Source organism: Procambarus clarkii, chromosome 87 (genome assembly GCF_040958095.1).
Source record: "Procambarus clarkii isolate CNS0578487 chromosome 87, FALCON_Pclarkii_2.0, whole genome shotgun sequence".
In the NCBI taxonomy this organism is placed as follows: domain Eukaryota; kingdom Metazoa; phylum Arthropoda; class Malacostraca; order Decapoda; family Cambaridae; genus Procambarus; species Procambarus clarkii.
In genome coordinates, this window is record NC_091236.1 from 14,426,761 (window position 1) to 14,498,849 (window position 72,089).

Consider the following 72,089-nt stretch of genomic DNA (forward strand, 5'->3'; position numbering starts at 1 on the left):
GAATGGGGTGAGAATAGCTTGAGCTACCTCATCCCTTTGTGTGTATTTTACCTCAATAAACTTATTTCAATTTCAATTTCCACATATGTCAGTTGCTTAATTTAGAACCTGTACTTGAGGTCGATCTCGAACCCATTGTTGATGTGATGACTTATATTGAATTTTGTAACTAGCTCATCAAGATTGTAACTTGCTTAGCTAAATGAATTGTGGGGTTCAGTCCCTGAGCCCATTATGTGCCTCTGTAACCCTTTCCACAACCGCCCACAAGATGGGTATGGGGTGCATAATGGGGTGGGGTATCTTGGCCAAACGTGCCACATCAAAACCACAAGTTGACATTGAATGTGAATTAACAATGAGACAAGTAAGATTTATACTAATACATTTATACTAACTCTGTTGAGCGTTGACCATTTATACATCAAATCTGTTGATGTGAGCACTTTAGTTTAGTCTGCCGTTTAAAGAAAAAAAGAGCATATCAATGGTATATCACAGAAAACGAATTTATCATAAACTCATGTATTTGTCTTATCATATTGAACTGCATTCATATTTTTAATATATAACAATGTGAATATACAAATTTCTGTAAATCCCCTACCATGTTGGAATCTGTGGAAATGAATGAGCAAATGTGCTGGCTGAAGGCGCTGAAGGAAACCACATTGGTTTCATTTTGGATACAAATGTCCATGGAGATTCAAAATGGAAACTAATTATATAGTTGAACCTGCAGAGAGGAGTTTAAGAATCTGTGTTGAGAGTGATGGACACAGCCTTCACAATTATACTTCAGAGAATGTAAACATCTAAGAGTCATTAGAAATATGTGTAGAATAATAAACCCTACATTGTTTGAGTTAGGGAAAACACCATTTGTGATATATAGATACTATAGCTGTTCCTAAAGATTCACCCATTTTGCACCAGCAAGATAACATATAAGATTTTAAGAGTTGACGAATGTTAATATTCTTGTTTGATAAACTGTGAACTTGAGACATAGTTAATAAGAACATTCCAATTATAACACAACAAAAAGTTTTCAGAATCTTTAACACCACTTTCCAGCAACTTATATAATTTATATAAATTATTTTAGGGAATAATACATAAATTATATATTTAAACATGATATAGTGTTTAGTGGAATGCATAAGGAGTCAAATTGTGTTAAAAAGAGCGATTTTTAGAAAATTTGGAAAACTACTTTTTTCTGTTCAAATTATAACTAAATGGATTTTAAAGGTTTCACTCAGCCAATATATATCATTCACAATTTATTAATGAATTTTACAAAAAAACACCATAAATTTTATATTTAAACATGTAAAAACTATTTGTTTTACATTTGGAAGAAAATAATTGTAGAAAAACAATTTATAATTAAACCTTTGTGTTTGGATTTTTTGAGTAAAAGTTTCTCAAAGGCTCTCCTGCACCATTCTCAATGCAAATCATTCCCACACCTTTGGGAAGAGATAGGCGAACGTTGTGTAGATGATTTGTGTTTGCTGGGTACAGCACTTTGCTCCATACCTACAAGGTGCTAGGTCTACCACCATCTACTCAGACCACAATCCTCTCCGCTTCTTACATCAAGCCCAATTCAATAACCAGCGTCTTCTACAATGGGCTTTATATCTGCAAGATTTCAACCTGGAGATCTGCTATATCAAGGGTTCTTACAACATCATAGCCGACGCCCTCTCCAGAGTCTATGAAGTAGAGGCAACTCCAACTATCACTCTACCACATGAAGACGTAACTTCTTCCAGAACCACAGGCTTCGGGGGAGAGTTGTGACGATAATCTCTTTCAAGAGAGATTGAGCCTGCTCTTCCCTACATAATTCACGTCATTCAAGTACAAGATACTATATTGAAGATACGTCCACCAGTATCGCCAAACGTTTTGCCCAGGAAGCAAAGCGTACCTTGCACCACCAGACAAACAGGCAAGCAGAAGGTTTTTTTTTATGTAAATGTGACGTGGCATTTCCCCCTGCCATTGAACCTGCCGAACATCAACACTCCAACACTTTACCGTCACAATATATATATATATATATATATATATATATATATATATATATATATATATATATATATATATATATATATATATATATATATATATATGTCGTACCTAGTAGCCAGAACGCACTTCAAAGCCTACTATGCAAGGCCCGAATTGCCTAATAAGCCAAGTTTTCCTGAATTAATATATTTTCTCTAATTTTTTTCTTATGAAATGATAAAGCTACCCATTTCATTATGTATGAGGTCAATTTTTTTTAATTGGAGTTAAAATTAACGTAGATATATGACCGAACCTAACCAACCCTACCTAACCTTACCTAACCTATCTTCATAGGTTAGGTTCGGTTAGGCAACCGAAAAAGTTTGGTTAGGTTAGGTTAGGTAGGTTAGGTAGTCGAAAAATAATTAATTCATGAAAATGTGGCTTATTAGGCAAATCGGGCCTTGCATAGTAAGCCAAGAAGTGCGTTCTGGCTACTAGGTACGACATTATATATATATATATATATATATATATATATATATATATATATATATATATATATATATATATATATATATATATATATATATGTCGTACCTAGTAGCCAGAACGCACTTCTTGGCTTACTATGCAAGGCCCGATTTGCCTAATAAGCCACATTTTCATGAATTAATTATTTTTCGACTACCTAACCTACCTAACCTAACCTAACCAAACTTTTTCGGTTGCCTAACCGAACCTAACCTATGAAGATAGGTTAGGTAAGGTTAGGTAGGGTTGGTTAGGTTCGGTCATATATCTACGTTAATTTTAACTCCAATTAAAAAAAATTGACCTCATACATAATGAAATGGGTAGCTTTATCATTTCATAAGAAAAAAATTAGAGAAAATATATTAATTCAGGAAAACTTGGCTTATTAGGCAAATCGGGCCTTGCATAGTAAGCCAAGAAGTGCGTTCTGGCTACTAGGTACGACATATATATATATATATATATATATATATATATATATATATATATATATATATATATATATATATATATATATATATATATATATATTATTTTTTTGAAAGGAACAAGCCTGAACGGTCTCCAGGCATATATGCAACTGAAAACTCACACCCCAGAAGTGACTCGAACCCATACTGCCAGGAGCACTCTGCATCTGGCGTACAGGACACCTTAATCACTCGACCAACACGACCGGACAAAAGAGGATGGTAGCCGATGCTAATTCATCATCACCCCGCCACCACTCTGATGGTAATCTTGGGCATGGTATTTTATCAATTCACCTCATTCTTTGGGGCACACGTGACGAACACAAATGCAAACAAGCCTGAACAGTCTCCAGATTTGATTTGTAGTCTAATGTTTGTGCAATAGTTAGATTACATCTGCTGTGTCATCCAACATGTAATTATTGTCATTCTTTTTTCGTCTGTTTCAGTTCAATTCAAGCCTTTGATCTCAATTAGTCTTAAGTTTTAGTTTTTAAGTTTTTTAACCCTTCATCTTGCTCGAAACGCTGTGCGTATTAGTTGCTTTAGGCATAGTATACTAGGCTCTGTCTTCAAAGCCAACATTCTGCTTGTCACTCATTTTCAATGTATGTATTTTTACCTGAATAAACGTTATTATTTACAATTATTTTCTGTTTGTCCGTGAATTAGGTTTGGACAGTGAAATTATCTAAACTCTATGTAACCTGATTTTATTAGATTAAGTTGTACAGAGAAGTTATACATTGAAGTTCATGATTTGTAGCAATATGTTTGGGAAATATTTTGCTGCGTAAGTGTCTATCTTTCTGTAACTGTGAGGTGTACTGTTGCAGAGTAATGATAAGTTGAAAGGAAACTAGTTCCTTGCTATGTAAGTAGACATATTTATTTTTTACTTGATAGAAGAACAGATGTTATAAAACTGACTTTTATACGATAGAGGTCTTTCAATTACTTCTTTTGAATATAGATACAGTTGCACAATATTTTATACAGTACTGCAGGATTTGTAACATTGCTGCAAGTAGGCCTGGTCAGGTACGGGCCGCGCGGACGTTGAGCCCCGAAATCATAGGAAAGTAACCACAAGGAAGGTCCCAGACCTACGCATTATCATCCCCTATGAATACATGCAGGAATCCACTTTGGTTCAAGCAATTGCTGGACTAAAGCACTTACAGCAAGTCCTAAAGTTTTTCATCAACAATTTAAGGATTCTTCCTGTATTTGTGAGAGCTCCATATTTTTTCCTTTTTCATTCTTGATTCCATTGTTGATATAACAATATACATTAAACTGTGCAACTAGCTTATTAGAACTAACTTGCTTAGCTAAATGAATTGTGGGGCTGCGCCTCTGTAACCTTTGCTAATACTGCCCACAGGATGGGTATGGGGTCCACTACCGTCCACAGGATGGGAATGGGGTCCACTACCGTCCGCAGGATGGGTATTAGGTCCACTACCGTTCACAGGATGGGTATGGGGTCCACTACCGTCCGCAGGATGGGTGTTAGGTCCACTACCGCCCACATGATGGGTATGGGGTCCACTACCGTCCCCAGGATGGGTATGGGGTGCACTACCGTCCACAGGATGGGTATGGGGTTCACTACCGTCCACAGCATGGGTATGGGGTCCACTACCGCCCACAGGATGGGTATGGGGTCCACTACCGCCCACAGGATGGGTATGGGGTCCACTACCGCCCACAGGATGGGTATGGGGTTCACTACCGCCCACAGGATGGGTATGGGGTCCACTATCGCCCACAGGATGGGTATGGGGTCCACTACCGCCCTCAGGATGGGTATGGGGTCACTACTGCCCACAGGATGGGTATGGGGTCACTACTAACCACAGGATGGGTATGGGGTCCACTACCGACCACAGGATGGGTATGGGGTCCACTACCGCCCACATGATGGGTATGGGGTCCACTACCGTCCACAGGATGGATATGGGGTCCACTACCGACCACAGGATGGGTATGGGGTCCACTACAGTCCACAGGATGGGTATGGGGTCCACTACCGACCACAGGATGGGTATGGGGACCACTACCGTCCACAGGATGGGTATGGGGACCACTACCGTCCACAGGATGGGTATGGGGTCCACTACCCCTCACAGGATGGGTATGGGGTCCACTACCGTCCACAGGATGGGTATGGGGTCCACTACCGACCACAGGATGGGTATGGGGTCCACTACCGTCCACAGGATGGGTATGGGGTCCACTACCGACCACAGGATGGGTATGGGGACCACTACCGTCCACAGGATGGGTATGGGGTCCACTACCGTCCACAGGATGGGTATGGGGTCCACTACCGTCCACAGGATGGGTATGGGGTCCACTACCGACCACAGGATGGGTATGGGGTCCACTACCGTCCACAGGATGGGTATGGGGTCCACTACCGTCCACAGGATGGGTATAGGGTCCACTACCGACCACAGGATGGGTATGGGGTCCACTACCGTCCACAGGATGGGTATGGGGTCCACTACCGTCCACAGGATGGGTATGGGGTCCACTACCGTCCACAGGATGGGTATGGGGTCCACTACCGTCCACAGGATGGGTATGGGGACCACTACCGTCCACAGGATGGGTATGGGGTCCACTACCGTCCACAGGATGGGTATGGGGTCCACTACCGTCCACAGGATGGGTATGGGGTCCACTACCGTCCACAGGATGGGTATGGGGTCCACTACCGTCCACAGGATGGGTATGGGGTCCACTACCGTCCACAGGATGGGTATGGGGTCCACTACCGTCCACAGGATGGGTATGGGGTCCACTACCACCCACAGGATGGGTATGGGGTCCACTACCGCCCACAGAATGGGTATGGGGTCCACTACCGTCCACAGGATGGGTATGGGGTCCACTACCGCCCACATGATGGGTGTTAGGTCCACTACCGCCCACATGATGGGTATGGGGTCCACTACCGTCCACAGGATGGGTATGGGGTCCACTACCGCCCACATGATGGGTATGGGGTCCACTACCATCCACAGGATGGGTATGGGGTCCGCTACCGTCCACAGGATGGGTATGGGGTCCACTACTGACCACAGAATGGGTATGGGGTGCATAATAAATGAACTAAACTAAAGCTCACTCCGGCGCAACAATAGAACTCCCCAAATTTTACCGTCTGGACAATGGTATTAGAGAGAAAGAGGCGAGTACTTAAAACATTAATTAGCTAGGCAATTGGTCTTTCCACAAATCCAGGCATTATGTCTCTCAATTCATCGGTTTTAACTGATTTCGTCTTTATGTAAGGGTGGAAATTTGTAGATTTTGGAACGTATTGGTCCTTGGTTTGAGTCCCATAAATTCTTGAGTCCCATTGAGTCTTATCAATTATATTTATTTGATGTCTTTGTGAACTTCATTGTAGTCAATAGTTTGTTAACAAATACAGCCATTTTCTTATCTATATTTTTCCTATTTAAACTAAATGTTTCAGATTTTTTAAAATACAGTATTTTTTATCTTGAAGTTTGGAATATTATTGGTAAATGTGATGTTCAGAGGAGCTTGGGAGGCATTAATGAACACATTCGAATGATAGAAAACAGTCAGGACATTTTTGGGGGGGTCAATGGATTCATAGTATATATTTTAATAGAGTGGCGTTTACCATTTATTTATGGAAGTTCTCGTGTTTGCCAAGGCTCTTGTGAATGTTCTTTTTGTGCACCTTCTTGACCATCAGCTCTCTGGTTGCTGCGTGTGCCTCCTTGTCCATTTCTGCCTGGTCAGCCATCTTTAGTACCAGAAGAGGCTTGCTTGTTGGTGCTTCCGTTCCTCCGGTTGTTTCTCCTCTGGCTCCGCGACACAACGTCGGGTATGCGTCGGGATCTGGCCCGAACATAGACTCTTTGTAGCCGACGTTCCAGCCGACCAGTCGGTTTGAAGAGCCTCATTAGTGCTGACTGACTAATTCGTTGATAGCGCTGACTTCGGGCGCCGACAAGACGCACCTCATACTCAGCGGGACTGTGAAGACATTATGAATGATTATAAAATGTTTGAAACCAAACTATCATATTATAATTTTGAATTTAAGACAAACAATCCGTACACATTTTAGTATAATTTATGAACCACTTCTCTCTTGCCTTAATGTAAGTAGTATTAACTGTACTGTACTGATAGTACAGAGGCAGTACTGATAGTACAGAGGCAGTACTGATAGAACAGAGGCAGTACTGATAGTACAGCCTCTGCTCTTGACCACAACATCTCTAACATAACCTCTCCGCTTACTTCAGGGATAATCAGTGATAAGACCACAGACCATTACCCATCATTTCTCCTAACCAACATTAATAAACCCCCTCAAGATACTAGGAAGATAAGCTTTAGGCTGCACAATGAAACTTCTATAAGCAACTTTATTGCTGCTGCTGCTAATATCAACTGGGAGGCTGAATTAGGTAACATAGTGAACATCAACCTAGCGTTGCAAACATTTCTTCAGAAAACTCTGAACCATTATAACTCCCACTGTCCAATGCTAACGAAACAAGTTACAAATATAAGGTTAAACACTCCATGGCTTACAAAGGGTATACTTAAATCTATTGATAAAAAACATGACCTTGAAAAGAAGTATAGGTTAGGAGTCGTCTCCAAAGAATTTTCAAAGATATACTCATCCATACTGTCTAAAATAATTAGAATAGCTAAAATAAAATACTACGAAAATAAATTTACCTAAATTAAGAGCAACATTAAGAAAACATGGAGCACTATCTCCCAAATATTAGGATCAAAAGAGATTTTGAATAAAAAAAAACAATTCTCCTATCCAATGACGATGGTGTGCTTTCGGCAACCCGTTCTCGCACTTTCTTTAAGTCAATATTGACTTATTGAGTAAGTGCATATGTGACATACTAATTTATTGTGAATATTTTAGTTTACCTTGAAAAGCTTCATAGAAAACACCGACCTTACCTAACCTTCTTAGTATGTTAAGATTAGCATCTTATTGCTTCGTAATTACAATTATTACTTAACCTAGTATAGGTATTGGTTAAGTAATAATTGTAATTACGAAGCAATAAGATGCTTATCTTAACATACTAAGAAGGTTAGGTAAGGTCGGTGTTTTTTATGAAGCCTTTCAAGGTAAACTAAAATATTTACAATAAATTATTATATCACATATGCACGTATTTAATAAGTCAATATTGACTATAAGAAAGTGCGAGAACGGGTTGGCTTTCGGCCTCAGACACTGCTATTGAATTCAATAGGTTCTTTTCATCCATTGGTACATCCCTTGCTCATGATATTCCATCCTCACTCACTAATATTACAGACTACCTTACAGGTAACTATCCAGAGTCTCTGTACCTAACTCCCGCTACTTCCACTGATGTTAATGAGGTAATCCTTTTCCTTAAAACTAAGTCAAGTGCCCTTGATGAGATACCATCTCTAATTTACAAAAAAGCCTCCAGATTTCTAGCTCCTGCCTAGAGCTAGAAATCCGATTGATTTCTAGTTCTAGGAAATTACTCAAGGAAAAATAGGAAAAATTACTCCTCCCGAGAAAAAAAGGACATTAATGAGATATAAACAAATAATACAATATTTACAGAGAAAAACTGTACAAATCCCTGTGCCCTCCCAATCTCAAGAAGAGATTGGGAGGGCACAGGCTGTAAAGACATGAGTGTGAATGTTATACACAGTAACACAATTAGATGTATATGTATTACAAATTGTGTGTTGACTGGTTCGGGTATATAAACCAGTCAGTGTAGAGATTTTCCATATAAATGTTATTTTGATCTGACGATTCAATATATATCGTTCAGAGTTAAGATTCATGTCATGTTGCCAAGTATATCATCTCAGAGGAGAGCTGGTGCGCGGCCAGAGTAATAGGGTTGGTCAGGTGACACACTGAGTTCTGAAATAATTGTGCTAATTTCTCTAGTGATTATATGTGATTTAGTCATGAGGGGTAATGTGTATGATTTTAATTATCATGCTAGGTGAACCATTTCCCTGAGTGTTTCATTGCAGGTCCAGTAATTTGTCAGACCAAGGTCATGGGTGTTCGGTTGACACCCGGGTGTCTGTAATTACTGTGTCGTGTGGGGCGTCAGTAATTGGGAGCGATGACTTATTGTGTTGTGATGTCATTAGCATATGGTGTATGTTAATTACTTCTATGTTGTGTGTGTTTGGGCAGTGTTCAATGTACATGTTTATATTACTGCCCTGGGAGCTGTGTTGCCTGGTGGAAATTTTAATCACGGAATTAGGGTTTTTAGAGTTAATTAAGGGGGGTCTTTAATTAGGGGATTCACAGTGTTTAATGAGGGAGCAAACAATTGATTGGTTATTCTGGCTAATTAGATAATTAGTGCCAGCTGTCGATGGAGCGATGGTGTTTTGAGTTAACGCATTTTCATTGCTGAAGTAATTATCTGTCCCTGGGACAGTAATTACTTACTCAGACTAATTAGGATAATTACCATTCAAAGTGATTCCACTCAGTAAGGTAAGGTAATTATCAAAAGAAGGCACCAGACCGGGAAGGCTATGTAGCACCATCAAAGTGCGAAATAATCAGAAGGCGCTAAATATTACCAAGAATGCCAATACGAGAACAAAAACGCATAAGGCAAACGATTTCAAAAGCATCCGATTCACCTAGAATTCTATCGAAGGACAAGAGACCGCGAGGAACGGTCGGAAAGCAAGACACATGCTCGTCCTGGAAGTCAGGACATTCAACAAGGATATGCACAACTGTAAGAGGGACAATGCAATTCGGACAATAAGGAGCAGGGCTGTGCTCCATTAAGTGACTGTGAGTTAAGCGAGTATGACCAACCCGCAGCCGTGCCAAAGCAGTTTCCCACCGCCGGTTACGGTGGTAGGAGGAAGGCCACGGGGACACACTACGTTTGAGAGTACGCAGCTTGGTACCAACCACAGAGGACCAACAACCCTGCCAACGGGCAAGAATGGAAGAATGAATAACAGGATAAAAGTCGGAATAAGGAAGACCTTTATGGGAGATGGGACAAGAACGGATAGCTTCCTTAGCGGCAGCATCCGCACGCTCATTGAAAGAAACACCAATATGGCTGGGAACCCAGCAAAACTCTACTGATTTAAATTTACTAGCAATAAGAAACAGCCAATGTTGATTCTCGATGATCACCGGATGGACAGGATTAAAGGACCCTAGAGCCATGAGGGCACTACGAGAATCAACTACAACCACAAAGGAGGAATGATAATGAGAAAGCAAGAGACGGAGAGCATAGAGAATAGCATAACGTTCTGCCGTAAAGACGCTAGCCTCCGAGGGGAGGCGACACATATAAGTACGATCAGGAAAAACAACAGAGTTGCCCACACCGTCCGCAGACTTAGACCCATCGGTGAAGATGGAAATAGAGTGGAAGTGCAAAGAAAAGTGCTCAAGGAAGAGGCTTTTCAGAATTGTAGGAGGAGTAAAGGCTTTAGTAATACAAGTCAAGGACGTACAAAACTTGGGAAGGGGGAGATTCCACTCAGTTGTTCCTTGCAGCTTGTGGCAAGAATAGGGGGGGGGGCAGTGATGTAGGGGTATACATTTGGATTGTTGCCAAATCGTGTGTCATTACTGTGGGTACGCAGTAATTAACGTGTTGCAAGCGTATGGGGCCGTGACATTTATTTGTTATGTCACTGAGAGTGTGACCTATGTAACCTGAGGTTACTTTGTGTTTTCTTTAGTTGTGTTGATGATTAAAGATTCAATGAGTTAATTAAGGGGTAATTAACTTCATAAGGGGTTGCATATTACTTAATGAGGGAGCTGTTAAGGGAAACAGTGCTGAGCGTGTTGAGATACGTTTCAGGTGCAACTAATTGTCCGTGTGACAACTAATTGCCCACTTTAGCTAATTGTGCAGTTAGCATTCTCATCATGAATTCACATAATGGTAAGGAACTGTCAAGGTTGACAGTATTTGTGTTAGTCTAATTTGCTCGTGACTAATTATCTGTCTGTGGGATGGCAATTTGTGGCTCATGTTAATTAGTGGAATAATTAACATCAAAGGTCTTGACTGTCGTAGGGCCAAGTCATTGGGATAGCATACCCCGATGGATTAATCATATCTGTCTGTGGGGGGCAGATGATTAAGCTCATGTAAATTAGGGTAATTAACACCTTGTCCAAGAATTCACAATGTTTGACGAGACCTGCTTAGGCAGTGGCTACCAACAGAGTGGTAAGCTTAGTTAACAGAACTCGATTGGGTTTTAATTAGTTATCCGTTTGACAATAATTAGGAATTACTCACTGAATGCTTGATGGGGTCAAGTGTGATGTAATTAAGAGTTAACAAGTTATTGTTTAACAGTTTGAATTCTTGTAGGAAACAAGCGTTTGTGATTAATGTAGAATACTGTATTGCTGAATGGTGTTGACAGTCAATTATGTATTAATCGCAATCAATTTAGTAATTGATTAAGGCAATTTGTTTAATTATCGTCTCTGGAGACGAGAGTAAAGTAACTTGGGGGTTACTGGAGAAGTGTCTCAGGACCCTATCTTGCCTAGCTTTGTTTACATTTTGCAACTTCATTGCAGGGAGATGCAAAAAGTGTTAACGTAACAGAAAGGTTATTGCAGACTCGTCTTAGAACCTGCCTTGATGCTGTTTACAATAGTTACTGTATTGTAGGATACTGCAGGGGTTTCTTTATTGCAATCTCTTGTCAGTGGGCACACCATTGTTCAGTTAGTTCATTTAGTCAACCCGAAGTGACAGCAAGATGGAGACTTATTTCTCGATGGGCTGTTGAATAGCTGTCTTACAATGTGCCACTGGCTGGACATTAACGTAATGTAATGCTCACTGTTGTGTAAACTTAGTCTTGTGAATTATTTGATTGCAATATTGCGTCGTCAGTGGGCACACCTGTGTTCAGGTTAGTTCAGAATTCAGTCGTGCAGCAATTGACGGGAGTCGTTGCTATATCGTGGTTGTTAAGTAGCTGTCGTTAAAGTGCCACTGAGTAGACATTAACGTAACAAACTCAATGTTGTAGTAGTTAAGTCTTTGTTAATAAACTTGTTATTGTTATAGAAAACAGTCTTTGATGTCAACCCTTCAACCATTCTTGTTCCACCCATGTTCTGCTTTGTACGACTGTCTAGTAATGTGGTCTTTTTAAATGAAGGCTGCTCTTGGGAATTCTAAACTCAATTCATAGCACCACACATCAAATTAAATTTTGATGTTAGATTCTGTGGGTTACCCTTAATTGTGCTACAGCACTGGAGGAACCAGAGGGCCTAGTGGATAGGGATTTCACCCTCAGTGAATCCTGGCAGTTGCTCCCGCCTTCCTATAGTCTCAAGCTTAAAGTACAAGCTGCTCGTAAGCAGTCCTATTTGTTTGAGATCCATCTCCTAAGGAAGGTAAGCATAGGAAAAATCTCACACACACAGTATCCACTGGAACAAGTCATGAGTTCAGGATTGCCATGGGGAAACTGACTATTGTTGACCAAGGTTCCCTCCACATTACTTCTGAGGAGTAAAATTTTATAGTAAGAAGGAAACTACACAGGTGTCAGTAAGGTCACACCCTTCCATCGGGGAACAGAAAATGGGGTCGGCTGCGCTCAATAGATGTCGTTGACATCGTCACATGTACGAAATCAATGTATAAAATCCTGGCAACACTTGTTAAACAATTACATAATATTCTTAAATTTCTACCGAAATTTATTTTATCTATGTTATTGCTAAACACGAAGCAATATTTTTTATTATATCTGACAGAGACGGTTAGTTTATTGTGCACCCCATACTCATCCTGTGAGCGCTAGTTTATTGTGCACCCCATACTCATCCTGTGAGCGCTAGTTTATTGTGCACCCCATGCTCATCCTGTGAGCGCTAGTTTATTGTGCACCCCCATACTCATCCTGTGAGCAGCAGTTTAATGTGCACCCCATACTCATCCTGTGAGCGGCAGTTTAATGTGCACCCCATACTCAGCCTGTGAGCGGCAGTTTAATGTGCACCCCATACTCAGCCTGTGAGCGGCAGTTTAATGTGCACCCCATATTCATCCTGTGAGCTGTATACACAGTTAAATTTGTTATCCCTACTCCCTCCGGGAGAGAGGAACAGGTAATTTTAAGGTGAAGGTGTGTTTACTTTAACCCCTGAACTGCGCAACGCACCTGCAGGCCCGCGTCTGGTTTGCGCAATGCGCCCCCGGGTACTTGTATTTTTCACGTTCCATTCGAAACTGGCATGCAGAACCCGGGTACGAAATGGATGCCTTGGGGCCCCATTGATCATTCGCCATCTTGAAAAAAATTGCCAGCATGTCCCACGGCAGTGGGGAGCCTTAGTTTCAAAGCAGCAACCATGTCTGACACATCGTCTATGAGCTCCCACTCCATGGTGACCCTCGGTCATGGAAAATGACTCTCTGAGGAGGAGATACGCAACATTTTGTGTGATGACGGTGCTATGGATGATGACCTAGACTATGATCCAGAGAAAGACCTTACGCAGAGGTCTGATATGAGTAAGGGAGAGACTGAGGTGGACGATGTGGCTAGCGTGTATGGTACACACTCCTCGCCGTCCTGGGGTCAACACCGTTATCGTCACCACCACCATGTATGTCCCCAGACGCAAGTATATTTAGTGACAGTACATACGATGAATCGTTCTCGGGCTCCAGTGACATAGGCTCCGATACAAGTAGTGTGGATGACCTGAGTACGAGCAGCGAGGGTGTTACCAGGCGGGGTTTTGCTGCCTCGGCAACACGTCGCGGCAGGCGGCAGCGTGTCTCGCAACAACAGGACAATGACGACAGTGGCCCCTTAACATCAGGTATTTGTGGTAGGCCTACGGTACGTGAATCTGCCTCATCGCCTAGCATACCCTCACACAGCTCCAGCAGCAGACGACGTAGCCGTGTTTTTGGTGCTCGTGGTGGAGTTGGCCGTGGTGGAGTTGGCCATGGTGTTGGCGCCAGCACCAAACCCCCGGGAGTACTTGTGTGGGAGGATTGTGCCACATTTGTCCCTCACATACCAACGTTTGATGCTAGCGATTTTGGTGTTATACCATTATTCCCATATACCGGTGATTATATGGCAGAAATGGAATATTTCAAGGAGTATTTCGACAATGAATTCATGACACATCTTGTGACAGAGACAAACAGGTTTGCACACAGTCTCATACACGCCGACATTTTACCTGCCTCATACCTCAAGAGATGGAAGGACACGACAGTTGACGAAATGAATGTGTTTCTGGCACTCAGCATGATGATGAAGCACTCCGAGAAAGCTGTCATCCAGGATTATTGGAGCAAAGACAGTCTAGTTCCATCCCCCGTGTTCATCCGGTATATGTCGCGTGATAGGTTCCTCGTGATTCTCAGGTGCCTGCATTTCGAGAATAATGCAAATGAGGACAGAAACGACAGACTGTGGAAGGTACGGAAGGTGTTCAGTGACATGAAAGGGAAGTTCAGGGATTATTTTGTACCTGCACAGAATGTGGTTATCAACGAATCACTAGTACAGTTCAAGGGGGGACTGGCATTCAAGCAGTACATCCCATCAAAGCGGCACCGTTTTGGACTGAAGTGTTTCGTGCTGTGCGACTGTGAGACTGGTATGGTGTTGGATATGATATTATATTCTGATACAGACGTCGACATACCAGCTCAAGATGAAGATGGGTTCTCCAGCAGTGTCGTAAAAATCCTGATGGAACCGTTGCTGAACAAGGGGCTGAACAAGGGGCATATACTGTGCACCGACAACTATTACACCAGCCCCTTGTTGACCAGATACCTCCTTGCTCACAACACCGGCGTATGTGGCACTGTGAAGGCCCACAGGAAGGAAATGCCAGTGTTTGGTATTGGTGTAGCAGTGGGTGATTGCCAGCTGCGCAAGAGTGACAATATGCTGTCAGTGCGATGGAAGAACAGACGCGAGGTGAGTATGCTGACTACGATTCACACCAGTGCCATGTTGGACAGTGGCAAAGTCCACTTTCAGACGCTCTTCCCCATGTATAAACCAGACTGTGTCATAGACTATAACGTGAACATGCTCCTTGTCGATAAATGTGACATGATGTTTGGTGGAGTGGAGCGCGTGAGCAAGTCTGTGAAATAGACGAAAAAGTTCTTCTTCCACCTAATAAATGTTGCTGAGCTCAACTGCATAAATATGTACCTGGTAAAATCTAGCAGGAAACCGTCAATACGTACATTCAGTGCAGGTGTTGTATCACAGCCGCTGGTAAAGTATGGCAAGAAGGGCTACGTTGCACAGAGCGGGGTGCAAGCAACAATGCCACACGCAGCTCCAGACAGACTGAAGGGTAACGAGAACTTCAGAACTTCGGAGTACACATGCTCGAATATATGCCAGGCACAGCATCACGAGAGAAGGGTAAACGTGCGTGTATAGTATGCAGGAACACTACCCACTGAGAACAAAAGTGAAGATGCATCAGGACCTGATGCATGGAGTGCAAGGTGCCACTCTGCCCCATTGGCTGTTTTGCTGCATATCACACACTCGCAGAGTACTGAGTGTTTATGGTGTGTGTTTATGGTGTGTGTATATAGTGTGTGATACTATATAGTGTGTATATAAACAGTAAATATAAATATATTACCATGATACATTGGAAATTTGTGCAGGATAAGTGAACACTTTTGTGATGCACGTAACACAGTGTCTATGGGCTACTACCATAATATAGTGTACGTGTTTATTACATTAGGATTGGCACGTAAAAACAAAGAAAATGTATTTGGAATTGTGCGTAAAAAATTAACAAAAAATATTCGCGGTAGCACGCACGTCCCGCCCCGGGCGCTCTTCTGGCCTTGGGAACTTATACCACGGGCGCACGGGGAAATGATGACGTCACGCGCCAACTTACAGACCCCATAGCAGCCAAAGTAAGTACAATTTCGACTTTCCCTTACCATACCCGTACTCAGGAAAGGGTTTTTTACACTTTCAAAAATAAAAATATTTTTTCCAGAGAATTGATTTCCTGCACGGGGTGGGGGGTCATATTTGGAAGCCGAGCAGTTGAAGGGTTAATCCTTAATGAGTCTAGAATATCAATGCAGTGTACATTCTGTTATTAAGAATGTTTACTGCATTCTCCGGTGTGGGAATAAAGAAGGATCTGGTGTGGGAAGGACTTGGTTTTCTGGTACTTAGACGTATGTTGGAAGGATGTATATGAGTAATCAAGTATGACTATATTCCTTATCCCAAACTTGGAGCTGATCGCAACACCGGCCCTCCGTCAGCTACAAGAGATACTACACATTGTATCTTGGTAGTCATTGTATCATTTCTAGTAATAAACTGACTAAAACGATTTTGAAAGTATTTCTATCTATTAGCATAAGTATGTAAATCTAGACCTGTGTAAATGAGCTGCTTTAGACGAATCTGTTTCGTTCAATGGGCGGCCCAGTTCCATGTAGCATAAATAATGCACAGATGTGAGGCTGGTTAAGATAGTTAGGTACAATAGTGAGGGAGTTATTATTGATAGTGAACTGTAATAGTGAGGGAGTTATTATTGATAGTGAACTGTAATAGTGAGGGAGTTATTATTGATAGTGAACCGTAATAGTGAGGGAGTTATTACTGATAGTGAACTGCAATAGTGAGGGAGTTATTATTGATAGTGAAGTACAATAGTGAGGGAGTTATTATTGATAGTGAACTGTAATAGTGAGGGAATTATTGATAGTGAAGTACAATAGTGAGGGAGTTATTATGGATAGTGAACTGTAATAGTGAGGGAGTTATTATTGATAGTGAACTGTAATAGTGAGGGAGTTATTATTGATAGTGAAGTACAATAGTGAGGGAGTTATTATTGATAGTGAACTGTAATAGTGAAGGAGTTATTATTGATAGTGAAGTACTATAGTGAGGGAATTATTATTGATAGTGAAGTGCAATAGTGAGGGAGTTATTATTGTGGTGAAGAGGAAGTCGACAGAACGGTTTGACTTGTTGAATGTGTTGGTGGTTAGGTTGTCGTATTTGTATGGTTTGGTGATTATGGGGTGTGATGGGTTTGTAGAGATTTTGTTGTATAAAGATCAGATTCCTGGGTTGAGGGAGGTGATGGCCGTGGGGGGGGGGGTGCACAGGTGCCTGCTGGGGGGGGGGATGCACAGGTACCTGCTGGGGTGGGGAAGCGGTTGTTTGGGGAACGTATTTCACAGTACTTGCTCTGAAAGGAGGAGGAGGATCGTGAGTCGGTGTTGATGACTAATCTCCGTATGCCTGATGGTTCGATTTTGTTGAATACGGATGGTGTACTTTTATATGCTCAGCAGGAGCCTGAAGATCTTTATAGGAGGGGTAGAGAGGGATTGAGTATGGAGGATTTATTTATTGGGTTTTGTTCACCTGGCTTGTCACTGTTGGAGTGTTAGCTTTTAGAGGCTGGGGTTGGTCATACGGAGGTATGGGATGTGGTGCGGTCCTTGAGGAAGGGTAAGGTGCGTGGGTTGTATGGGCTGCCCGCAGAGTTTTATGTTTGCGGTTAGGATGTTACTGGAGCTGATTTCTTGGAGGTGGTCCAGTTTTGTTTTACGCACAGGCAGTTGGCGGAGTCCCAGTCCATTGACATTGTCCAGCTCTTTCCTAAGCCTTGCGCCGTGAGGTTCTTTGCTAATTGGCAACTGATAACGCTTCTCAGTCGGGATTACAAGATCATATCGAGGCTGTTAGCAAATCAATTTTGGTTGGTGGTGGGCTCCCTGGTTTCTCGGGAACAGTTCTGTGGGGTGCCGAGTAGGTCGTTGATCTTTTGCAACAACTTGGTCGAGGATCTGATAGTCTATCTGTTGTAGTCTGGGGGCCCGACAACTGTGATCAATCTGGAATGGTCTAAGGTCTTCGACTGTGTTGCCATTGATTTTGTATTGGGGATTTGGAGAGGCTTGGATTTGCGCCCCAGTTTATAGATTGGGTGCACATGTTGTATGAGGGATGTTGTAGTCGGGTGTGTATGAATGGACTGTTTAGTAGTCCGTTTGCCATTGGATGCTCAGTTTGGCATGGTTGCCCCCTGTCGATGCTTTTGTATGTAATATTTCAGGAACCGTTGTTTTGGAGGGCACAGTGGCTCTATCGTCTCCATGCGGGTGCCCAACGGGTCTGACCTGTGAGTGTGTGGATATGCTGATGATACGACTGTGTTTGTGGCTACTGTGGATTCGGTAATTGGTGTGCAGGACGTGGTGCATAGTTTTGAACTGGCCTCGGGAGATGTCATCAATTGTCAGAAATCCTGTCTTATGGTGTTGGGGAGTTGGGCTTGTCTGGAGTCGTGGGAGGGGTCGTGGCTGCAGGTGGTGCGGTCAGTTCATATGCTGGGCATCACATGGTTTGGTTCTTATGAAGAATCACTGCTGTATAATTGGCTGGCGGTTGCTCGCTCGGTGGTGGCGGCGGTGGGGATGCTGTCCCAAGAGGATCATGACGTTTTTCAGTGGGCGCGTTTCGTGAATTGTTAACTCCTTTCTAAGGTATGGTATTTAACTCATTGTTTCCCATTCAGCAGGACCCACGTGCTAGATTTGGAGAAGATTGTTTCTTAGTATGTGTGTTGGAGCTACTACCACCCAGTTCGCAGGTCCTCCTTGTGTCAGGGTCTGGTGGACGGTGTGATAGGGCTGGCTGATGTGTATCTGAAGTCGACGGCTTTTTTTCTGGGTGACGTTTCATAGGGACGTTTATTATTAAATAATTTATCCTTGTGGATAAATTATTTAATGGGGATGCTGGTTTGTAGGATGTTGCTTTCTTCACGCCGCCGGTTTACTCCTGTGCAATACTCATTCTTCGGTCGTTGTGTAGGTATCCTGGGTATATGTCTTTTGGTTGTCAGGACGTGTAAAGGGTGCTTTTGGGGCGTGTGGCTCACAGGGTGGAGGGGTTGTACCCGTTATTTGATTGGGGAGCAGTGTGTTGCCGCCTACGGGCACCGTTTCTCGCCCCTAAACAACGTGAGTTGATGTACCGATTTCTTCATGAGACTTCATGACTCCCAGTGAGCGGTTGTTTATGTTAGGTATTGTGAGCTCAGATGGTTGTGGTTTATGTGGGATGGGCGAGACGCAACTTCATGTTTTACTTTTGTCTGCAGGTTTGATTGACTGGCTTCGAGGTACAATTGTTACCTTCTGCGGGTCTGATTTACAGGTAGATTTGCTGCATTTTTTCTTCTTGTCGTTTCCGGGAGGGAATAGTAGAGTTCGTCACACGTTAGGGATGTTGGTGTCCGACTACCTTTTTTGTTTATGGGTTTGTAGATTAGAAGGTTACGATGTGGCTCAGCTATTGGGGTTCTTGAGGGGTAGGCTGCATGCACTACACGATGTGGTGGCTGCAGCGATCGTTTCCGAGGGTCCTTGCTCGGTGGTTCACGTCGGTTTATGTTACTGCTGCTCAAGTCTTGTAGGGTTTAGTAGGGGGTGGTGTTCGTCGTTGTTCTGTTTTCTTGGCCCGTGGGTTGGAGCTGCATCCCCGCCTTTTTATGATTGTATGAGTATCCATAATTGCTTGTCATGCAGCTGGGTGGTGTCCAATGGTGCCATGAGAATTAAAAAACAAAATTGGTGTACTTGTATGAGCTTTGTCCCTTTTCGTTATAGGGCCACAAGTGTGCAAGTGTATCTGTCGCAAGTTTAGGAGGTGTCTCCTTGACTTGCTAGCTGCGCCTGGAGTAGTGTATGTACTGAATGCTTAGTACTGCTCTGGGAGATGTTTCATCTGGTAGTGTGTGTGCCTCTCTCCTCTCACTATAGTAGTCAGTTTACATAATTTTTGTGTGTATATATATATATATATATATATATATATATATATATATATATATATATATATATATATATATATATATGTGTGTATATATATATATATATATATATATATATATATATATATATATATATATAGGATTGTAAGATTGTTTGCATTCATGTAAAGCCACTAGCACACGTTGCATTTCGGGCAGGTCCTCAATCCAAATTTTTTCCACGGAATACGACCCGCCAAATCATGTAACAACCAAGTACCCATTCACTGCTGAGCGAACAGAGGACACAGTTAAGGATTGGCGCCCAGTCAATCCTTCCTGGCCAGGATACTAACCCAGACCAAAGTGATTGCGAAATGCTGGGAGAGTGCTTTTCCACAACACCACAACACCACGATACCCCCCTCCCCCCCCCGTCCTCCACCTCCTTGGACACCACCACGTCCTCCACCCTTTCTCCTCTTTATCTCAGAAAATTTACTAATAAGAAGCATTGAAACAACTACATGGGGCTCTCACAAAATATATTTCCACACTTGACTTCATGAAAATCGCAAAGGTGGGGGGGTCTCTATAATTATTAATATATCTTAAGTCATTTCACTTATGCCTATCCCGAGCAATTTATGTCCATCCCATACCCCAGACCATTACCCCTGCAAAGTTGGAAGAGACTAGCCCCAAGCCCCTGCACCAACAAGCAGACAAACAAACATTCTCTCCCACAGTATAGCTATAATGTGTGGGGTGAGCGCCCCAGGAGTGGCCACCCTGGAGGAAACTCTTCTCACGAACCCAAATAAACCTACAGTAAGTTCAGGTGAAGACACAAGGTGCTAGGGAGTCGTCACACCAATTAATTGGAGAATAAGAGGTGGGAACCAGGAGCTGGAGCAAGACCTCTACAAGTACAGCCAGGTGAGCACATGTTTTCACTCAAGTAATGTTATCATGAGGAATATTCTACTAAACGGGGTCTAACAATAATTAGTAAATATTTAGAAAATAAATGTTAGATTTCCAAACATAATTTAATAATATTATAAAATATTTCCATGTAGTATAAATATAATGTACAATATGGTGAAACATAATATCAATAAATAGAAAAATATTTTATTCATTAAATCTGACTTGAGACAAAAGACAACAAAATGAGTATTGTGAAATAAGGATCTTGGCTCATAAATAAAATATATAAATAATTAGAATACTGACATAGTAGATTGTTAAAAGAATAATGCAGCTAACTTGCTACACCCTTATAGATGGCAATTGTTGACCAGACTACACACTAGAAGTTGAAGGGACGACGACGTTTCGGTCCGTCCTGGACCATTCTCAAGTCGATTGTGATGAGGAGGTAGGGACAGGCAATAATTATTTATTGCCTGTCCCTACCTCCTCATCACAATCGACTTGAGAATGGTCCAAGACGGACCGAAACGTCGTCGTCCCTTCAACTTCCAGTGTGTGGTCTGGTCAACATACTTCAGCCACGTTATTGTGACTCATCGCCTGCGCATGGCAATTGTCATAAGCCTCACTCTAAGGTTTAAATTACACTGCTTAATTGCACAGCATGAATGTACTCTTTATATGATTTATTGCATCGGGGGACAGTCAGCCAGTTAATACATATAGTACATGTTAGGCTTAAATCCAGGTCCCCCCCCCAAGGGTGAAATTACTGACCCCGCCCAGGATGCAACCCACAACAAGCTGACTAACTCCTGGGTATCTAGTTACTGCTAGGTGAACAGATGCATGAGGTGATGAGAAACACGCCCAACCATTTCTGTCCCGCCCGGGATCTGAACCCGGAATTCTCAATTGTGACTCAAGAACGAATCCAACTGTACTACCGGGACCCTAAAATAATAATATTTTATATTTATAAATATATAAAATATAAATATATATTATACATAGTATTATATATATAATTTATAATATATATAATATATTATTTATAATATATATATTTATATATAATTTTTACATTTAAAAATATAAATATATAAAATATATTGTAATATAATGTAAAACCAGCAATTGAATGTAATAAAATGACCCTTTCTGGTTGAGCTCCGGGAAACTCCAGGCGTCTATGGTGGTGAGACAGTTTACCATCACTCACTCAGTGATGGGTGTCCTGATAGCTTACCATCACTCACTCAGTGATGGGTGTCCTGATAGCTTACCATCACTCACTCAGTGATGGGTGTCCTGATAGCTTACCATCACTCACTCAGTGATGGGTGTCCTGATAGCTTACCATCACTCACTAGTGATGGGTGTCCTGCTCTCCCGGAGACCAGAGCCAGAACCTGGCTGCTTCAAAGAGGCACGGGGAGCTGGGCATCGTTACCATCACCCACATCGGGAAAGAACAACAGAAAGTAGACGAGACAACTGCATGAAAACGGAACACTGAAACAGCCAACAGACACCGCAAAAGAATCACTCGAATCGAAATGGTTTCTTTCAAAAATGTATACAAAACAACCCGAGTGCGCACAGGTGCCAGCTAGCAGTGTCCTGACCCCATGCTGGCACCCACTTAGTCTGTAGCTGATGGCCCAGAAACCGACATACCTGGTGGAGGCAACTGGGCCTCACTCAGAAAGGGCATTTCATTACAGCCAATGATCTCCAAAGTCCCTGAGCCCGAATATTAACACAAAACATATTAACAAACACCGCAGCCAAAGCCGACCAGTACGAGTGTCGAGGACGTAAGGACAGACAACAGACTGGCTAGCTTTAATGGCACTTTTGACGACTTTGGACAAATGTGCCTTGGAACAGAAAAGTAAGGAAACTGGATGGACAAAGAGCACATCCACCGAAGAAGAACTGATGGTGCACATGTACTGACAAACTGCCACTACCTGACACAACGAATGATGCACTCTAGCCAGACAAACCAAGTATCAATCATCAGGAGAACCCTCCAGAACCCAACAGTCTCATTCTTTGCTGGAAAAAGAGACGGCTGCAGGCGAGGAAGCTACTCATCAGGGAAAAAGAACAGAACCCACACCTCTGGAGGAAAGCATGAAGCTTCCCACTGTGACAACATGATGTGAGAGCCAAAAAATAAAGCCTTAAGAAAAATACTCAACACAGAAAGGACAACAATGAACTGGGAGGGAAAAAAGGAAAACTAACACCTGATCAAGAACAATGATGGCTCAAGGGAGCAAGAGAAAGAAAGCCTAAGACAACTTTTAAAATGGCACCGAGGAAGTAGCGACAACAGGCAAGGGTTCAGGCAAAGGCAAGCAATAAGAGGTATTAGGCATTTTTCCATAAATGCTTTGCATATTAATGGCTTCATTTGTATGTGTAACTTCTGTCTCTACAGTTGTCCCTTCCTATTATGTTCTTGGTTTACACATTCTTATGAATAAAATTATGAATTATGAATGAGGTTCCAACCAAGGAACAACCAGGACAAAAAATATGAAAGGACCACTGCAACAGACACAGAAGATTCATGATGAAAGGAGACAAAATGGCGAAAACAGTACCAAGATACTTCATACTGTCGACTCGACAAGACCCGCTGGCGTGACACCAACAAATCAATAACCTATGTGTCATACAAATAGTGGTAAATCATCGTCAGAGACTCCAGGCTGAGCTGGACACTAAGAAGCCATAAGGATCACCTTGCCCAAGTACATCTTTAACCTAAAACACTCAGAGTATCAACTGAATCAGAGGAAAGAGGTAAAGGAACCCCCCCCCCCCCCCACCCTCAGTCCAGCCACCATGGCATCCACCATTAGAGCCTTGTGGCCAGGGAATGGAGCTACATAAGAAGGATGAGCAAGAAAAGCCAAAAATAAGATAAACCATTTGCGAGAGCGTTTAACACATCCCGCACGTGAACCACATGGAGAACCAAACCCTGAGAATCCACAAGCTGAGGTACTTGCATTCCAGCAGCAAAGAGATAAGAAATGATCTCCCCACGCTTTAGTGAATGAACAACTGGGGAGGAGTCAGAATAGACCCCCAAACGATAGAGCCCAGAGGAAGACGAACCCTCCACAGGGCCTGCCACACTGCTGCAGAAGCGCACCCTATGCTGTGCACCTGACTGAGTCGGTCTGACCACCAACCCTGGGAGGCCTCGTGCGTACTAGTCACTAAGCTCCAACCCAGGGGCTAAAGAATCCATAATCAGTTCCAGCAACAGAGAAGGATAGCACCATGCAATCAAACCCTGGAAAAAACAAAGAGGAAACCGGCAAAGTAAGAGCCAAGGAATGGCAGGAGGGACCTGAACTCAACAGTCCTGTGGGTGGCAACCACAACAACACCCCTGAGCCAAACTTTGCAATGGGGAAATACAATTCAGTCAAAGTTTGGGATCCTGAACAAACGCTTGACAATCCGACGAGTTGCCCAGGGTCGACTAACACTAACAACAAAGGAGCCGGTCGGACTAACAACAAGGGAGCCGGTTGGCCGAGTGGACAGCACACTGGACTTGTGATCCTGTGGTCCCGGGTTCGATCCCGGGCGCCGGCGAGAAACAATGGGCAGAGTTTATTTCACCCTATGCCCCTGTTACCTAGCAGTAAAATAGGTACCTGGGTGTTAGTCAGCTGTCACGGGCTGCTTCCTGGGGGTGGAGGCCTGGTCGAGGACCAGGCTGCGGGGACACTAAAAAGCCCCGAAATCATCTCAAGATAACCTCAAGATAACACCAGATTGTGACGGTGTTGCAGATGGAGCTGAGCTGCAGGAGGCAGGGAAAGAGATGCCGACGAAGAATCACAAACAAGACTTAACCAGATATGAACCTGGAATGGAATGAACTGGGACTTTTCACAGTTTATTAGGAACTGGCTGACTAGTGGACATGCAGACCAGTTTAGAGTTTAAATCAGCGAGTCAGTGAGGTAAGCTGGAACCTAATCCTAAAAAGATGTAGCCGGGGTCACTACCAATGCTAACCTGGTAAAGAACTGAGGAGCCAGATGCAAGCCGAAGCAGAGAACCTTGAAGTGGTAAGCCTGATGCTCCACTAGAGATCCTTACCAGTCCCAGAACCCTGGATGAATAGGAACGTGCTAATATGCATAACTGAAGTCCGGGAACATCATCCAGGAACCTACCAAGCAAAGCAAAGCAAACCGGAGTTAAAGTAGTCATGTTGAACGTCAGACAGGAAATGAAGCTGTTCGAACCTGGGAGGTGGAAAATACCTCTTGGGGACCAGGAACAACTGGGACACCCATCAAAGGAAGAAGGTTAACTAAACTCCACCAAAGTCTAGCACTATTGCAATGCCAGGGCGGAGTTGCAGGCACAACACTTGTCACACTTGACTAACACAAGAGGGGTGGACCAATTTCACCAGAGACCCTAGGAGGGAACTCTGCAAACACACTGATCATGGTGCCAGGAACTGGCAAAATGGGTAAGATGTCCGCCCACAGTCTCGTCTCTCAAAGGGCCTAACCATGAAAGTGCCAGTATGAAGACCAATGAGCAGAGCCACCCCTCTGCAATGTGTACTTGCAGAGGATGAATCAGCTAAAGAAAACATAAGACCTTGGGAATTCGATTACACTGAAGGCCTACTCTGAGCAACAGCAGACGAGGCCATAACCATACCCGACCGCTTTCAAACAGAATAACCAGAACCCTTCTGCAAAAGTACCTAAGAGGACGAAATGCAGCAGCTGATGTAACAGTAGAAACAGCTTCCTCGGGAAAGAGGAGAGGTGAAAGGGGAAGGCAGACAAAAAGGTTAAGGACCAAGCCGAATCTCAAGACTGGACCAGCTCAGTCTGCCGACACGAAAGATGGGCCAAGTAAGGTGCTGTCACAGCCTCCCTAAAGACGAAGGGCAAGAAACTTGGGCAGCGCTGCTAAAACCAGAACCGCAGGCAGCAAGGAAGGAATACCGGGGACAGAAGCAAGAACAGCTAGAACACCATTGAGCAGATCAGAGAACAGCTCAATAATCGCCCAGATGGGCAACATAGTCGCCAAGTTGGAAAGAGCCTCTGTGATCTCCAGCAATAAGAGCTCCAGTGAGCACAAGCAGCTGCACATAGAACTGTAATTTGCCCACATTTTCAAGCAATGCAAAAAAAAGCCTAAAAACATCTGAAACACAGAATTCTTTTCCCATCACTCGAGTCTCTCGGTTTGGCAAAAGCCCTGCCAAGCCCACAATGAAAGGAGGGAATTGTCAGGACGAATCAGGGACCTCATACCTGGGCCCAAAAACCCGAAGCCGGCCCGAACTCGAAAGAGGACGGGTCCATTAGGGAAGCAAGGTCATGAACCTGCAGGAGGAACCAAAAAATGTCCACACATACTGCGAAGGTTAAAGGTGAGACAACAGAAACCTCCAGGAATGAGACCAGAAAGAGGGATAGGAGAAATCTTCTCCCCTAGAGCAAAATACCTTATCAGATGGAGCCAAAGTTCAGGATTGGTTGAAGGGAATCCATGAACCCCGAGCCCCAGCCCAAGAGCAGAAGCGTATTCTGCACCCCTTACCCGGTAGAGATAGACATCGTCCACAAGAGCAGGATCAGAGCCAGGTAATTATTGCCAAGGCAAACGCTCTGCATCGCCAGAAGGATGTCTTAACTGTCTCTGCCGTCATAGTGGATGGGGAAACCCCCAGATTCGGCTGAGCTACAACTACAGCTGATCCATTACCTGACTCCAAAAACCGACATTTTGCAGGAAGAGATCAAGGGGAAAGAGGAGATGCTGGATACAAAACACACCAGCAAGGAAAAGGAAGAGGAGGAGCAAACTTAGATCAGGTGGAATTCACGAACTCCTCCAAAACTGGATCCCTAAACACTATAGGGCCAACTCTGGGGCATCAAAAAGAGCACCATACTGCAAACCATGAAAGCAAAAAAACAGCTCACAAAATAGCAGCTGCCAGAAAAGTCTCCTGTTCTGACTCAGACTCTGATATGACTAAGATCTAACGAGCAGAAATGCCACTGAACTCTGGGTCGAAGTTGTCATCAAACGAAAAAGCGGCATGGCAAAAAATAGACCAAATGATGATGGTAAGTAGCAAAGCCGACTAGCACCCTTCAAACTCGCATATAACGAAAGCGGGCTTGAAAGGTCAGTCTATGATGAGCCACACCACAGATCTGCAGAAATATTGTCAGGGCCTGAAGACAACTAACAATGCAAGAGATCCAAAGGAACACACACCGAGTGCATGCAACAACAAAACAAAACAGAACACCCCCAACTGCATGGTTTAACAGCAGTTCTGCACCCCGGTGAGCTGGCCTCTCAGAGGTGACCTCAACACACAGAGAACCTTGGAACAACTTTATTACAAGTTGTAACAAGGGAATCATAGGGACTCTCATGTGTGTTTGCAGGTGAAGCCGGGTCGATGCGGGACGTTTCCTGGGCACTAAATGAGTGCCCAGGAAAGGTAGCCCTAAGCACGTGCAGCTTGAAGCACAGATTATACCAAGACCAAAGAAAGATTGCAGCTTAAAAACACCCTCATGAAGCAAATAATAAAAACAAGGAATGATGCACTGTCAAAAATGGGCCACACTCAGACTATCAATTGAACAAGAGGAAAGAGGTAAAAGAACCCCCTCATTCCCCCAGAGGGGGGATAGGGCCCCCCCCCCCCACTCAAAAACGAGTGACAAGGCAGGACTCACAGGACAGAGTCCAAAAGAGTGCCAGCACATCTTGGAGAAGAAGGGGAACTTGCTATGAAAAGTAACAAGAGAAGGTAGGAGTGAGCAAGAGGACTGTGGCCAGGATGCCACCAGAGGGTGGTAAATGCACAGGTAATTATGGGCCATTTCGTACCCAGTTTTAAATGAATCTTTTCATTTTAGTGATTTTTTTGTGGTGTCTGTTGGCTGTTTCAGAAGTTCCGTTTTTCATGAACCATGCAGTTGTCATGTGTTGTCTCGTCTACTTTTCTGATTGATTTCCCTATGAGTGATGGTAACAATCCCCTGCTCCCTATGCCTCTTTGAGAGGCCAGGTTCTGGTTCTGGTCTCCGGTAGGCCAACAAGACGCCTTTGACTGATATGACTAAGTAATGGAAAAATATCTCAGCTACATAGCTTGAGGGGTGCCACTGGAGCTCCTCAGAAAATTTAAATTCTACACTCATGGAACACGCTGGACCTCATTTTCACTAATAATGATGAATTGATCAGGAACATAATGATTACAAATACCTGTTACTCAGATCACAACTTAATTGAAGTTATGACAACCATGGGGAATAGACTTTCAAAACCAGTCCAGATTCCCGGTGGAGGAGATTTCAGCAAATTCAACTTCAATAATAAACAGATAAACTGGGAGCAAATAAACCAGGACTTCACAGAAATAAACTGGGAAGAGCAGCTAAAAAATGCAAACCTGAACCAGTGCCTGGAAAAAATAAGCTCAGTAGCACTAGAAATATGTTCAAACCGCATACCTCTAAGAAAAAAGAGGATAGTTGCAGATTGGAACGGGAACGTCGTTCCCTATATAGGCGAAGAAAACGAATCGCGGAACAACTATAAACGGCGAAGAAGGTTAGGTAGAGAAATAATAACAATTGAACTCAAGCTACAAGATTCATACAAAACCCAGGAGAGGCAAAGAGAGCAAAAGGTCATCAGTGAAATAGAGAGAAATCCGAAATATTTTTTCTCCTGTGCAAAATTAAGATCAAAAACCACATCTAGTATCGGGCCCCTGCGAAAGGGAGATGGAACTTTCACCGATGACAACAAAGAAATGAGCGAGCTACTGAGGAAGCAGTACGACTCTGTTTTCAGCGAGCCATTAAACACACTAAAGATTGATAACCCAAATGAATTTCTCATGGATATGATACCAACATCAAATCATATATCAGACGTCACCTTATCCCCACTGGATTTTGAAGAAGCCATAAACAGTATGCCTATGCACTCTGCACCAGGCCCGGATTCTTGGAACTCCATATTCATCAAGAACTGTAAAAACCACTATCGCAGGCCCTCCACATTCTGTGGAGACAAAGCTTAGATACTGGCGTTATCCCTGATATACTAAAAACAGCAGAGATAGCACCACTTCATAAAGGAGGAAATAAGGCAGAGGCAAAAAATTACAGACCGATAGCACTAACATCGCACATCATAAAAAAATTTTGAGAGTGCTAAGAAGTAAGATCACAAAATACATGGAATCACAGCATCTCCATAGCCCCGGACAACATGGTTTCAGAACAGGGCGCTCTTGCCTGTCGCAGTTGCTGGACCACTATGATATGGCGTTAGATGCTATGGAAGACAAACAAAACGCTGATGTAATTTACACAGATTTCGCAAAAGCTTTTGATAATGTGACCATGGTGTTATTGCACATAAAATGCGTTCAAAAGGAATTACCGGAAAAATAGGCAGATGGATTTACAATTTCCTGACTAACAGAACTCAATGTGTAATAGTCAACAAAATAAAATCCAGCCCATCAACCGTGAAGAGCTCAGTCCCCCAGGGTACTGTGCTTGCTCCAGTACTTTTTCTCATCCTCATATTGGACATAGACAAGAACACAACCTATAGCACTGTATCATCTTTTGCAGATGACACTAGGATCTTCATGAGAGTAGGCAACATAGAGGACACGGCAAACCTCCAGTCAGATGTAGATCAGGTCTTTCTATGGGCTACAGAAAATAATATGGTGTTTAACGAAGATAAGTTCCAGCTCATGCGCTATGGAAAAAATTAAAATATAAAAACGGAAACCAGGTACAAAACTCAGGCAAATCATAACATAAAACGAAAAGGCAATGTAAATGATCTGGGTGTACTCATGTCGGAAGACCTTACCTTTAAAGAACAAAATAAAGTAGCCGTCACAACTGCAAGAAAAATGACAGGTTGGATAACAAGAACTTTTCACACTAGAGATGCTATACCGATGATGATACTTTTCAAAACGCTTGTGCTCTCTAGGGTGGAGTACTGCTGCACAATGACAGCCCCTTTCAAAGCTGGAGAAATTGCTGACCTGGAGAGCGTGCAGAGATCCTTTACTGCTAGAATCCACTCAGTAAAACATCTAAACTATTGGGACCGACTAAAGAGCCTAAATCTGTACTCCCTTGAGCGCAGGCGGGAGAGATACATAACAATTTACACGTGGAAAATATTAGAGGGGCTGGTCCCAAACCTGCACACAGAAAAAACATCACATGAGACCAGAAGACATGGCAGGATGTGCAGAATACCCCCGTTGAGAAGCAGAGGTGCAACAGGTACTCTGAGAGAGAACTCTATCAACATCAGAGGTCCGAGACTGTTCAATACGCTTCCACTACACATAAGGGACATAACTGGCCGACCTCTCACAGTGTTCAAGAGTGAAGTGGATAAGCACCTCCAAAGGATACCTGATCAACCAGCCTGTGACTCATACGTCAGGCTGCGAGCAGCCGTGTCCAACAGCCTGGTTGATCAGTCCAGCAACCAGGAGGCCTGGTCGACGACCGGGCCGCGGGGACGCTAAGCCCCGGAAGTACCTCAAGGTAACCTCAAGGTAAGGTAACACAACTTCTTTTTCGTCATTTAAACTATTGAAATGTGATTTAGAAGAACCACAAATTACACTTACAACAGTTTATGTGCTGGTGATTATTTCTGTAATAATAATGTCTATACAACCGGTTTGATGGTGGACACATAAATGTGTGTTCACAAAGTGACTATATTTTAGAACAATTTATCTATGATATTCAAATATACAATAATGACCTCATTCACCTTCATCAACAACTTTATTATAATACACTTAATAACACAGCTACATAAGGAATTATTTATTTTTATTTTTGAGCATCATATTAAAATATTATTGTATTAATCTTTTCTGTTGTCCTGCTCATTTTATATTTCGTCAAATGCATTTTTATTCTAAGTTCTTTAGAGCAGTAGGAGGAGGAGAGTTTGCAGCATTGGTTAAGTAGGCAGCGACGGCTGCGGGCTCCCCCACCAGGGATGCTCCTCTCGCCAGGGGCCTCGCACTCGGGGTTCCCCGGAAGAGGTACTTCAGGACGGAGAAGTAGTTGGACTGTGTGCCAAACTGGGGGATAATCTTGTCATAGGACGCAATCTCGTAGGCATCCCGCAGGAGGAGAGCCATGAAGGAGGCGTCGGAGAAGAGGTGCCGCACCACCAGTTTAGTAATCTGCTGCTGTGCCAGGGTACGGTTGCCATAGTAGGGCATGTAGTCGAACAGCGGGCTGCGGGCGAGCACAACCTCTCGGATAACACACATGCAACACTCACTCTACCGACAGCTTTCTAGTTTGTGGGGTTTGGCTTGAGAATTATTACTTGATAAATGTTGCAGTTAAGATCGAGTTTACTAGACTTTACTAAGATTTAAGTTTACTAGCCACAGCCACATATTAGAAGCCTTCAGTAATGGTGCAGAGCACTAGGCTCACAGGCTGCCAAGTTCTTTAATAACCACTTCATATTTTACTTTAAATTTCAATATAGAGTAAAGATAGTCATGTCAGTTAATGCTAACAGTTTATACCAGCCCATCGTCCTGTTTTGGTAGTACTTATAGGAAGGATGAGGACCACAGTACATATACCAACGTGCAACGCATTTAGATAGTTGAAATCGGTACTATTGAATTTAGACAAACAAGAAAACGAGTTTCTACTGATGTTGCAAAGACAAGCTAAACTAACCTAACCTTCTTAGGCCTAATACACGCTATCTGAGGCCTAATATAGTACATATGTGTGCTATATTAGGCCTTGGAATATTTAAGTTATTTTTTTGTTTCATTTCTTCGGATTCTATAAATTGAATAGTAGAAAGTTATGATATGGCTAAATATTGATTAGACTAAGTATTGGGAAGCTATCTCAGCTACATAGCTCCAGGGTACCTCTGAACCTCCCAGAAAATTAAGATTCTCAACTCATGCAACACAACTTTTTTTCTTCTCTACTATCTAATTGTTGTCTAATTGAATAGTTTCCACTGTCTAATTGCTTAGTACGTCAATATTTGTACTGTAGTGCACATAGTTACATACAGTACTATCTAAACAGGGGGACAGGTTGCTTTATACCTTCTTGAGATGATATAATATGTCATATACAGTCATGTCTGTCAGAAAAGAACTGGATAATGCCAGAAAATATACTACTTGAATTGCAGTTGGATAATATATTTCATTTATATTCATATTGAATAAATACATCGTTACAGCATTCAAACTAATACGTCCATTAAGTCACTGTGTGTCCAGTCCAGTCAACATACCTGACGATATGAAAGTCTGACATTTCAGCACCAAATCGGTCTATAGTGGTCAGAGTATCTAACTGGACAGCCTGGAGACCAGTCCGGACTCTGGTGATACCTGGACTTGCGCGGTAATCAATGATCAAGTCCAGAGGCCCAGTAAGCCAGTGGGCGCGTATCTGCAAGTGGGAAAACTCCTGTCAGTGCTATATTAGTGCTGGCTAGTTGTGGAAACTGCCTGAGAGGAAGTGTGGAGGTTGTTGATGACTGGTGGAAGCAGTCTGCCGGTGCTGTGTGAGAGAACGGCATTTCCTGAAAATTTGAGAAGCAGGTAATCCTACCTGTCAATGATGAAATCGATGAGTTTGGAGCTGTTGTCCTTCATATCTGCGACGGCATGAGCAGCCACAGCACTCAGAGTTGAATTGATGGTTTTAACACCCTTGTCAGTATGGAACACAAGCTCTACGTTGAGAGGTCCGTACACATAGTGGCTCCGAACCTAGAGTTCACAACGCTTATTAGCTCTTAAATGTATTTATAATAAGTGGAAAATATATGAACACGTACAGGATTTGTATTAACACTCTAGTATTATAACCATCTAATATATTGTTTCATTATGAATATGAATATTATATATCTACCCTTAGACTCGGTTACAAGTATCTCTGGGAATTCTCATTATCTGCTGATGTAGACCTGACCAAATGTAAACTGTGTCAACAAAATTATTCGCACACCCTCCGTCACTATGTGATGGAGTGCGAAAAGATACGTGAATTTAGAGACAATTCTATAACCAATGTTCCAGCGATGTGTAAATATTTCATTCAAAATGATCTGCTACCAGAAATTTTAGCCAAATATCCCCAGTTTGCTAACTGTAGGTAGTAACCGAGTGATTGTAACCTATCCACCGCTGCCCACTGGATGGGGGGGCGGTGTAACCTATCCACCGCTGCCCACAGGATGGGGGACGGTGTAACCTATCCACCGCTGCCCACTGGATGGGGGGCGGTGTGCAGGACAAACATATCAATTATGACACTAGCTCTCCACATATGTCAGTTGCTTAATTTAGAAACTGTATTTGTGGTCGGTCTCGAACCCATTGTTGATGTGACGACTTATACTGAATTTTGTAACTAGCTCATCAAGATTGTAACTTGCATAGCTAAATGAATTGTGGGGTTCAGTCCCTGAGCCCATTATGTGCCTCTGTAACCCTTTCCACTACCGCCCACAAGATGGGTTTGGGGGGCATAATAAATGAACTAAACTAAACCAAACAAATTGTTACATTATGAATAATAATCTACCTAATACATTATGACATGAATAATTATATAGTTTCCTCGGAGATGGTTCTTGATAAATACAAAATTAACAAATCTGTGTATTTCTGGGATTTAGAGAGTAACGAAGTATTAGTGTCATGTCAACGCTTTGTGACAATAATTAATAAAATACAGTATTGTACACTTTCTATTACTTAATTAATTTAATTAATTAAATTAATAATTATCACTTTCAGCCGCCCGGCAAACAAGGAAAAACGTTGGCACAAAGTGCTCTAGGCGTTTCGGGCGATCGAGCGGAAACACTGAAAAGTGTATACTCTTTTCACTGTCCTGATCTTAATTTTCGATGTACACATTTCCTTTTTGTACCAATGTGTTCGCAATAGAATGTTCTAGAAGACCATATGTATAAAATGTCACCAAACTGTGTTTTAAACCACTACCATTAAGAAACTACTAGATCACTAGCCGTGAGCTCCACACAGCTCCAAACAGCGACGAGATGTTTCCATTCTTTTCAGAGTTGTCAACTCCACACTTGTCTTACAGCGTTAAATTTGGTATCTTTGAGATTGCAATAAAATTCCCTACACGGACATATGTATATAAATGAAGAATGATGATCGCGGCCCACCCGCAAGAGTGTGGGAAGTGGGCGAAGTGTTATCTGTTACCACTCATCGGCGATCTACAATAGTTTTGCCACAAAGATACAAGACAATGCCGTTCTTCCAAATAGGGTATGTGGCTACTAAAGAAAACGTAAATTTTATGGCAAACATGTTCATACTATCCCCAAGTCGATTGGATAAGAATTGAATTTTACAGAAATATTTGTTCGTCGGATATAAAAATATGTCCACTTCGGCAACTTCAAGTGACCTCCGGCGGACACGCTCTTGTGTCCACGGCTCAGTAAAGTGGTGAATTAAATACCTATTTAATTAATAATAATAATTACACAGAAATCACATTAACGTGATATGTATATCAATGAGAAAACTCACTAAGGCTGTGAGGTGAGCGTGAACCTACAACCTAAGCATTGTCAGTCGCATACTCTACCACTGGACCACCGTGGCCTGGTCAAAATCATACAACCGGGTTTTTACTGGAATTACGGCAAGTCTGAAGGCCACTTGGGCTGGATGGTAGAGCGACAGTCTCGCTCCATTCAGGGTGGCGTTCAATCCTCGACCGTCCAAGTAGTTGGGTACTATTCCTTCAACCTGTCCCATCCCAAATACTTATCCCAGTTCCTTCCAAGTGCTGCATAGTAGTAATGGCTTGGCGTCTCTCCCCCCCCCCCCCCCCCCCCCGCCGCTTGATCGTTCCCCTACTGAAGCCAAGTGTTTACGTGTGAGCCACAAGCACTCGGGGGGACAGGCAGAGTGGTCCCTTATGCCACAACTTCAGAAACACAAAAATCAATGAACACAGAAACACATGATTCTTGTGTTGTTGTTGTTGTTGAGTTAGGGGCGACGACGATCGTGGGGTCGGATGCGCCCCGGCGTACCCGTGAAGGGTGAATCGCAAAGCCAGAAAAGGCGAAATGCTAAGCCAAAACGCGAAACGAGTGACGCCAAGCACTAGAAACTAATATGCCACACGGCAAAGCTACGCACAAAGGGAGAGGCAGAAGCACATAATAGAACAGGGCAAACAAACAGCCAGAAGGGCACACAGCATGTCATAGAGCAAATACACAAGAAATCAGAGCACATACTTGCCCGGGAACTTGGCCTGCGGGAATCTTACATTGAACGCCTCCCAGAGCACCCATTGCCATGGGTCTCGTCCATCCACCGGGGACGCCATAACATCCGGAACCGGGGCAACAAACACCTGCAAACTGGGGACCCAGATGGTAGAACTCATGAGGCGAGAAGTCGCCACTCGCCCCCACAGGAAGGGAACTTGCCCCCCCACGAAAGCACTCCGGTCCGTCAGACAGCAGTAACTCGGCAATCTTCGACCAGTAACCCGGTGGCATCACAGACGCCGGCAACACGTCCCCCAGGGCCCCAACGCGCACCCGCACCACAGGGGTACCCGCGGCCCCGGGCACACCACCAGACGACAGCAGGGAACCCGGACCGCGCGCATCCTTCCGTAACGTCACCACCAGGCCACGCCCAGCACCAGAGTCAACACCATCCCTGGCAGCAGAAGCCACCCCCCCCCCACATCCCACTGCGGAGAGTCCCCCGGCGGAGAAAGAACCGAAGGCACGTCTGAGACACAGGCACCAGCACCGGCAGGCACATGGACCTCCGCCACCACGAACTGCGGAGACATCGACGCATCCGTATCCACACTGTCAATACCCGAAGCCCCACAGTCACTGAAGTCACCAACATCGGCCCAGGAAGAAGACGAACGCCGCGAACGTTTGGGCACCGACCGGATATCGTCCGAGTCGGTAAGTGACCCAGAAACACGGGTACCACGAGCCGAAGGAACCGACGCCAGGACGGCAGCAGCCTCTATCACAGGGGGAACCGGGCCACACACAGCAGGAGGCTCCGCAGCCACCCCAGCACCCAGCACATCCGGGACCCGAGTCACGGACACAGGGCCAGGCGCAGCATCAGAAGACGAGGGAGAAGACAGCGACGTCACACAGGGAGCTCCAGGGAGGCCCACGGGAGCAGCTGGAACAGCGACAGGATCAGGCAGACCAACCGACGGTAACTCAAGAACCGGAGGAGGGACGGCAACAACCGGAGGAGCGACAGGCGCCGCCGGGGAAGCTGCAGCAGCAAACGGGACGCGCACCTCCTCATCAACATCACCGGAGACTGCCTCCAGAGGGAGCGGCGGGAAATCCTCGTCGCGGAACAAGTTGACAGGAGCAGCTGGGGCCTCAGAGCACCCAGCAGCCTGATGCCCCAACAGGCCACACCGGAAACAGGTACGAGGCTGCCGGGCATAATACACCCGGACGTAGTATCCCATAAGCCGGACAGAAGAAGGTATATCCGACCGCAGGCGTATCCCGAACGTGCGAATGTTTGTACGCCTCCCAGCATACCGCCCCGAGGAGAGCGTGTTCACCCGCACGCTGACAACAGTACCAAACCCCCCGAAGTAACGCCGGAGGAGGTCATCAGGGAATTCTAGGGGTGCACCATGGATACTGACATAGGTCAGGGCACCACTGCGGTCCGAAATTGCCACAGAGCCGGCATCGTCTGGCAACGGCAACGTACGCCCCCGTACCGACGGAGGAAGTCCCGGTACTCGTCCTCCCCCACGAACTTAATAACAACCCGATGGGCAGTAACTAGCTCCACAGCATAAACAGCTTCCACCGGGACACGAAGCATGTCACACATCACCATCTCGATGGTCGGATAACCAGCCTTACAAGTGAACTCCAGGCCCACGGAGTTCACACGCTGAACAGGAGGAAGACGGCCCCCCGTGTCAGAACTCCCACGTCAACGCAGCCAGGCAGGCAACAAAACTGGTAAGGCAGGGACGCCCACACCACCTGGCGACGAAAACAGCAAACAACTCCAACAGCCACGGAGGGTCGAGAAACGTCCTCACTCCACGGCTGCTAGCAGTCGACTCACTGATTCTTGTGTGTTTCTGAAGTTGGGACGTAAGGTGTAGGACCACTTTGTCCTTCCACCCGAGTGGGCTTGTGGACACACAAGTGGCTTGTGGGGCACACAAGTGGGCTTGTGGGGCACACAAGTGGGCTTGTGGGGCACACAAGTGGGCTTGTGGGGCACACAAGTGGGCTTGTGGGGCACACAAGTGGGCTTGTGGGGCACACAAGTGGGCTTGTGGGGCACACAAGTGGGCTTGTGGGGCACACAAGTGGGCTTGTGGGGCACACAAGTGGGCTTGTGGGGCACACAAGTGGCTTGTGGGACACACAAGTGGCTTGTCTTATTACAGCCCGTCGTATCCCCATGCTCTCGTTCTATACAACAACCACCACTGTAAATATTTACCTCAAATATGTATGTAGTTGCCATAGTATATGTTTATGGTCCCACCTGTCACCGTACTTAAGACATTTAGACAACTCAAGTCAGGAGGTAAAGTAATTATCAGGAGAAAGCGCTAACCCATTGGGACTATATAGCACTTGGAAGCGATCAGGATAAGGGTTTGGGATGGAGACGGGGGGAAGGGGGAAGGTATGGTCACATCTGACCCGCGCCACATTTAAACCCGTTCTCGCAAATTTAATAAGTCAATATTGACTTATTAACTACGTGCATAGGTGATATACTAAACATATGTCGGAAAATCCGACACCATTTAATATCATACAGATAATAGCTGTATTGTATAAACAAGTTACCCATAGAAAACGTAACTTGTAGTGGAATTACCGTCTAAAGAAAACGGGATATCATCACCACATACTATTATAATTCACCAGCTATTCTGCTGGGAATTATTCTTAAATACATTAGTCTTTGGACTTTACCATCATAAAAACATCTTATATAAATTAACTTAATTATCAATATTAAAGTAGAGTAAATGTGACCCTTCTATCACTTTCTGAAATGTGGACAATGTAAGCCAGGCGTCAGAGTGAGGAAGGAGGGCAGCCATTGTTTACTAGACCAGAGGCTCACAGGAGCAAATACGGCTCCTGTTAAATTTACTTGGACGTAGTGTTATGGAAACCAAAGGTGTACCATTGTCAACACGCTGTCTACAAATTCAAGTTAAGTGTCTATCCGAAACCCGTTTATCATTCATTTATGGCCATTAATGTCAGGATATAGGGTGATCCGGTTAGATCACGTGGAAGCCTCAAACTAAAGGTAATTAAGCCAGGTCTTCAATGTTCCATGTACTGTATAGTGTTTTCTCTGATATAGCTTGTCATATATAGGATTCTGGCTTCACAGCTAGCGCAATTTTGACAGGTCAAGACGAGGAAGCAAGATTTGTGCACCAGTTACTGGGTGATATGGAAGCTACCTCAAAGAGGATAATTTGGTGTCTACACCCTAGTTATACCTGGTGGACTAGCCTGCTGTACTATAAGATAAGGAACCTCTTCAATGTATGTAGTTAATTCTGTAGTTTGATTGGCTGCATATATATAAACTAATAAACCCCCCCTAATGTGTAGAGGATCGATTTGTGAGATTATGAGATTATTGCAGAAATACAGTCCACTTATCATTATACAAATTGCTATCGAAGTATATAAATTAACGTAAATATAAATTCTATATATATTCATATAAATTAAATAAATATAAATCTCACAGGTCGGTTCCCACATTATTTGGTCCTTCGAACCGGATGACGGATTATTTGATCCTTTGAACCCACATTTGGTCATCTTAGTACCGGATGAACCAGTTATCCAGTGGATTCATTAAATATACTAGTGCAGTGTTATTTAAACAAAGCCAGTCAAAGACAGCGGCGAAGCCTCGTGGGAGCTCAGGAGTCTCCCTCAGCCCAGATCAGCTTCGTCAGCGGTTTCATGCACACCCACAGATTTGGTGGAGTGTTATTCTGTGAAATGACAGCGCTAATATAGAAGCCAGCCAAATTAGTGACTCTGTCTTCGCGTGATTGTTCACGGATTTCGTGGTGTTACATTTCGCGAGAGATTATCTACGAATTTTGTGGACTTTATTTCGCGAGGTCACTAATAATATTTAATACTTCTAGATAATATTAGAAGTTTCATAGAGGCTAATTAAGAGGCTATTATCAATAATTGTGTATATTATTTCTCCAAGATAGAGAATTATTTAATATATATTGCACTAGTGATCACAGTATATTTACTAATTGCCAACCCACAACAGGGTAGGATATGACTAGTTGAACTATTATCGTTCATCCTAGTCCCATTATTACCATAATCAGTTGTACTATATTGAATAACCTAACACCATTAATGAATGGTGCAGACCCTATTTTGGGTGTAATTTTTATCAACTCGAGTTGAGTTGTATATATAATAATTTACTTATGATCATTACACCTTTGAGTGATTAATTAGTGTCTCTACCATCCTGGGGTGATATAGAAGAGCTAACCTAAAGGTACTTCCAGTGACACTGGTTTATCACTCAAATCATTAGTGTGTATGATTGTATATATATAATGTGTATTAATTTTAAGTGCTAACCTCTAGTAGAGGTAGGATTATTGCCTAGTGAGTGCAGAATTAACCCTAGGCTACCATTAGAGCTTGTTCAGTAATATGAGCAGCCCAAGTACAAGCCCCACAAGGCTTCACCAACTAGCCAGTATGGATAATGCAGGGAGAATGAAAAGAACCCTTGCAGGTCTTAAAGGCCACTTAACAAGACAGATCAAGAAATGTGAAGATTTGTCACAACAATCAACAGTTGATTATGCTGACCTGGAAAGCTATTATCAAGCAGCTGCAGGTAAATTTGAGCAAATCAAATGTCAAATAGCAACATATGTGGCTGAACTTGCCAACACCAATTTATCAGAAACAGAAATAGACGACATTATGGTTGATCTTGCGAATTATGAAGATCACACTCAGGCCACGTTACAGCCTTATGTCAAATTAATTGCCCAGAACAAGGCAACAACAGCAACAACAACAACAGTTGCATCTAATACGAGTCAAGCAGAAGCTCGACTCCCTCCAATTAATTTACCCACTTTCTCAGGAAAAGATGAGGAAGATTGGGACGAATTTTGGAACAAATTCGTTGACCTTGTAGACTCAAAACAATCTTTACCAAAGAGTAGTAAATTCTCTTATTTGCAAGGCCAATTATCAGGTGAGGCTAAAACAGTAGTATCCCATCTGAGATTAACTAATGACGGCTATGATCTGGCAGTAAAACTCCTCAAAGATAATTATGCTGATCCAGAAGTAAGAACATCACATTTAGTTCATGAGCTGTTGCATTTACCCCCACCGGAGGCTTCAGCTGATTCACTCCAAGTCTTCAAGCTGGAGGTAGAATCATTGATCAATGCCCTCAGCCTGACAGCAGATACAAACGGGGCTGAGTGGGTCTTGAAAATAATTGTCCAGGAGAAAATACCTAGGGACATATTGAGACAAATGAGTGCTCATTACAATAAAAGCATCTTATCCATGAATGAAATATCTGAAGGTTTAAAGTCAGTAGTTCATCAATTACGAACACATGACAAATTAAAACCACCAAGTAAACCCTCAGAAACCAATAATAGTAAACCACAGAGTACCAAAGGTACTCCAAATCAATCTAGACAATATAATTCAACACCAAAGTGGAACAGTGGCAGTGTGGGCGTATATGCAGTGGGACCCTCCAAGCCTATAGTTACTGTGTCACCAAAGGGTACTGGAAGCTATGGAACATGTTTGTTCTGCAATGAGAAACATTCAATGTACCACTGCTCTAATTTTCCTGATAGTGACGCCCGTGTTGAGCGACTCAAAGATTTGCAACATTGCACGAGGTGCCTCAGGAAACATAACATCAAGGACTGTGATACCCAATTACACACCTGTAATAGGTGTAACAAAGGTCAGCACCATGCAGCATTGTGCAGAGACACCAAAACAACGTCTCCAAACCCCAAGGTGGAAGATAGCATTCCCACCACAATACAGTACTGCAAGGTGCAACAAACAAAGAGTGTCCAATCGGCAAAGTCTAAAGGTAATACGACTTTGCCTACTGCCCAAATTACCATCCTGAATAAGAGGACCAAGGTCCATACCCGTGGGTTGTTTGACCAAGGATCCCAGAGAACATATATTACTAAAAAGCTGGCAGATGAATTACAATTAGGGCCTGTAGCCCAGATGTCATTCAACATCTCAGGGTTTGTAACAGATGCAGGACCTCAAGTCTACCAGGTGGTACAACCATCAGTACGCTTAGGCAGGTACGTTTGTCGAGTACAAGCCATTGTGGTGGACAAAATACCAGTAGACCTACAAGTTCAAGGTCTGAGAGCAACAGCCAAATTCCTGAGAAATAGAGGAATAAAATTGGCAGATAATATTAAGTCTGATCACCTCACCGACTTCGGTCTCCTTGTGGGGACAGACTATTGTCATCGATTCATCGGTAGCCCTACTAAATATCAGGGTATAACCATGTTAAACTCTGCAGGAGGTAAATTACTCTCAGGCCCAGTATCAAGCCTGAGGAGACCTATGCCTGCAGATACACAATACCAGTAGAAATCTAAATTTGTCAGCTGATTATATTTCTCCAGTAGCATTATACTAAGGAGATTACAGCTGACTATACCAACAGAGGTTGATGTTAGTATCATCATTTAAAGCTGAAGATGAGTTCATGAGGCCTCAGTGGCAAATCAGTGAACAGTAGCCTAAAACAGCTACAAGTCACTGCGACCAATGTCACTGAACCCACTGCAGTCTCAGAACCATACTTTACTTTAATGATGAGCTATTCAATCTTCTGAATCAATTAACTAAATTAAACCCCAATAAATCTGATGACTGATTTGATACATTTATTATTTAATCAAGATGTATTCCATGGGCCTCAGTGTTTATATATCAGTGACCAGTTACCTGAAGAAACTTCAAGTTATATCTGATGTCACTGATCTCACTGCAGTCCCTGAATCATACTTGACTGTAGTACTTGATCACATTCAGTCTTCTGGGTTAAATAATATGTAATTAGGCTTGAATATTAGCTTTTCAAGAGTTGACAGGGAAATGAAATCGCATTAGACTTCTAACCCCTGCAACTCTAGTACGGGACATCCGTCCTGTACGAACAGACACATAAATGTGTGATTACTAACTACTAACATCAAATTAATCTAATAATTCGAAGGAGGAGTATCGGTGTTCGTCTGTTCTAATTAGGACTTCGACCCGTGAGCAGCCCCCTGGGGAATTATGTCGGAAAATCCGACACCATTTAATATCATACAGATAATAGCTGTATTGTATAAACAAGTTACCCATAGAAAACGTAACTTGTAGTGGAATTACCGTCTAAAGAAAACGGGATATCATCACCACATACTATTATAATTCACCAGCTATTCTGCTGGGAATTATTCTTAAATACATTAGTCTTTGGACTTTACCATCATAAAAACATCTTATATAAATTAACTTAATTATCAATATTAAAGTAGAGTAAATGTGACCCTTCTATCACTTTCTGAAATGTGGACAATGTAAGCCAGGCGTCAGAGTGAGGAAGGAGGGCAGCCATTGTTTACTAGACCAGAGGCTCACAGGAGCAAATACGGCTCCTGTTAAATTTACTTGGACGTAGTGTTATGGAAACCAAAGGTGTACCATTGTCAACACGCTGTCTACAAATTCAAGTTAAGTGTCTATCCGAAACCCGTTTACCATTCATTTATGGCCATTAATGTCAGGATATAGGGTGACCCAGTTAGATCACGTGGAAGCCTCAAACTAAAGGTAATTAAGCCAGGTCTTCAATGTTCCATGTACTGTATAGTGTTTTCTCTGATATAGCTTGTCATATATAGGATTCTGGCTTCACAGCTAGCGCACTTTTGACAGGTCAAGACGAGGAAGCAAGATTTGTGCACCAGTTACTGGGTGATATGGAAGCTACCTCAAAGAGGATAATTTGGTGTCTACACCCTAGTTATACCTGGTGGACTAGCCTGCTGTACTATAAGATAAGGAACCTCTTCAATGTATGTAGTTAATTCTGTAGTTTGATTGGCTGCATATATATATACTAATAAACCCCCCCCTAATGTGTAGAGGATCGATTTGTGAGATTATGAGATTATTGCAGAAATACAGTCCACTTATCATTATACAAATTGCTATCGAAGTATATAAATTAACGTAAATATAAATTCTATATATATTCATATAAATTAAATAAATATAAATCTCACAGGTCGGTTCCCACAACATAATAGATACCCTTAAAAAGATTCATAGAAAACACCGACCTTACCTAACCTTGTTAGTATCTTAAGATAAGCATCTTATTGCTTCGTAATTACAATTATTACTTAACCTATATCTATTATAGGTTAGGTAATAATTGTAATTACGAAGCAATAAGATGCTTATCTTAAGATACTAACAAGGTTAGGTAAGGTCGGTGTTTTCTATGAATCTTTTTAAGGGTATCTATTATGTTTAGTATGTCACCTATGCACATATTTAATAAGTCAATATTGACTTATTAAATTTGCGAGAACGGGTTGCACATTTAAACCTGGCGCCACCAACAGCTAAACACAGAAAACAACTACCTCGTCGCAACACCAAGAATCAGCTGACGCCATAAACACAACACACCGCCCTACGGTGCGGCAAGTCTCTCTCTAACACACACCTCTGTTTTAATCACCGTTCCTCTATCTACAGCACAACGCAACAAGCACCTTGGTAGCTCCGATCATCTTCAACATCAACGCGTCCGCCAACATCAGTACTGATGCAGTCATTCCTTCATGCAAACTGCACCTACTGTCAACAAGAAGAAGAAGTGGGTATGGTGCCCAACCATTAGGACGGTCGGGGACTGGCCTGCTCACTGGCTCACCAGGACACACTGAACTGCTCACTGGCTCACCAGGACACACTGAACTGCTCACTGGCTCACCAGGACACACTGACCTGCTCACTGGCCACCAGGACACACTGAACTGCTCACTGGCTCACCAGGACACACTGATCTGCTCACTGGCTCACCAGGACACACTGAACTGCTCACTGGCTAACCAGGACACACTGACCTGCTCACTGGCTCACCAGGACACACTGAACTGCTCACTGGCTCACCAGGACACACTGAACTGCTCACTGGCTCACCAGGACACACTGACCTGCTCACTGGCTCACCAGGACACACTGACCTGCTCACTGGCTCACCAGGACACACTGGCTCACCAGGACACACTGGCTCACCAGGACACACTGACCTGCTTACTGGCTCACCAGGACACACTGACCTGCTCACTGGCTCACCAGGACACACTGACCCGCTCACTGGTTCACCAGGACACACTGACCTGCTCACTGGCTCACCAGGACACACTGACCTGCTTACTGGCTCACCAGGACACACTGACCTGCTCACTGGCTCACCAGGACACACTGGCTCACCAGGACACACTGACCCACTCACTGGCTCACCAGGACACACTGACCTGCTCACTGGCTCACCAGGACACCCTGGCTCACCAGGACACACTGACCTGCTCACTGGCTCACCAGGACACACTGACCGGCTCACTGGCACACCAGGACACACTGACCTGCTCACTGGCTCACCAGGACACACTGGCTCACTGGCTCACCAGGACACACTGACCTGCTCACTGGCTCACCAGGACACACTGACCTGCTCACTGGCTCACCAGGACACACTGGCTCACCAGGACACACTGACCTGCTCACTGGCTCACCAGGACACACTGACCTGCTCACTGGCTCACCAGGACACACTGGCCTGCTCACTGGCTCACCAGGACACACTGGCTCACCAGGACACACTGACCTGCTCACTGGCTCACCAGGACACACTGACCTGCTCACTGGCTCACCAGGACACACTGACCTGCTCACTGTCTCACCAGGACACACTGACCTGCTCACTGGCTCACCAGGACACACTGAACTGCTCACTGGCTCACCAGGACACACTGGCCTGCTCACTGGCTCACCAGGACACACTGACCTGCTCACTGGCTCACCAGGACACACTGGCCTGCTCACTGGCTCACCAGGACACACTGAACTGCTCACTGGCTCACCAGGACACACTGACATGCTCACTGGCTCACCAGGACACACTGGCTCTCCAGGACACACTGAACTGCTCACTGGCTCACCAGGACACACTGGCTCACCAGGACACACTGAACTGCTCACTGGCTCTCCAGGACACACTTAACTGCTCACTGGCTCACCAGGACACACTGAACTGCTCACTGGCTCACCAGGACACACTGACCTGCTTACTGGCTCACCAGGACACACTGGCTCACCAGGACACACTGGCCTGCTCACTGGCTCACCAGGCCACAGTGACCTGCTCACTGGCTCACCAGAACACACTGAACTACTCACTGGCTCACCAGGACACACTGAACTGCTCACTGGCTCACCAGGACACACTGACCTGCTCACTGGCTCACCAGGACACACTGAACTGCTCACTGGCTCACCAGGACACACAGAACTGCTCACTGGCTCACCAGGACACACTGAACTGCTCACTGGCTCACCAGGACACACTGACCTGCTCACTGGCTCACCAGGACACACTGAACTGCTAACTAGCTCACCAGGACACACTGACCTGCTCACTGGCTCACCAGGACACACTGACCTGCTCACTGGCTCACCAGGACACACTGACCTGCTCACTGGCTCACCAGGACACACTGACCTGCTCACTGGCTCACCAGGACACACTGGCTCACCAGGACACACTGGCCTGCTCACTGGCTCTCCATGACACACTGCCTGCTCACTGGCTCACCAGGACACACTGACCTGCTCACTGGCTCACCAGGACACACTGGGCTCTCAGGAACACTGGCTGCTCACGGCTCACCAGGACACACTGGCTCTTCCAGGACACATGCCTGCTCACTGGTTCTCCAGGACAACTCTGCTGATCACTGGCTCACCAGGACACACTGACTGCTCACTGGCTCACCAGGACACACTGGCCTGCTCACTGGCTCACCAGGACACACTGACCTGCTCACTGGCTCACCAGGACACACTGGCCTGCTCACTGGCTCACCAGGACACACTGAACTGCTCACTGGCTCACCAGGCACACTGACTGCTCACGGCTCACCAGGACACACTGAACTGCTCACTGGCTCTCACCAGGACACACTGACTGCTCACTGGCTCACCAGGCACACTGACCTGCCACTGGTCACCAGGACACACTGAACTGCTCACTGGCGCACCAGGACATGAACTGCTCCTGGCTCACCAGGCGTCACCAGGACACACTGACCTGCTAACTGGCTCACAGGACACCACTGACCTGCTCACTGGCTCACCAGGACACACTGGCTCACCAGGACACACTGGCCTGCTCACTGGCTCTCCAGGACACACTGGCCTGCTCACTGGCTCACCAGGACACACTGGCTCTCCAGGACACACTGGCCTGCTCACTGGCTCACCAGGACACACTGGCTCTCCAGGACACACTGGCTCTCCAGGACACACTGGCTCACCAGGACACACTGGCCTGCTCCCTGGCTCACCAGGACACACTGGCTCTCCAGGACACACTGAACTGCTCACTGGCTCACCAGGACACACTGGCTTGCTCACTGGCTCACCAGGACACACTGACCCGCTCACTGGCTCACCAGGACACACTGAACTGCTCACTGGCTCACCAGGACACACTGACCTGCTCACTGGCTCACCAGGACACACTGAACTGCTCACTGGCTCACCAGGACACACTGGCTCTCCAGGACACACTGGCCTGCTCACTGGCTCACCAGGACACACTGGCTCACCAGGACACACTGAACTGCTCACTGGCTCTCCAGGACACACTGAACTGCTCACTGGCTCACCAGGACACACTGACCTGCTCACTGCCTCACCAGGACACACTGAACTGCTCACTGGCTCACCAGGACACACTGAACTGCTCACTGGCTCACCAGGACACACTGAACTGCTCACTGGCTCACCAGGACACACTGAACTGCTCACTGGCTCACCAGGACACACTGACCTGCTCACTGGCTCACCAGGACACACTGAACTGCTCACTGGCTCACCAGGACACACTGACCTGCTCACTGGCTCACCAGGACACACTGGCTCACCAGGACACACTGGCCTGCTCACTGGCTCACCAGGACACACTGACCTGCTCACTGGCTCACCAGGACACACTGACCTGCTCACTGGCTCACCAGGACACACTGACTTGCTCACTGGCTCACTAGGACACACTGGCCTGCTCACTGGCTCACCAGGACACACTGACCTGCTCACTGGCTCACCAGGACACACTGGCTCACCAGGACACACTGGCCTGCTCACTGGCTCACCAGGACACCACGACCTGCTCACTGGCTCACCAGGACACCACTGACCTGCTCACTGGCTCACCAGGACACACTGACCTGCTCACTGGCATCACCAGGACACACTGACCTGCTCACTGGCTCACCAGGACACACTGGCTCTCCAGGACACACTGGCTCTCCAGGATACACTGGCTCACCAGGGACACACTGGCCTGCTCACTGGCTCACCAGGAACCACTGACTGCTCACTGGCTCACAGGACACACTGACCATGCTCACTGGCTCACCAGGACACACTGACTGCTCACTGGCTCACCAGGACACACTGGCTCACCAGGACACACTGGCTCACCAGGACACACTGAACTGCTCACGGCCACCAGGACACACTGGCTTGCTCACTGGCTCACCAGGACACACTGACCCGCTCACTGGCTCACAGGACACACTGGCCTGCTCACTGGCTCACCAGGACACACTGAACCTGCTCACTGGCTCACCAGGACACACTGAGCTGCTCACTGGCTCCCCAGGACACACTGGCTCTCCAGGACACACTGGCCTGCTCACTGGCTCACCAGGACACACTGGCTCACCAGGACACACTGAACTGCTCACTGGCTCTCCAGGACACACTGAACCTGCTCACTGGCTCACCAGGACACACTGAACTGCTCACTGGCTCACCAGGACACACTGGCCTGCTCACTGGCTCACCAGGACACACCTCTGTTTGCCTCACCAGGACACACTGACTGCTTCCTGGCTCTCCAGGACACACTGACCTGCTCACTGGCTCACCAGGACACAACTGGCTCACCAGGAACACCTGAATGCTCACTGGCTCTCCAGGACACACTGAATGCTCACTGGCTCACCAGGACACACGTGAACTGCTCACTGGCTCACCAGGACACACTGAACTGCTCACTGGCTCACCAGGACACACTGAACTGCCTCACATGGTTCTCCAGGACACACTGAACTGTTCACTGGCTCCCCAGGACACCCTGAACTGCTCACTGGCTCACCAGGACACACTGAACTGCTCACTGGCTCTCCAGGACACACTGGCTCAACCAGGACACACTGGCTCACCAGGACACACCGAACTGCTCACTGGCTCTCCAGGACACACTGAAACTGCTCACTGGCTCTCCAGGACACACTGAACTGCTCACTGGCTCTCCAGGACACACTGGCTCACCAGGACACACTGGCTCACCAGGACACACTGAACTGCTCACTGGCTCTCCAGGACACACTGAACTGCTCACTGGCTCTCCAGGACACACTGGCTCACCAGGACACACTGGCTCACCAGGACACACTGAACTGCTCACTGGCTCTCCAGGACACACTGAACTGCTCACTGGCTCACCAGGACACACTGAACTGCTCACTGGCTCACCAGGACACACTGAACTGCTCACTGGCTCTCCAGGACACACTGATCTGCTCACTGGCTCACCAGGACACACTGGCTCACCAGGACACACTGACCTGCTCACTGGCTCACCAGGACACACTGACCTGCTCACTGGCTCACCAGGACACACTGGCTCACCAGGACACACTGACCTGCTCACTGGCTCACCAGGACACACTGACCTGCTCACTGGCTCACCAGGACACACTGGCCAGCTCACTGGCTCACCAGGACACACTGACCTGCTCACTGGCTCACCAGGACACACTGGCTCAGCAGGACACACTGAACTGCTCACTGGCTCACCAGGACACACTGGCCTGCTCACTGGCTCACCAGGACACACTGACCTGCTCACTGGCTCACCAGGACACACACTGGCTCACCAGGACACACACTGGCTCACCAGGACACACTGAACTGCTCACTGGCTCACCAGGACACACTGACCTGCTCACTGGCTCACCAGGACACTGACCTGCTCACTGGCTCACCAGGACACACTGGCCTGCTCACTGGCTCACCAGGACACACTGACCTGCTCCCTGGCTCACCAGGACACACTGACCTGCTCACTGGCTCACCAGGACACACTGACCTGCTCACTGTCTCACCAGGACACACTGACCTGCTCACTGGCTCACCAGGACACACTGAACTGCTCACTGGCTCACCAGGACACACTGGCCTGCTCACTGGCTCACCAGGACACACTGACCTGCTCACTGGCTCACCAGGACACACTGGCCTGCTCACTGGCTCACCAGGACACACTGAACTGCTCACTGGCTCACCAGGACACACTGACATGCTCACTGGCTCACCGGGACACACTGGCTCTCCAGGACACACTGAACTGCTCACTGGCTCACCAGGACACACTGGCTCACCAGGACACACTGAACTGCTCACTGGCTCTCCAGGACTCACTTAACTGCTCACTGGCTCACCAGGACACACTGAACTGCTCACTGGCTCACCAGGACACACTGACCTGCTTACTGGCTCACCAGGACACACTGGCTCACCAGGACACACTGGCCTGCTCACTGGCTCACCAGGCCACAGTGACCTGCTCACTGGCTCACCAGAACACACTGAACTACTCACTGGCTCACCAGGACACACTGAACTGCTCACTGGCTCACCAGGACACACTGACCTGCTCACTGGCTCACCAGGACACACTGAACTGCTCACTGGCTCACCAGGACACACAGAACTGCTCACTGGCTCACCAGGACACACTGAACTGCTCACTGGCTCACCAGGACACACTGACCTGCTCACTGGCTCACCAGGACACACTGAACTGCTAACTAGCTCACCAGGACACACTGACCTGCTCACTGGCTCACCAGGACACACTGACCTGCTCACTGGCTCACCAGGACACACTGACCTGCTCACTGGCTCACCAGGACACACTGACCTGCTCACTGGCTCACCAGGACACACTGGCTCACCAGGACACACTGGCCTGCTCACTGGCTCTCCATGACACACTGGCCTGCTCACTGGCTCACCAGGACACACGGACCTGCTCACTGGCTCACCAGGACACACTGGCTCTCCAGGACACACTGGCCTGCTCACTGGCTCACCAGGACACACTGGCTCTCCAGGACACACTTGCCTGCTCACTGGCTCACCAGGACACACTGGCCTGCTCACTGGCTCACCAGGACACACTGAACTGCTCACTGGCTCACCAGGACACACTGGCCTGCTCACTGGCTCACCAGGACACACTGACCTGCTCACTGGCTCACCAGGACACACTGGCCTGCTCACTGGCTCACCAGGACACACTGAACTGCTCACTGGCTCACCAGGACACACTGAACTGCTCACTGGCTCACCAGGACACACTGAACTGCTCACTGGCTCACCAGGACACACTTACCTGCTCACTGGCTCACCAGGACACACTGAACTGCTCACTGGCTCACCAGGACACACTGACCTGCTCACTGGCTCACCAGGACACACTGAACTGCTCACTGGCTCACCAGGACACACTGACCTGCTCACTGGCTCACCAGGACACACTGGCTCACCAGGACACACTGGCCTGCTCACTGGCTCTCCAGGACACACTGGCCTGCTCACTGGCTCACCAGGACACACTGGCTCTCCAGGACACACTGGCCTGCTCACTGGCTCACCAGGACACACTGGCTCTCCAGGACACACTGGCTCTCCAGGACACACTGGCTCACCAGGACACACTGGCCTGCTCCCTGGCTCACCAGGACACACTGGTCTCCAGGACACACTGAACTGCTCACTGGCTCACCAGGACACACTGGCTTGCTCACTGGCTCACCAGGACACACTGACCCGCTCACTGGCTCACCAGGACACACTGAACTGCTCACTGGCTCACCAGGACACACTGACCTGCTCACTGGCTCACCAGGACACACTGAACTGCTCACTGGCTCACCAGGACACACTGGCTCTCCAGGACACACTGGCCTGCTCACTGGCTCACCAGGACACACTGGCTCACCAGGACACACTGAACTGCTCACTGGCTCTCCAGGACACACTGAACTGCTCACTGGCTCACCAGGACACACTGACCTGCTCACTGCCTCACCAGGACACACTGAACTGCTCACTGGCTCACCAGGACACACTGAACTGCTCACTGGCTCACCAGGACACACTGAACTGCTCACTGGCTCACCAGGACACACTGAACTGCTCACTGGCTCACCAGGACACACTGACCTGCTCACTGGCTCACCAGGACACACTGAACTGCTCACTGGCTCACCAGGACACACTGACCTGCTCACTGGCTCACCAGGACACACTGGCTCACCAGGACACACTGGCCTGCTCACTGGCTCACCAGGACACACTGACCTGCTCACTGGCTCACCAGGACACACTGACCTGCTCACTGGCTCACCAGGACACACTGACTTGCTCACTGGCTCACTAGGACACACTGGCCTGCTCACTGGCTCACCAGGACACACTGACCTGCTCACTGGCTCACCAGGACACACTGGCTCACCAGGACACACTGGCCTGCTCACTGGCTCACCAGGACACACTGACCTGCTCACTGGCTCACCAGGACACACTGACCTGCTCACTGGCTCACCAGGACACACTGACCTGCTCACTGGCTCACCAGGACACACTGACCTGCTCACTGGCTCACCAGGACACACTGGCTCTCCAGGACACACTGGCTCTCCAGGATACACTGGCTCACCAGGACACACTGGCCTGCTCACTGGCTCACCAGGACACACTGACCTGCTCACTGGCTCACCAGGACACACTGACCTGCTCACTGGCTCACCAGGACACACTGACCTGCTCACTGGCTCACCAGGACACACTGGCTCACCAGGACACACTGGCTCACCAGGACACACTGAACTGCTCACTGGCTCACCAGGACACACTGGCTTGCTCACTGGCTCACCAGGACACACTGACCCGCTCACTGGCTCACCAGGACACACTGGCCTGCTCACTGGCTCACCAGGACACACTGACCTGCTCACTGGCTCACCAGGACACACTGAGCTGCTCACTGGCTCACCAGGACACACTGGCTCTCCAGGACACACTGGCCTGCTCACTGGCTCACCAGGACACACTGGCTCACCAGGACACACTGAACTGCTCACTGGCTCTCCAGGACACACTGAACTGCTCACTGGCTCACCAGGACACACTGAACTGCTCACTGGCTCACCAGGACACACTGGCCTGCTCACTGGCTCACCAGGACACACTGGCTCACCAGGACACACTGAACTGCTTACTGGCTCTCCAGGACACACTGACCTGCTCACTGGCTCACCAGGACACACTGGCTCACCAGGACACACTGAACTGCTCACTGGCTCTCCAGGACACACTGAACTGCTCACTGGCTCACCAGGACACACTGAACTGCTCACTGGCTCACCAGGACACACTGAACTGCTCACTGGCTCACCAGGACACACTGAACTGCTCACTGGTTCTCCAGGACACACTGAACTGTTCACTGGCTCCCCAGGACACACTGAACTGCTCACTGGCTCACCAGGACACACTGAACTGCTCACTGGCTCTCCAGGACACACTGGCTCACCAGGACACACTGGCTCACCAGGACACACCGAACTGCTCACTGGCTCTCCAGGACACACTGAACTGCTCACTGGCTCTCCAGGACACACTGAACTGCTCACTGGCTCTCCAGGACACACTGGCTCACCAGGACACACTGGCTCACCAGGACACACTGAACTGCTCACTGGCTCTCCAGGACACACTGAACTGCTCACTGGCTCTCCAGGACACACTGGCTCACCAGGACACACTGGCTCACCAGGACACACTGAACTGCTCACTGGCTCTCCAGGACACACTGAACTGCTCACTGGCTCACCAGGACACACTGAACTGCTCACTGGCTCACCAGGACACACTGAACTGCTCACTGGCTCTCCAGGACACACTGATCTGCTCACTGGCTCACCAGGACACACTGGCTCACCAGGACACACTGACCTGCTCACTGGCTCACCAGGACACACTGACCTGCTCACTGGCTCACCAGGACACACTGGCTCACCAGGACACACTGAACCTGCTCACTGGCTCACCAGGACACACTGACCTGCTCACTGGCTCACCAGGACACACTGCCAGCTCACTGGCTCACCAGGCACACTGACCTGCTCACTGGCTCACCAGGACACACTGGCTCAGCAGGACACACTGAACTGCTCACTGGCTCACCAGGACACACTGGCCTGCTCACTGGCTCACCAGGACACACTGACCTGCTCACTGGCTCACCAGGACACACACTGGCTCACCAGGACACACACTGGCTCACCAGGACACACTGAACTGCTCACTGGCTCACCAGGACACACTGACCTGCTCACTGGCTCACCAGGACACACTGACCTGCTCACTGGCTCACCAGGACACACTGGCCTGCTCACTGGCTCACCAGGACACACTGACCTGCTCCCTGGCTCACCAGGACACACTGACTTGCTCACTGGCTCACTAGGACACACTGGCCTGCTCACTGGCTCACCAGGACACACTGAACTGCTCACTGGCTCACCAGGACACACTGGCCTGCTCACTGGCTCACCAGGTCACACTGGCCTGCTCACTGGCTCACCAGGACACACTGGCCTGCTCACTGGCTCACCAGGACACACTGCAGGCCTGCTCACTGGCTCACCAGGACACACTGACCTGCTCACTGGCTCACCAGGACACATTGACCTGCTCACTGGCTCCACAGGACACACTGAACTGCTCACTGGCTCACCAGGACACACTGACCTGCTCACTGGCTCACCAGGACACACTGGCTCTCCAGGACACACTGAACTGCTCACTGGCTCACCAGGACACACTGGCTCACCAGGAAACACTGAACTGCTCACTGGCTCTCCAGGACACACTGAACTGCTCACTGGCTCACCAGGACACACTGAACTGCTCACTGGCTCACCAGGACACACTGAACTGCTCACTGGCTCACCAGGACACACTGACCTGCTCACTGGCTCACCAGGACACACTGGCTCACCAGGACACACTGGCCTGCTCACTGGCTCACCAGGACACAGTGACCTGCTCACTGGCTCACCAGGACACAGTAACCTGCTCACTGGCTCACCAGAACACACTGAACTACTCACTGGCTCACCAGGACACACTGAACTGCTCACTGGCTCACCAGGACACACTGACCTGCTCACTGGCTCACCAGGACACACTGAACTGCTCACTAGCTCACCAGGACACACTGAACTGCTCACTGGCTCACCAGGACACACTGACCTGCTCACTGGCTCACCAGGACACACTGAACTGCTCACTGGCTCACCAGGACACACTGAACTGCTCACTGGCTCACCAGGACACACTGAACTGCTCACTGGCTCACCAGGACACACTGACCTGCTCACTGGCTCACCAGGACACACTGACCTGCTCACTGGCTCACCAGGACACACTGACCTGCTCACTGGCTCACCAGGACACACTGGCTCACCAGGACACACTGGCCTGCTCACTGGCTCTCCAGGACACACTGGCCTTCTCACTGGCTCACCAGGACACACTGGCTCTCCAGGACACACTGGCCTGCTCACTGGCTCACCAGGACACACTGGCTCTCCAGGACACACTGGCCTGCTCACTGGCTCACCAGGACACACTGGCCTGCTCACTGGCTCACCAGGACACACTGGCTCTCAAGGACACACTGAACTGCTCACTGGCTCACCAGGACACACTGGCCTGCTCACTGGCTCACCAGGACACACTGACCCGCTCACTGGCTCACCAGGACACACTGGCCTGCTCACTGGCTCACCAGGACACACTGAACTGCTCACTGGCTCACCGGGACACACTGACCTGCTCACTGGCTCACCAGGACACATTGAACTGCTCACTGGCTCTCCAGGACACACTGGCTCTCCAGGACACACTGACCTGCTCACTGGCTCACCAGACACACTGGCTCTCCAGGACACACTGGCCTGCTCACTGGCTCTCCAGGACACACTGAACTGCTCACTGGCTCTCCAGGACACACTGGCTCTCCAGGACACACTGACCTGCTCACTGGCTCACCAGGACACACTGAACTGCTCACTGGCTCTCCAGGACACACTGACCTGCTCACTGGCTCTCCAGGACACACTGACCTGCTCACTGGCTCTCCAGGACACACTGAACTGCTCACTGGCTCTCCAGGACACACTGAACTGCTCACTGGCTCACCAGGACACACTGAACTGCTCACTGGCTCACCAGGACACACTGAACTGCTCACTGGCTCTCCAGGACACACTGACCAGCTCACTGGCTCACCAGGACACACTGACCTGCTCACTGGCTCTCCAGGACGCACTGACCTGCCCACTGGCTCACCAGCACACATTGACCTGCTCACTGGCTCTCCAGGACATACTGGCCTGCTTACTGGCTCACCAGGACACACTGACCTGCTCACTGGCTCACCAGGACACACTGAACTGCTCACTGGCTCTCCAGGACACACTGGCTCACCAGGACACACTGGCTCACCAGGACACACTGGCTCACCAGGACACACTGAACTGCTCACTGGCTCACCAGGACACACTGACATGCTCACTGGCTCACCAGGACACACTGGCTCTCCAGGACACACTGAACTGCTCACTGGCTCACCAGGACACACTGGCTCACCAGGACACACTGAACTGCTCACTGGCTCTCCAGGACACACTTAACTGCTCACTGGCTCACCAGGACACACTGAACTGCTCACTGGCTCACCAGGACACACTGACCTGCTTACTGGCTCACCAGGACACACTGGCTCACCAGGACACACTGGCCTGCTCACTGGCTCACCAGGCCACAGTGACCTGCTCACTGGCTCACCAGAACACACTGAACTACTCACTGGCTCACCAGGACACACTGAACTGCTCACTGGCTCACCAGGACACACTGACCTGCTCACTGGCTCACCAGGACACACTGAACTGCTCACTGGCTCACCAGGACACACAGAACTGCTCACTGGCTCACCAGGACACACTGAACTGCTCACTGGCTCACCAGGACACACTGAACTGCTCACTGGCTCACCAGGACACACTGACCTGCTCACTGGCTCACCAGGACACACTGACCTGCTCACTGGCTCACCAGGACACACTGACCTGCTCACTGGCTCACCAGGACACACTGACCTGCTCACTGGCTCACCAGGACACACTGACCTGCTCACTGGCTCACCAGGACACACTGGCTCACCAGGACACACTGGCCTGCTCACTGGCTCTCCATGACACACTGGCCTGCTCACTGGCTCACCAGGACACACGGACCTGCTCACTGGCTCACCAGGACACACTGGCTCTCCAGGACACACTGGCCTGCTCACTGGCTCACCAGGACACACTGGCTCTCCAGGACACACTGGCCTGCTCACTGGCTCACCAGGACACACTGGCCTGCTCACTGGCTCACCAGGACACACTGGCTCTCCAGGACACTGAACTGCTCACTGGCTCACCAGGACACACTGGCCTGCTCACTGGCTCACCAGGACACACTGACCTGCTCACTGGCTCACCAGGACACACTGGCCTGCTCACTGGCTCACCAGGACACACTGAACTGCTCTCTGGCTCACCAGGACACACTGAACTGCTCACTGGCTCACCAGGACACACTGAACTGCTCACTGGCTCACCAGGACACACTTACCTGCTCACTGGCTCACCAGGACACACTGAACTGCTCACTGGCTCACCAGGACACACTGACCTGCTCACTGGCTCACCAGGACACACTGAACTGCTCACTGGCTCACCAGGACACACTGACCTGCTCACTGGCTCACCAGGACACACTGGCTCACCAGGACACACTGGCCTGCTCACTGGCTCTCCAGGACACACTGGCCTGCTCACTGGCTCACCAGGACACACTGGCTCTCCAGGACACACTGGCCTGCTCACTGGCTCACCAGGACACACTGGCTCTCCAGGACACACTGGCTCTCCAGGACACACTGGCTCACCAGGACACACTGGCCTGCTCCCTGGCTCACCAGGACACACTGGCTCTCCAGGACACACTGAACTGCTCACTGGCTCACCAGGACACACTGGCTTGCTCACTGGCTCACCAGGACACACTGACCCGCTCACTGGCTCACCAGGACACACTGAACTGCTCACTGGCTCACCAGGACACACTGACCTGCTCACTGACTCACCAGGACACACTGAACTGCTCACTGGCTCACCAGGACACACTGGCTCTCCAGGACACACTGGCCTGCTCACTGGCTCACCAGGACACACTGGCTCACCAGGACACACTGAACTGCTCACTGGCTCTCCAGGACACACTGAACTGCTCACTGGCTCACCAGGACACACTGACTGCTCACTGGCTCACCAGGACACACTGAACTGCTCACTGGCTCACCAGGACACACTGAACTGCTCACTGGCTCACCAGGACACACTTACCTGCTCACTGGCTCACCAGGACACACTGAACTGCTCACTGGCTCACCAGGACACACTGACCTGCTCACTGGCTCACCAGGACACACTGAACTGCTCACTGGCTCACCAGGACACACTGACCTGCTCACTGGCTCACCAGGACACACTGGCTCACCAGGACACACTGGCCTGCTCACTGGCTCTCCAGGACACACTGGCCTGCTCACTGGCTCACCAGGACACACTGGCTCTCCAGGACACACTGGCCTGCTCACTGGCTCACCAGGACACACTGGCTCTCCAGGACACACTGGCTCTCCAGGACACACTGGCTCACCAGGACACACTGGCCTGCTCACTGGCTCACCAGGACACACTGACCTGCTCACTGGCTCACCAGGACACACTGACCTGCTCACTGGCTCACCAGGACACACTGACCTGCTCACTGGCTCACCAGGACACACTGGCTCACCAGGACACACTGAACTGCTCACTGGCTCACCAGGACACACTGGCTTGCTCACTGGCTCACCAGGACACACTGACCCGCTCACTGGCTCACCAGGACACACTGGCCTGCTCACTGGCTCACCAGGACACACTGAACTGCTTACTGGCTCACCAGGACACACTGACCTGCTCACTGGCTCACCAGGACACACTGAGCTGCTCACTGGCTCACCAGGACACACTGGCTCTCCAGGACACACTGGCCTGCTCACTGGCTTACCAGGACACACTGGCTCACCAGGACACACTGAACTGCTCACTGGCTCTCCAGGACACACTGAACTGCTCACTGGCTCACCAGGACACACTGAACTGCTCACTGGCTCACCAGGACACACTGGCCTGCTCACTGGCTCACCAGGACACACTGGCTCACCAGGACACACTGAACTGCTTACTGGCTCTCCAGGACACACTGACCTGCTCACTGGCTCACCAGGACACACTGGCTCACCAGGACACACTGAACTGCTCACTGGCTCTCCAGGACACACTGAACTGCTCACTGGCTCACCAGGACACACTGAACTGCTCACTGGCTCACCAGGACACACTGAACTGCTCACTGGTTCTCCAGGACACACTGAACTGTTCACTGGCTCCCCAGGACACACTGAACTGCTCACTGGCTCACCAGGACACACTGAACTGCTCACTGGCTCTCCAGGACACACTGGCTCACCAGGACACACTGGCTCACCAGGACACACCGAACTGCTCACTGGCTCTCCAGGACACACTGAACTGCTCACTGGCTCTCCAGGACACACTGAACTGCTCACTGGCTCTCCAGGACACACTGGCTCACCAGGACACACTGGCTCACCAGGACACACTGAACTGCTCACTGGCTCTCCAGGACACACTGAACTGCTCACTGGCTCACCAGGACACACTGAACTGCTCACTGGCTCACCAGGACACACTGAACTGCTCACTGGCTCTCCAGGACACACTGAACTGCTCACAGGCTCACCAGGACACACTGGCTCACCAGGACACACTGACTGCTCACTGGCTCACCAGGACACACTGACTGCTCACTGGCTCACCAGGACACACTGGCTCACCCAGGACACACTGACCTGCTCACTGGCTCACCAGGACACACTGACCTGCTCACTGGCTCACCAGGACACACTGGCCACTCACTGACTCACCAGGACACACGACCTGCTCACTGGCTCACCAGGACACACTGGCTCAGCAGGACACACTGAACTGCTCACTGGCTCACCAGGACACACTGGCCTGCTCACTGGCTCACCAGGACACACTGACCTGCTCACTGGCTCACCAGGACATACACTGGCTCACCAGGACACACTGGCTCACCAGGACACACTGACTGCTCACTGGCTCACCAGGACACACTGACCTGCTCACTGGCTCACCAGGACACACTGACCTGCTCACTGGCTCACCAGGACACACTGACCTGCTCACTGGCTCACCAGGACACACTGACCTGCTCCTGGCTCACCAGGACACACTGACTGCTCACTGGCTCACCAGGACACACTGGCCTGCTCACTGGCTCACCAGGACACACTGAACTGCTCACTGGCTCACCAGGACACACTGGCCTGCTCACTGGCTCACCAGGACACACTGGCCTGCTCACTGGCTCACCAGGACACACTGGCCTGCTCACTGGCTCACCAGGACACACTGCAGGCCTGCTCACTGGCTCACCAGGACACACTGACCTGCTCACTGGCTCACCAGGACACATTGACCTGCTCACTGGCTCCACTGGACACACTGAACTGCTCACTGGCTCACCAGGACACACTGACCTGCTCACTGGCTCACCAGGACACACTGCTCTCCAGGACACACTGAACTGCTCACTGGCTCACCAGGACACACTGGCTCACAGGAACACTGAACTGCTCACTGGCTCTCCAGGACACACTGAACTGCTCACTGGCTCACCAGGACACACTGAACTGCTCACTGGCTCACAGGAAACACTGAACTGCTCACTGGCTCACCAGGACACACTGACCTGCTCACTGGCTCACCAGGACACACTGACTGCTCACTGGCTCACCAGGACACAGTGACCTGCTCACTGGCTCACCAGACACACTGAACTACTCACTGGCTCACCAGGACACACTGAACTGCTCACTGGCTCACCAGGACACACTGACTGCTCACTGGCTCACCAGACACACTGAACTGCTCACTGGCTCACCAGGACACACTGAACTGCTCACTGGCTCACCAGGACACACTGACCTGCTCACTGGCTCACCAGGACACACTGAACTGCTCACTGGCTCACCAGGACACACTGAACTGCTCACTGGCTCACCAGGACACACTGAACTGCTCACTGGCTCACCAGGACACACTGACCTGCTCACTGGCTCACCAGACACACTGACTGCTCACTGGCTCACCAGGACACACTGGCTCACCAGGACACACTGCCTGCTCACTGGCTCTCAGGACACACTGGCCTTCTCATTGGCTCACCAGGACACACTGGCTCTCCAGGACACACTAGCCTGCTCACTGGCTCACCAGGACACACTGGCTTTCCAGGACACACTGGCCTGCTCACTGGCTCACCAGGACACACTGGCCTGCTCACTGGCTCACCAGGACACACTGGCTCTCCAGGACACACTGAACTGCTCACTGGCTCACCAGGACACACTGGCCTGCTCACTGGCTCACCAGGACACACTGACCCGCTCACTGGCTCACCAGGACACACTGGCCTGCTCACTGGCTCACCAGGACACACTGAACTGCTCACTGGCTCACCGGGACACACTGACCTGCTCACTGGCTCACCAGGACACATTGAACTGCTCACTGGCTCTCCAGGACACACTGGCTCTCCAGGACACACTGACCTGCTCACTGGCTCACCAGGACACACTGGCTCTCCAGGACACACTGGCCTGCTCACTGGCTCTCCAGGACACACTGAACTGCTCACTGGCTCTCCAGGACACACTGGCTCTCCAGGACACACTGTCCTGCTCACTGGCTCACCAGGACACACTGAACTGCTCACTGGCTCTCCAGGACACACTGACCTGCTCACTGGCTCTCCAGGACACACTGACCTGCTCACTGGCTCTCCAGGACACACTGAACTGCTCACTGGCTCTCCAGGACACACTGAACTGCTCACTGGCTCACCAGGACACACTGAACTGCTCACTGGCTCACCAGGACACACTGAACTGCTCACTGGCTCTCCAGGACACACTGACCTGCTCACTGGCTCACCAGGACACACTGACCTGCTCACTGGCTCTCCAGGACGCACTGACCTGCCCACTGGCTCACCAGCACACATTGACCTGCTCACTGGCTCTCCAGGACATACTGGCCTGCTTACTGGCTCACCAGGACACACTGACCTGCTCACTGGCTCACCAGGACACACTGAACTGCTCACTGGCTCTCCAGGACACACTGGCTCACCAGGACACACTGGCTCACCAGGACACACTGGCTCACCAGGACACACTGAACTGCTCACTGGCTCTCCAGGACACACTGAACTGCTCACTGGCTCACCAGGACACACTGAACTGCTCACTGGCTCTCCAGGACACACTGAACTGCTCACTGGCTCACCAGGACACACTGACATGCTCACTGGCTCACCAGGACACACTGGCTCACCAGTACACACTGACCTGCTCACTGGCTCACCAGGACACACTGAACTACTCACTGGCTCTCCAGGACACACTGGCTCACCAGGACACACTGGCTCACCAGGACACACTGAACTGCTCACTGGCTCTCCAGGACACACTGAACTGCTCACTGGCTCACCAGGACACACTGAACTGCTCACTGGCTCACCAGGACACACTGAACTGCTCACTGGCTCACCAGGACACACTGAACTGCTCACTGGCTCACCAGGACACACTGACCTGCGCACTGGCTCACCAGGACACACTGCCTCTCCAGGACACACTGACCTGCTCACTGGCTCACCAGGACACACTGAACTGCTCACTGGTTCACCAGGACACACTGGGTCTCCAGGACACACTGACCTGCTCACTGGCTCACCAGGACACACTGAACTGCTCACTGGCTCTCCAGGACACACTGAACTGCTCACTGGCTCACCAGGACACACTGACCTGCTCACTGGCTCACCAGGACACACTGGCTCACCAGGACACACTGGCTCACCAGGACACACTGACCTGCTCACTGGCTCACCAGGACACACTGGCTCACCAGGACACACTGGCTCTCTAGGACACACTGGCTCACCAGGACACACTGGCTCACCAGGACACACTGAACTGCTCACTGGCTCTCCAGGACACACTGAACTGCTCACTGGCTCACCAGGACACACTGAACTGCTCACTGGCTTTCCAGGACACACTGAACTGCTCACTGGCTCACCAGGACACACTGGCCTGCTCACTGGCTCACCAGGACCCACTGGCTCTCCAGGACACACTGAACTGCTCACTGGCTCACCAGGACACACTGGCCTGCTCACTGGCTCACCAGGACACACTGACCTGCTCACTGGCTCACCAGGACACACTGGCCTGCTCACTGGCTCACCAGGACACACTGAACTGCTCACTGGCTCACCAGGACACACTGAACTGCTCACTGGCTCACCAGGACACACTGAACTGCTCACTGGCTCACCAGGACACACTTACCTGCTCACTGGCTCACCAGGACACACTGAACTGCTCACTGGCTCACCAGGACACACTGACCTGCTCACTGGCTCACCAGGACACACTGAACTGCTCACTGGCTCACCAGGACACACTGACCTGCTCACTGGCTCACCAGGACACACTGGCTCACCAGGACACACTGGCCTGCTCACTGGCTCTCCAGGACACACTGGCCTGCTCACTGGCTCACCAGGACACACTGGCTCTCCAGGACACACTGGCCTGCTCACTGGCTCACCAGGACACACTGGCTCTCCAGGACACACTGGCTCTCCAGGACACACTGGCTCACCAGGACATACTGGCCTGCTCCCTGGCTCACCAGGACACACTGGCTCTCCAGGACACACTGAACTGCTCACTGGCTCACCAGGACACACTGGCTTGCTCACTGGCTCACCAGGACACACTGACCTGCTCACTGGCTCACCAGGACACACTGAACTGCTCACTGGCTCACCAGGACACACTGGCTCTCCTGGACACACTGGCCTGCTCACTGGCTCACCAGGACACACTGGCTCACCAGGACACACTGAACTGCTCACTGGCTCTCCAGGACACACTGAACTGCTCACTGGCTCACCAGGACACACTGACCTGCTCACTGGCTCACCAGGACACACTGAACTGCTCACTGGCTCACCAGGACACACTGAACTGCTCACTGGCTCACCAGGACACACTTACCTGCTCACTGGCTCACCAGGACACACTGAACTGCTCACTGGCTCACCAGGACACACTGACCTGCTCACTGGCTCACCAGGACACACTGAACTGCTCACTGGCTCACCAGGACACACTGAACTGCTCACTGGCTCACCAGGACACACTGAACTGCTCACTGGCTCACCAGGACACACTGACCTGCGCACTGGCTCACCAGGACACACTGCCTCTACCAGGACACACTGACCTAGCTCACTGGCTTCACCAGGACACACTGAAATTGCTCACTGGCTCACCAGGACACACTGAAACTGCTCACTGGCTCACCCAGGACACACTGAACTGCTCACTGGCTCACCAGGACACACTGACCTGCGCACTGGCTCACCAGGACACACTGCCTCTCCAGGACACACTGACCTGCTCACTGGCTCACCAGGACACACTGAACTGCTCACCTGGTTCACCAGGACACACTGGGTCTCCAGGACACACTGACCTGCTCACTGGCTCACCAGGAACACACTGAACTGCTCACTGGCTCTCCAGGACACACTGAACTGCTCACTGGCTCACCAGGACACAACTGACCTGCTCACTGGCTCACCAGGACACACTGGGCTCACCAGGACACACTGGCTCACCAGGGACACACTGACCTGCTCACTGCGCTCACCAGGACACACTGGCCGCTCACCAGGACACACTGGCTCTACTCGGACACACTGGCTCACCAGGACACCACTGGCTCACCAGGACACACTGAACTGCTCACTGGCTCTCCAGGACACACTGAACTGCATCACTGTGCTCACCAGACACTACTGAACTGCTCACTGGCTTTCCAGGACACACTGAACTGCTCCACTGGCTCACCAGGACACACTGGCCTGCTCACATTGGCTCACCAGGACACACTGGCTCTCCAGGTACACACTGAACTGCTCACTGGCCTCACCAGGACACACTGGCCTGCTCACTGGCTCACCAGGACACACTGACCTGCTCACTGGCTCACCAGGAAACACTCGGCCTGCTCACTGGCTCACCAGGACACACTGAACTAGCTCACTGGCTCACCAGGACACACTGAACTGCTCACTGGCTCACCAGGACACACTTACCTGCCTCACTGGCTCACCAGGACACACTGAACTGCTCACTGGCTCACCAGGACCACACTGACCTGCTCACTGGCCTCACCAGGACACACTGAACTGCTTCACTGGCTCACCAGGACACACTGTACCTGCCTCACTGGCTCACCAAGGACACACTGGCTCACCAGGACACACTGGCCTGCTCACTGGCTCTCCAGGACCCACTGGCCTGCTCACTGGCTCACCAGGACACCACTGGCTCTCCAGGACCACACTGGCCTGCTCACTGGCTCACCAGGACACACACGGCTCTCCAGGACACACTGGCTCTCCAGGACACACTGGCTCACCAGGACATACTGGCCTGCTCCCTTGCTCACCAGGACACACTGGCTCTCCAGGACACACTGAACTGCTCACTGGCTCACCAGGACACACTGGCTTGCTCACTGGCTCACCAGGACACACTGACCTGCTCACTGGCTCACCAGGACACACTGAACTGCTCACTGGCTCACCAGGACACACTGGCCTCTTCAGGAACACACTGGCCTGCTCACTGGCTCACCAGGACACACTGGCTCACCAGGGACACACTGAACTGCTCACTGGCTCTCCAGGACACACTGAACTGCTCACTGGCTCACCAGGACACACTGACCTGCTCACTGGCTCACCCAGGACACACTGAACTGCTCACTGGCTCACCAGGACACACTGAACTGCTCACTGGCTCACCAGGACACACTTACCTGCTCACTGGCTCACCAGGACACACTGAACTGCTCACTGGCTCACCAGGACACACTGACCTGCTCACTGGCTCACCAGGACACACTGAACTGCTCACTGGCTCACCAGGACACACTGACCTGCTCACTGGCTCACCAGGACACACTGGCCTGCTCACTGGCTCTCCAGGACACACTGGCCTGCTCACTGGCTCACCAGGACACACTGGCTCTCCAGGACACACTGGCCTGCTCACTGGCTCACCAGGACACACTGGCTCTCCAGGACACACTGGCTCTCCAGGACACACTGCCTCACCAGGACACACTGGCTCACCAGGACACACTGAACTGCTCACTGGCTCACCAGGACACACTGGCTTGCTCACTGGCTCACCAGGACACACTGACCCGCTCACTGGCTCCCCAGGACACACTGGCCTGCTCACTGGCTCACCAGGACACCACTGAAACTGCTTACTGGCCTCACCAGGACACACTGACCTGCTCACTGGCTCACCAGGACACACTGAGCTGCTCACTGGCTCACCAGGACACACTGGCTCTCCCAGGACACACTGGCCTGCTCACTGGCTCACCAGGACACACTGGCTCACCAGGACACACTGAACTGCTCACTGGCTCACCAGGACACACTGAACTGCTCACTGGTTCTCCAGGACACACTGAACTGTTCACTGGCTCCCCAGGACACACTGAACTGCTCACTGGCTCACCAGGACACACTGAACTGCTCACTGGCCCTCCAGGACACACTGGCTCACCAGGACACACTGGCTCACCAGGACACACCGAACCTGCTCACTGGCTCTCAGGACACACTGAACTGCTCACTGGCTCATCCAGGACACACTGAAACTGCTCACTTGGCTCTCCAGGACACACTGGCTCACCAGGACACACTGGCTCACCAGGACACACTGAACTGCTCACTGGCTCTCCAGGACACACTGAACTGCTCACTGGCTCACCAGGACACACTGAACTGCTCACTGGCTCACCAGGACACACTGAACTGCTCACTGGCTCTCCAGGACACACTGAACTGCTCACTGGCTCACCAGGACACACTGGCTCACCAGGACACACTGACCTGCTCACTGGCTCACCAGGACACACTGACCTGCTCACTGGCTCACCAGGACACACTGGCTCACCAGGACACACTGACCTGCTCACTGGCTCACCAGGACACACTGACCTGCTCACTGGCTCACCAGGACACACTGGCCAGCTCACTGGCTCACCAGGACACACTGACCTGCTCACTGGCTCACCAGGACACACTGGCTCAGCAGGACATACTGAACTGCTCACTGGCTCACCAGGACACACTGGCCTGCTCACTGGCTCACCAGGACACACTGACCTGCTCACTGGCTCACCAGGACACACACTGGCTCACCAGGACACACTGAACTGCTCACTGGCTCACCAGGACACACTGACCTGCTCACTGGCTCACCAGGACACACTGACCTGCTCACTGGCTCACCAGGACACACTGGCCTGCTCACTGGCTCACCAGGACACACTGACCTGGTCCCTGGCTCACCAGGACACACTGACTTGCTCACTGGCTCACTAGGACACACTGGCCTGCTCACTGGACTCACCAGGACACACTGAACTGCTCTACTGGCTCCAAGGACACACTGGCCTGCTCACTGGCTCACCAGGACACACTGGCCTGCTCACTGGCTCACCAGGACACACTGGCCTGCTCACTGGCTCACCAGGACACACTGCAGGCCTGCTCACTGGCTCACCAGGACACACTGACCTGCTTCACTGCTCACCAGGACACATTGACCTGCTCACTGGCTCCACAGGACACACTGAACTGCTCACTGGCCTCACCAGGACACACTGACCTGCTCACTGGCTCACAGGACACACTGGCTCTCCAGGACACACTGACCTGCTCACTGGCTCACCAGGACACACTGGCTCACCAGGACACACTGAACTGCTCACTGGCTCTCCAGGACACACTGAACTGCTCACTGGCTCACCAGGACACACTGACCTGCTCACTGGCTCACCAGGACACACTGAACTGCTCACTGGCTCACCAGGACACACTGACCTGCTCACTGGCTCACCAGGACACACTGGCTCACCAGGACACACTGCCTGCTCACTGGCTCACCAGGACACACTGACCTGCTCACTGGCTCACCAGGACACAGCTGACCTGCTCACTGGCTCACCAGGACACACTGAACTGCTCACTGGCTCACCAGGACACACTGAACTGCTCACTGGCTCACCAGGACACACTGACCTGCTCACTGGCTCACCAGGACACACTGAACTGCTCACTGGCTCACCAGGACACACTGAACTGCTCACTGGCTCACCAGGACACACTGACCCGCTCACTGGCTCACCAGGACACACTGGGCCTGCTCACGATGGCTCACCAGGACACACTGAACTGCTTACTGGCTCTCCAGGACACACTGACCTGCTCACTGGCTCACCAGGACACACTGAGCTGCTCACTGGCTCACCAGGACTACACTGGCTCTCCAGGACACACTGGCCTGCTCACTGGCTCACCAGGACACACTGGCTCACCAGGACACACTGAACGCTCACTGGCTCACCAGGACACACTGAACTGCTCACTGGTTCTCCAGGACACAACTGAACTGTTCACTGGCTCCCCAGGACACACTGAACTGCTCCCTGGCTCACCAGGACACACTGAACTGCTCCTGGCCCTCCAGGACACACTGGCTCACCAGGACACACTGGCTCACCAGGACACACCGAACTGCTCACTGGCTCTCCAGGACACACTGAACTGCTCACTGGCTCTCCAGGACACACTGAACTGCTCACTGGCTCTCCAGGACACACTGCTCACCAGGACACACTGGCTCACCTAGGACACACTGAACTGCTCACTGGCTCTCCAGGACACACTGAACTGCCTCACTGGCTCACCAGGACACACTGAACTGCTCACTGGCTCAACCAGGACACACTGAACTGCTCACTGGCTCTCCAGGACACACTGAACTGCTCACTGGCTCACCAGGACACACTGGCTCACCAGGACACACTGACCTGCTCACTGGCTCACCAGGACACACTGACCTGCTCACTGGCCTCACCAGGACACACTGGCTCTACCAGGACACACTGACCTGCTCACTGGCTCACCAGGACACACTGACCTGCTCACTGGCTCACCAGGACACACTGGCCAGCTCACTGGCTCACCAGGACACACTGACCTGCTCACTGGCTCACCAGGACACACTGGCCTCAGCAGGACACACTGAACTGCTCACTGGCTCACCAGGACACACTGGCCTGCTCACTGGCTCACCAGGACACACTGACCTGCTCACTGGCTCACCAGGACACACACTGGCTCACCAGGACACACTGAACTGCTCACTGGCTCACCAGGACACACTGGCTCCTGCTCACTGGCTCACCAGGACACACTGACCTGACTCCCCTGGCTCAACCAGGACCCACACTGACTTGCTCACTGGCCTCACACTAGGATACCACTGGCCTGCCCTCACTGGCTCACCAGGACACACTGAACTGCTCACTGGCTCACCAGGACACCACTGGCCTGCTCACTGGCTCACCAGGACACACTGGACCTGCTCACTGGCTCACCAGGGACACAACTGCAGGCCTGCTCACTGGCCTCACCAGGACACACTGACCTGCTCACGGCCTCACCAAGGACACATGACCTGCTCACTGGCTCACAGGACCACATGAACTGCTCACTGGCTCACCAGGACACACTGACCTGCTCCCTGGCCTCACCAGGACACACTCGGGCTCTCCCAGGACACACTGAACCTGCTCCACTGGCTTCACCAGGACACACTTGGCTCACCAGGAAACACTGAACTGCTCACTGGCTCTCCAGACACACTGAACTGCTCACTGGCCTCACCAGGACACACTGAACTGCTCACTGGCTCACCAGGACACACTGAACTGCTCACTGGCTCACCAGGACACACTGACCTGCTCACTGGCTCACCAGGACACACTGGCTCACCAGGACACACTGGCCTGCTCACTGGCTCACCAGGACACAGTGACCTGCTCACTGGCTCACCAGGACACAGTGACCTGCTCACTGGCTCACCAGAACACACTGAACTACTCACTGGCTCACCAGGACACACTGAACTGCTCACTGGCTCACCAGGACACACTGACCTGCTCACTGGCTCACCAGGACACACTGAACTGCTCACTGGCTCACCAGGACACACTGAACTGCTCACTGGCTCACCAGGACACACTGACCTGCTCACTGGCTCACCAGGACACACTGAACTGCTCACTGGCTCACCAGGACACACTGAACTGCTCACTGGCTCACCAGGACACACTGAACTGCTCACTGGCTCACCAGGACACACTGACCTGCTCACTGGCTCACCAGGACACACTGACCTGCTCACTGGCTCACCAGGACACACTGGCTCACCAGGACACACTGGCCTGCTCACTGGCTCTCCAGGACACACTGGCCTTCTCACTGGCTCACCAGGACACACTGGCTCTCCAGGACACACTGGCCTGCTCACTGGCTCACCAGGACACACTGGCTCTCCAGGACACACTGGCCTGCTCACTGGCTCACCAGGACACACTGGCCTGCTCACTGGCTCACCAGGACACACTGGCTCTCCAGGACACACTGAACTGCTCACTGGCTCATCAGGACACACTGGCCTGCTCACTGGCTCACCAGGACACACTGACCCGCTCACTGGCTCAACAGGACACACTGGCCTGCTCACTGGCTCACCAGGACACACTGAACTGCTCACTGGCTCACCGGGACTCACTGACCTGCTCACTGGCTCACCAGGACACATTGAACTGCTCACTGGCTCTCCAGGACACACTGGCTCTCCAGGACACACTGACCTGCTCACTGGCTCACCAGGACACACTGGCTCTCCAGGACACACTGGCCTGCTCACTGGCTCTCCAGGACACACTGAACTGCTCACTGGCTCTCCAGGACACACTGGCTCTCCAGGACACACTGACCTGCTCACTGGCTCACCAGGACACACTGAACTGCTCACTGGCTCTCCAGGACACACTGACCTGCTCACTGGCTCTTCAGGACACACTGACCTGCTCACTGGCTCTCCAGGACACACTGAACTGCTCACTGGCTCTCCAGGACACACTGAACTGCTCACTGGCTCACCAGGACACACTGAACTGCTCACTGGCTCACCAGGACACACTGAACTGCTCACTGGCTCTCCAGGACACACTGACCTGCTCACTGGCTCACCAGGACACACTGACCTGCTCACTGGCTCTCCAGGACGCACTGACCTGCCCACTGGCTCACCAGCACACATTGACCTGCTCACTGGCTCTCCAGGACACACTGGCCTGCTTACTGGCTCACCAGGACACACTGACCTGCTCACTGGCTCACCAGGACACACTGAACTGCTCACTGGCTCTCCAGGACACACTGGCTCACCAGGACACACTGGCTCACCAGGACACACTGGCTCACCAGGACACACTGAACTGCTCACTGGCTCTCCAGGACACACTGAACTGCTCACTGGCTCACCAGGACACACTGAACTGCTCACTGGCTCTCCAGGACACACTGAGCTGCTCACTGGCTCACCAGGACACACTGACATGCTCACTGGCTCACCAGGACACACTGGCTCACCAGGACACACTGACCTGCTCACTGGCTCACCAGGACACACTGAACTACTCACTGGCTCTCCAGGACACACTGGCTCACCAGGACACACTGGCTCACCAGGACACACTGAACTGCTCACTGGCTCTCCAGGACACACTGAACTGCTCACTGGCTCACCAGGACACACTGAACTGCTCACTGGCTCTCCAGGACACACTGAACTGCTCACTGGCTCACCAGGACACACTGAACTGCTCACTGGCTCACCAGGACACACTGACCTGCGCACTGGCTCACCAGGACACACTGCCTCTCCAGGACACACTGACCTGCTCACTGGCTCACCAGGACACACTGAACTGCTCACTGGTTCACCAGGACACACTGGGTCTCCAGGACACACTGACCTGCTCACTGGCTCACCAGGACACACTGAACTGCTCACTGGCTCTCCAGGACACACTGAACTGCTCACTGGCTCACCAGGACACACTGACCTGCTCACTGGCTCACCAGGACACACTGGCTCACCAGGACACACTGGCTCACCAGGACACACTGGCTCACCAGGACACACTGAACTGCTCACTGGTTCACCAGGACACACTGGGTCTCCAGGACACACTGAC

The 72,089-nt window shown here is 49.4% G+C and overlaps 1 pseudogene; it reads right to left on the reverse strand.

Annotated features, from left to right (window-relative positions):
• Positions 1 to 5,856: 5,856 nt before the first annotated feature.
• On the reverse strand, positions 5,857 to 36,916 carry LOC138358949 (uncharacterized; annotated as a pseudogene).
• Between the last annotated feature and the right edge of the window lie 35,173 nt (positions 36,917 to 72,089).